The 61625-nt window shown below is 37.6% G+C and overlaps 1 long non-coding RNA gene across 2 annotated transcripts; it reads left to right on the top strand.

Moving 5' to 3' along the window:
- Positions 1 to 22799: 22799 nt before the first annotated feature.
- On the top strand, positions 22800 to 39386 carry LOC124162771. 2 transcript variants are annotated; one of them, XR_006865672.1, is made up of 3 exons: positions 22800 to 23074; positions 24102 to 24239; positions 38955 to 39386. It is a non-coding gene; the product is annotated as an uncharacterized LOC124162771 (long non-coding RNA). The 2 variants fall into 2 exon arrangements; XR_006865673.1 differs by lacking the exon at positions 22800 to 23074 and adding an exon at positions 23432 to 23516.
- Positions 39387 to 61625: the final 22239 nt, after the last annotated feature.

A 61625-nucleotide genomic window follows, 5' to 3' on the forward strand; every position in this document is an offset into this window, starting at 1 on the left:
TGAGCACTCATGAAATAAAGTGGTATTATTTTATTAGATCCAAAAAATTAATAAAAACCACATCATAATGTATCATGCTACGCAACCGGAATGACTTTCCGACACCTCTAGCCCGATCAACTTCTGTCCTATCGGAAAACATGACTTGAGCCGATAGGAAGTCGTCTGAAACGCACGGATTTTCTTGCCGATTGTAGGTAACGTAGAAGCCGTCTCATGTCTTCTGATCCGCACGGAACGGGTGACTCTGAAACACCCTCCTGAACGCCCGTAGCAGTCCTTGACGATTCACGCAGCTTTCCCATGCATACCTATATTATTATGTTCACGGATAAAGTCTTTCTGCGCCGTATCCCTCATACCCGCTGTACATTCAATGTGTGGCCACATTGGAGTGCGCAACAGCACCTCTCTTTTACTTTCTCGCGCGAAAATCTTCCCACAATACGCTCGACGAATCCTAACTTCTTCTGGGCTCAGCCACAAATATTTCTTATGTGTGCTCCCCATGATAAGTTCGAAGTTATAGAACTCCTAGATACTTCACTTCATCTGTCTCGTTTATGATTACACCATCTTAAGCACTTATATGGGGATAGTTTGATGACCTCTGCAAGAAATATACCGTCGTGCATTTTCTCAGATTTAGTTCGGGTCCCCACACATGAACATAGTTTAAATCCAGTGATAGTATTTCAAAGAATGAGTGATCACTAATTTCGCAATATACGACAGCGTCGTATGCCAATTAACGTATTTTACTGCTAATTGGAGACCATAGGTATTTTTTGTATGATATGTAAAAAGGGGGACCGATTACGCCTCCTTGTGGCACACCTTGTCACTCTACATCTATATACATCAATGTAATTCCGCGGAGAACAAATATTTGCTTACGATTACTCAAATGTCGCCTATCCCGTTAACTTCTCTTTCGCTTAGTCCGCATGGTCATAATTTATATAAAGTTTGCTTGGATTACCGTGTCGAAGGCTTTCTTAAAATCTAAAAATATTGTACCGAAATGTCTCTTCGCTTCAACAGATTTAAGTACGTCAAGTCAACGCATAGGTATTTACAAATAATTAAGGTTAGCAATTTTTCATCATCATCATTTATCATGAAAACGTTTTCCTTCGTAATCTTTGTAGAACAACTTAGCGTGATACTATACGCGTAAAAGCAATAATTGGGGGACTCATTAATTTTTTAAAGTGAAGGTGCGACAAAAACACTGAGGAATCGTATAAATCATTTAATTGATTCAAAATATTTTCGAAAATTTTCAAAGAAAGGACGTCAAACCGATAAACGACCCGCAAACTCATTTTGACCTCTGTGAAGTAATTACTAATGCGACTATTATTTTAATTTTATGGGTATATCAATGACTGCTTCCAAATTGAACCAAACTTTTGAGATCAACGTTCTAGGCTGTTAGTTCGTTGTAAATATAACTGTTTTATCTGATTTGTTGGTATTCCATGTCACTATGATGATTGGGAATTCAACAGTTCCACTCAAAAGGCATGAAACAAGGGTCTGGTTACAAGTTATCGCAATATCAGGTGCACTTACAATATTGCCATTCCCTTCAGAGATTCTTTGCTTTTTTAATTTTTCTGAAGTGAAAATTTATAATATTTGAGGCACCGGAATAATTTGAAAATGACATTAATACCCTACATTCTCTGCAACGTTCAAGATGATAGCGACAAGTTTTCAGGTTTTCTTCAGTTATGAAGTCCAAAAAGGTCAATTTATACCTCTCCTTACAGCATAAGAGCAATAGGTTGTTGACCAAATTAGAAAATTTCCTCGGCCAAAACACGAAAGTAATTACTAAACCTTAAGTTGCACATCAATATTTTTCGTAATATGAATAATATCGGCTTTGAGTTGCTTTCAAATTACAGTAAGTATATTAAGTGATTCCAATGTAATGTCACTCGGGAAACTATTACTGGAATACAACATTGAGCAGAAGACTGCCATACTGAATTGAAAATATACAACGATTTCTTTGAAGCAATAAAATGGCTCAAAATTTACTTTCACTCCGCTTACACTAACGCTGCACGCATCGCATATGCAGGTAATCGTTAGAGGCGCTGTCTCGGGGCTGGACGACGCGGAAAAGATAGTCAAAATTCACTCCGCAGTCAACTACCCAAATGGTTTTACAAGATGGGAGTAAGAGGTCAGCAAAAAGTGCATAAGAATTCAGTAGCCACGCAGCATTTTTTTCTGAACCTCGTACTAGAATTTGTGAAAATTAAATATCAGAAAAATGTCCACACTGTGTGTGCAGCATCAAATCATCCGTCACTGAGACTAGATCCGAGGAACTTCTGGTTCGTTGCATGATGCTTTACCCCCTAAACCACCGGAGCGAATGTTTCCTTGGGTAGTTTCAATTCCCGAAAGGTCTGTTGTGTTCACAGTTATCCCGAGGAGTGTGAGCTTCATTCTTGGAGAGACGTGAGCGAAGCATATTTCAGAAAACATGGGGAAATGTTCGTAGTTAGTTGTCTTACACGCGTTGTAAGTTGTCTTACAATGCGATGGATATGATTAATTTCCACAGCATAAGAGGAATATAGTTTTTTTCAATTTCCGTTTGTATGAAATCCTTAAGAGGACAACATTTTAGAAGACGGACGTCTTCAAGGATTCCATTGCTGGCCGCTTTCAGACGACAATGAGATTTGCGTTAATTTTTCCGCCTCTGTACTATGGGGGGGGGGGGGGGGGGAAGTATCCCAACAAAGGTCGCGCCGCCACTATCGCTTCACGGGATAGTGGGTTTCCTTTCCAATGGGTTGTTATTCTCTGGTCAGTGAGGGAAATTCAAACAAGACAAACCATTTCCTTTCTTCGTCGTCCAAATACGCGACCGACCACTGAGTCTCCCGCAACCCACAGCATGACTCGCGATGAACTCCGTAGAATTGAGGCGCATTCGACGGCATAAAGTGCGCACATTGGGAACGCTCCTCTGAAGTTTCCCTCGCATATCTCAACGAAACGACAAAAATCACTACGGGTCATAGCAAGCTTTTCCTTGAGATAAACAAGACAGTCAACGCGCAGATTCGATGGGCCACGCATTTGAATGCAGTTGATTTTGAAGAAGTTTTTAGCTTTACTGAAAGTACTGACGAGCACATCGCCAGAACGCATTTTTCTTTGGATCAAGAAGGATATGTTCCTATCTTGCTTTGAGATGCCTTTGTCAACAGGCGAGAGGGGGAAAAGCAGTCGGCCTGTTGGAGGCAGTAGCGGTAGCTAGCTTAACATTAGCGGAAACATACCGAAGGATGAATAAAAATAGAATTACCGTGTACTACTAGGAGAAACGCAACAAGGAGGGTAATTAAGCATTACAAAATCGAAGAAGAGTTGTACAAAGTACACCTGGGTGTACAACCGGGGATGTTGATGCTAATATATAATACGGGGAAGTGCTGCCGAGATTTCGAATTTAATAAAAGAAGATATATTGTCCCAAGTGAAGTGTGGTTTCATTGCATTAAGTTTTTCGTGCCTTGATGTTTTGTCCACATTAATTTAGATATTTTTTTTACTCTTATATATTGGCAAAAGTAATTTGAAAGCGATAAACGTCATCAATTGTTTCAATTATAAAAAATTGGTTTTCAAAGCAATCGAAAAGAAATCGATGTTTCAAATCAATATTATTTTTTACGATTTATGGAATTTACCTCGGAAAATTATGTTTCGTCCTTTAAATTTGTAGAAAATATGAGTAAAAAATATTTTAAGTCGCAATTGACGTACTAAAACATTTCAAAGTGATGATTGCTTAGGTGTTTAGAGAAATTCATGATGTTCAAAATCGCTCCTCACCATTGCTGCCTTGCAGATTACGTCCAGCGAATATTCATGCCGTAAATTTTCAGAGACGAGGAAATGAGGAAGTGGAGGTGGGCTTTAAGTGAATTTGAGAACGAAAGCCAGAGTAACTTCGAAGCGGAAAAACGAAGGCACAACAGATAAGGATATCGAATGCGCCAACATTTTCGAGAGCATTGCGAAATACGTTCGAGCCTCGGTGCGGGGCAGGCAAGTTTACCGTCACGACCTTGGTGGCTGAAAAAAGACCGTATCTGAATTTCCCTCGTCTCTTTCCTAAGATTATACACCATTAGAGAGGGAAATGTCATGGATTATGTGGAAATTTTATGTATTTGTAAGTGCAGGGAGCTGAACCCCTTGGAAAAATAAAATCATTTTAAGAATTCGGTTGATCCTGGAGTCACTTTGAAAAATGATGATATAATCCTCTTTCGCCTCATCATTCATCCATTCTCCTACGAGAATTCTCCTATTTTCCAGTTGGTCCATAATTGTGTTTTTACCCACCGCGCCTTTCAATGGGATCACACAAGTCGCCGCTCGTGTTACTAACGGGCAAAGCGATCCGAAAATCACGGGGGAGTAAGTTATAACTGGGGCTGTTGACATAAATTCATATTACTAAAGATGTTATCTATCAAATTCCTCTATACAGTACCAATGATTTCGACACTTTCGCAAAAAGTGGAATGTGCTCTCTCAACAGCATTGAGTGTGATGATGTCCATATGGAGCACAAGGAAATGAATATAAGCAATGTGATTATAAATATGAAAATGTTAAAGCTATTTAAGAACGCTGGCCAAAAAAAGGAACAGTTTGCCAAACTTTTAAAAAGCAGTAACTATGGTAGTGATTTTAGGTAGAAATGTCATGTATCTGTAATTGCAGGGAGCTGAACCCCTTGGAAAAATTAAATCATTTATAGAATTCGGTTGATCCTGGAGTCACTTTGACAAATGATGATATAATTGTCTTCCGCCTCATCACCTTTGCTGGATTCAGTCGGCAGGACGAACGGAACTCAGTTGGAGTGTATGGTAGATATGTCTTCATTGAAATTAAACATTAAGAGGAATCCCGAAGCGCAGTATTCGACAACGGATAATTAATAGTACCATAGATAGTGAAAATTGGAAGTTAACAGGGATAGGAGACGGAATAAAATCAATGAAACCGATATCTTGTTTATAAATTTGATAATAGACCTTTTAGCAGTAAGCCATCTTAAGTTGATAAAACAAATCGATATTATTGTCGGTATTAGTGATCATTGAGTAATTTTTGCAATCTTACAAATTGATGTAGTGTCAGCTGTAAAACCAAAACGCTATATTTACTTATTTGATAAATGGAACTTCATTAAATTTGGCGAGATGCTTCATGACTCCTATACAAAATTCGTAGCTAAAAAAGGATAGAAGCACAGATGTAACACAGAAACACTAAGAAATTCTGTGCCAAGTAATCAACGAATATATTCCGCAAAAACTGAAAAGTGATAATGAAGAACCACGCTGGTACAACAACGATGTCAGAAGGAACCTTAAGAAAGAAGGAATACCATACAACTTGTACAAAAAGTCCATCACGTTATGTAATAATTCGAAAGAACTTGAAGCAAAAGAAAGCTACGCTGCACGGAAAAAAGATAAGTTAGAACTATCAAATTCTGATGAAATTAATCAAAATTTTCGGTTCATATGGCACATCGTAAAATTCAGTAACAATTACCAAACGAATTTCATACATTCTTCTATCAAACTGGTTTGGTAATTGTTACCGAACTGAACACAGTAGTTCGATAAAAATTACCAAAATCAAAAGGATAATAAAAACGACGTAGCGTACACATATGAAAGATTTTCCACCCAGAAAAACATTTTTCTGATTAAAAATCATAAAATTAAGAGTATAACGTAAGTTTCTGCAAAGTAAATACAAAAAATAGAGAAAAAAATACGCCTGCACAAAGCATTGAACGTGGGTTCCCCGCATGGTGGAAACGAACTTTAAGAACTGGGCTAAATTGATTGCCATAATAACAACTTACACAAACGTCGTTGTATTATTGTAAATATTTAATAAATTAAAATATTATTGTAAATAATCAACCTTTGTTTTGAAATGTGAATTAGGTGTGACTACAGTTTCCGTTTGTAATCTTAAGTCGAATACATGATGCACACAATTGCATTACGTAGGTACTCCTTATCAATATCTAGTGCAGATGCGCAATAAAACTTTATTTCCAGGCTTTGTACATCGATGTAGAGATGACTTTAACGTGCTTGGTGATATCCTTAGCATGGATTGGGTTTAGTATGACTACTTTTATCACATGTTATTAAACATGATCGCGAATGATTATACCTCATGAATACCTCTAATTAACGTTTTAATGAGTCGAAATACACAAACATCTCCTTACAGCTTTAATATCCATGACAATACGCTATTCAATCATTGTCTTTCAGGCACCAACTTACGGATAACATTGCACTTTAAAGCAGAAATAAACAGAAAATGAACGCAAACAAAATTAAAACGTATTCGCCATCACAAATAATGAAAATAAAATTATTTCTACCAACCTATCTTTTATGCAAGGCCTGATTAAGAATCTTTCAACTGCAAATTTGTATTGATATAAACAAAACAGGAACGACAGACCGTTCGATAGATTACAAAACACTATATTCTATCAAAGAAAATTTGCCTAACAATCTAGAGTTTGATAATTTTTACCAAACACGCACGAAAATTTGTAAAATTAATCATAACTTCGATAAAAGTTACCAAACTCTGAATCGTATTGAATTAATTAAGTTATTTTTACCAAACTCTTTCCTGCAACTAACCAAATTATGAAATATCAAATTGTTTGATGAAAAGAGCGTTTGGTAAAATAAATCAAATGCTTAATAATTTACATCAAAGTTTGTGTATATTTAACAAAAATACTCCCTATTACACCAGTTTGATAGTTTTAATAAAATATTTTTTCCGTGTGAACAACGCTCAATAACCAAGAAAGCAATGCGAAATGAAATTCAAAATTTCAAGAAAAAAGTACCTACTCGATGAATTACTAGAAGAAAATCCGAAATCCTTTTGTTCGTATGCTAAAGAGCTTCAGAGAAAATCTTCAACCGTATATTCGTTGTTTGATAAAGATGGTAAATTTGTCACCGAAAATATTGAAAATGCGAAAACGTTAAATTCCCACTTCGAAATTATATACACTACAGAAGATACCGAATTCAATTTATACTGAGGAATCGATGGAAGAAATCTCTATACAACGTGATGGAATAACTAAATAACTAAAATCTATAAAGTATAGTATATCTCCGGGTACGGAGAGAATACCCGCGCGTGTCGTCGAGGAGTTAGCTCCACAAATCTTACCTTAATATATTCAAGAAGTCTCTGAAGTCTGAAATCTGAAGGAAAGTTACCGCTAAAATGGAAAATTGCAAGCGTCACAACGATATCCAAAAATGGAAACAAGCACGACCCAGGCAACTTATCGTTGTGTATGACGAGCATATTGTCGTTAGCAACATCATGACTTTCTTGGGCAGTCGTAATTTCCTCCATGGCTCTCAGCACGGATTCCTAAAATGTACATCATCCGAAACATCTCGCGATCTTTCTACACGACGTTCTCAAATCTGGTGAAACGAAAAGATGAGTTGATGCATTGATTTTAAGAAAGTTTTCGTCACGGTACCTCACAACAAACTTTTATACAAATCACAGTCAAGCGAATTAAACGAAACATCCGATTCCTTCTTCCATCCCATCTCCTCTGGCGTGCCGCAAGGCGCCATCCTTTACGTAAATGACACTCCTACCTCTCTTCAAACCCATCTATATCAGTATGCAGATGACACCACCATCCTCGCCCAGGGTTCGGATCCGCACCGGACAGCAGACATTCTTCAGGATCACCTGGACGAATACCAAGAATGGGCCGATAACTGGAAGCTGAGTGTCAACGCCTCCAAATGCGTTCACGTCGTCTTCTCGCGTCGCCCAAAAGCCGGCGACGGGCATCAACTGTTTTATGATAACACCAGAATCCCGAAGAATCAAACCGCCAAATATCTTGGCGTAATTCTGGACAAACGCTTGACATGGGCCAGCCATATAAAATCACAAACTAATAAGTCCATTGGTATTCACGCAGCTTTGTTCCCGTTACTTAAATCTACTTCTCCTTTAGCATTAAAAACCAAGCTACTTTTATATAACTCGTCAATCAAACCGCTCCTCACTTATGCTTCTCCTGTATGGCTTCATGCCAGTGCATGCCATCTCAAAAAAGTGCAAACTTGCGAAAACAAAATTATTCGCAAATTTATAGGCGCCCCGTGGTTCGTGAGTAACCGGCAAATACGAAATGATTTAAAAATTTGCCCAATTCTAACGTATTTAAAATCGGCTCTGACATTTTTTCGAAATTCTTGCAAAAAAACCAAAAACAATTTAATTGAGAATCTTTGGGACCATGTACTGCCTCCAAAACCTAAACACCGATACCCTAAATCAGCCCTAATCCCTTCCCACATTCCTTCCCCAACCTAACCCTTCAATGCCTGGACTGAAACTTTTCACCAAAAACTTCAAGTATAGTATTTGAATCAACCCCGTTCGAGATACACCAGGAAGACAGCTGATTGGCTGGGAGCTTGGATTTCACCTATATAAGAAAACTCCGCTTGGCTTGGCTGAACGAAACAGTGGTAAACTGGATACGCTTCAGCGACATCTTTCGGAATGATCATAAACAAAAAGTAGTTCTCGACGGAATTAGCTCTGATGTAGTAAGGGCGACATCAGGTGTCCCACAAGGAAGAATAATCGGCCCTCTTTTGTTCATCATATACATTAATGACCTGTGCTCCCGAATTAGCAGAAAACTAGGGTTATTTGCTGACAACGCTGTCATCTATCGCAAAATAAGTGATCGCCCTGACTATGATATTCTATCATCGAATTAAAACAACGTTCATATGTGGATCCAAGATTGCGACTCGAACTTAATCTGAGCAAATGCATGTCAGTACATTTTTTGCTGAGTTAGTCCAACTACAACCATGCTTATGCTGTGAATGGTATTAACATAAATGCAACAGACGAAGTGAAGTACCTGGGAGTAACGATAACCTCGACCCTCTCGTAGGGAACAAATATAAGGAATACTTGCGGCATAACCCCGAAGAAATTAGGATTCGTCGAGCGTATTGTGTAAAGATTTTCGGGTGAGAAAGTAAAAAGAAGGTGCTATTTTGCACTCGTACGACCGCACATTTTATATACAGCAAGCGTATGGGATCCGCTACAGAAAGATAATACGTGAACTGAATAAAATACAAAGGAAGACTTCGCGGTTCGCCAAAAACGACAACGGGCGTACAGACAGCGTTACCCAGATATTAAGCGAATTAGGCTAGGAGCCGCTGGAGACTCGGAGGCTGCGCGCTAGGCTTAGATTGCTTGAACAACAGAAGATGGATATCTTTATGAGCGACACGGAGAACATAATATTAGAGCATCGCTACATTTACAGGTTCGACAGAAGCGATAAAATGAGAGAGATATTTTACCGAACGGAAGGATAAGCGAATTCGTTTTTTCCCCCGAACCATAAAGAACTTTAATAACTGAAAGTCGTAATTTTTTGAGCATTTCCTTTTATGTGTAAAAGGCTGGTATCCTAACACCCCCTGCCACACGCCATTTAGACGGCTTGCGTGGTAGTATGTAGATGTAGAAATAGAAGTCTTAATCTTTATATAAGTTAAAAACATGTATCTACAGCAATAGGTTGGTTTCCTATTATTATTTATTGCCTAAATCGAAACATTATTTTTCCTGGAGTACGTATTTCACGCTTTTAGATTTTTAAGTGACGATTTCTATTTTTCGCGATTAAATGAAAAGTGAGCGCGCGAAAACGCGACGGCTAAGTATGAATGCTGGGAAAACCCCGTGTTACGTCGTTCCGGTTCCCACTGCCGCAAGTGAGGTGACCTTGGGGCGAGTCATTGAGCGCTTATACGACGCAGGATGCTAGGGGATAGCTGAGTACCTTGCTGGATGGTAGCGCTTGGCTTAAATAAGGATTATTGACACCTTATCAAACGAAGGAAACTTTCCGACCTTAGGTATTTTGATAGGTGATTATTAACACATGTTTCCCTGAGCTCTGTGCCTCATGCATGCATTGGTAATCTCAGACGATGTAAAACTCCAATCTACTCGTATAGAAACTAGGTCCCTGTGACGTCACGTGGAGTGGAATCGCATGGGCGCCAATCTGGCCTTTTTCAAATGAGGATAAAATTGACCCTTGCCATTCGTCTAAACCGGTATTTAAAAAACGAAATAATTTGTATATTATGAATACACTAATGGTGGGTAACTAATCGCAATCGATGCCTTTCGTTTTCTTTGATGAAGGAAACTACCCTATTGGCTGGAGATATCTAGTGAATTGTTTGATTCTGCTTCCCTTAATCTTGTTTCCGCCTTTGTCTAAGACAATTTTTCACTAATTATAACAATCCCCAGCGCATCACCAAAGCATCGCCTAAAACTCCCTTAACCAATTTCTTTTCTTCCCTCGCCCCTGACAATGAATATTTATTTAAGAGAGCAGCGATACCGAGCACCAATACATACTATACTATTATACTATATAATATACAAGAAAGTCCAGCTCTTGCATAAATTTCTTCAAAATGATTTATGGTTAAGGTGCGTTTGGTGGGGACATGGAGCAGGTAGTCCGAAGATGGGCGTGGTACACCCTCCGTTGGGTCTCTAATCCCGAACCCTTTCCTCGACGCGTTAGCCCTCGCTGCCCCATCTCTTGGACCCTCACAGCGGGGGGCCTTACTCCCGAAAACCGACCGCTATGACTGCAATTTGAAAATCATTCAATCAATCCAATAATCAAAAAATGATTGCTTGCATCGTACTCCCGTTAATCGTGCGATCAAGTACGTCTTTGAAGCGAGTTTCTGCGATGAAAAATAACGATTTTGTTAACTTACCTAAACACGTGGCTGCGGACCACTGGAAAATGGCAACAGCGCTTTGGAATGGGCAAAAGTAGCGGGTTGTTTGAATGAGTTACGAGCATGATTTGGCCATCTGCTACCGCTCATTTGCACGCCAAGGCTTTAGTTAATTTTACTACAGTTCCTCATAGTCACCAATAGATAACCTGCGTCGAGATAAAGGGTCAATTATTCCATAAGGCGGATACTGAAGGGTTAAAGCAGTCGAACTACTTCGAAAAGTCGAAAAATACCCTAGAGGTGGCTAGGCTGTGTGAGTTTTAGACGGTGACTGCGAGTACCTTTACGTATTTTCTCCAGAGAAATGAAAGAAAAATTGCGGCAAAGTTCTTTGTTGATAAGGAATCTTAAGTGTTGACAAAAATGCACCCCATGAATTACCATCCATTCAAAGAGACGCTGCCAGGTACGTTAAAATTCTTTACGTCAGTTTTGTTAGTGTTAATACCTCATCGATAGACTCGAATGGAAATCTCTATGAGACCTCAGACTGAAAAACAAACTTAACCTAATAGATACGTTCAAGAGAAATGTATTTTCTGACGAAGGTAGGCATATCTTACGAAGGCCAGAATATCTTATGAATATCTTAGCAACCGTTCCAGCTACATGAATGAAATTTTTAGGGTAATACTTTTATCAAAATGGTCAACTTTTGCAATGATGACCATTTCGCTCGATCGATTCATGTGCGAGTTATATCGATACCCATCTCCTTGGATACGCTTTAATCGCTAATAACTTTTTTGTTGAGCAAATTTTGAACATGAAAGTATTACACAATACAACTGATGATGTCACTCATCCGACAAAAGTTAAATCAAGCGGATCGATTGATTACACTCGAAGTTATGATCGATACAAGGTTGTATTCGATTGAGCCATTTTTTGGGCTAATTTACATAGTTACGGAGATAAAAATTTTAACAATATGTAAGGAAAAGAATGAATTATGCGCACACAAAAATTATTTAGATGAATTATGTTTCCTAATGAAGATACATCGATTTGAATTTATATCTTTTTGTATTAGGCCCCCGTAAGAAATACACGCATCCCGTCCAATTACGTCACCAATATAAGAACATAGGCTTAATTTTGAAAGCGGGGATATTAGAGAAGGCAGGGATAAAGGAGTGACCATAGAAGGGATATCAATAGGATTGCGGATTTTACAGTACAGATGTCAGCAGTGTCTAAAGTACGATTCGATTAGTATAGCAAATACGCAAATTGGCATAACTTGATAAGTGTGTATGTTGGACCAATGAAACTTGGTAAACGGGTACATCTTGGTATTCCTCACGATACTCTATGGTAGTATGTTTTGTATTCAGTCTCACGTTCGATATATATCGAATCTACTTTTTCTTAAAATATATCGAATTGCTATAACATGTAGGATTTAACATTCAAGGACATAGTTTACTAGGGATTAAATAGTAGATACCCATAGACTGGATTTAAAACCAATAGCATTGCGGATTTTACAGTACAGATGTCAGCATGATCGAAAAATCGATTCGATTATTATAGCAAATACGAATATGGGCATAACTTTCATAGATTTACCGTTGGATCAATGAAATTTGGTGATTGGGTACATATTGGTATTCCTCACGATGCCCAATGAAAATTTGTTTTGTACGTAGTCTCACATTCGATATATATCGAATCTACTTTTTCTTAAAATGTGTCGAATTGCTATAACATGTAGGATTTTACATCCAAGGACATAGTTTACTAGGGATTAAATAGTAGATACCCATTGACTGGATTTTAAACCAATAATCTTGCGGATTTTACAGTACAGATGTCAGTATGATCGAAAAATCGATTCGATTATTACAGCAAATACGTAAATGGGCATAACTTCAATAGATTTACCGTTGGATCAATGAAATTTGGTGATTGGGTACATATTGGTATTCCTCACGATGCCCAATGAAAATTTGTTTTGTACGTAGTCTCACATTCGATATATATCGAATCTACTTTTTCTTAAAATGTATCGAATTTATATAACATGTAGGATTTTACATCCAAGGACATAGTTTACTAGGGATTAAATAGTAGATACCCATTGACTGGATTTTAAACCAATAGCCTTGCGGATTTTACAGTACAGATGTCAGTATGATCGAAAAATCGATTCGATTATTATAGCAAATACGTAAATGGGCATAACTTCAATAGATTTACCGTTGGATCAATGAAATTTGGTGATTGGGTACATATTGGTATTCCTCACGATGCCCAATGATAATTTATTTTGTAAGTAGTCTCACATTCGATATATATCGAATCTACTTTTTCTTAAAATATATCGAATTGCTATAACATGTAGGATTTTACATCCAAGGACATAGTTGACTAAGGATTAAATAGTAGATACCCATAGACTGGATTTTAAACCTATAGGATTGCGGACTATACCGTACAGATGTAAGTATGATCGAAAAATCGATTCGATTATTATAGCAAATACGTAAATGGGCATATCTTCAATAGATTTACCGTTGGATCAATGAAATTTGGTGAATGGGTACATATTGGTATTCCTCACAATGCCCAATGAAAATTTGTTTTGTACGTAGTCTCACATTCGATATATATCGAATCTACTTTTTCTTAAAGTATATCGAATTGCTAATACATGTAGGATTTTACATCCACAGGCATAGTTGACCAGGTATTAAATAGAAGATACCCATAGACTGAAAATTAAACCAATGGGATTGCGGACTTTACCGTACAGATGTCAGTATGATCGAAAAATCGATTCGATTATTATAGCATATACACAAATTGGTATAACTTGAAAAGTATACCCGTTGGACCAATGAAATTTGGCGAATGTGCACATCTTGGTAATCCTCACACTGCCCAACAGAAATATGCTTTGTATGTTGTCTAGCGTGTGATATATATCGAATATGCTTTTTCTTCAAATATATCGAACCGCTATAACATATAGGATTTTACATCCAAGGGCATAGTTGGCCAGGTATTGTATAGTAGATACACAGACTGAAAATTAAACCAATAGCATTGCGGATTTTACAGTACAGATGGCAGTGTAATCGCAGGATCGATTCGATTATTCTATCAAATACGCAAATTTGCAAAACTTGATTAGTTTATACGTTGGACCAATGAAATTTGGCAAATGGGTACATCTTGGTATTCCTCACAATGCCCAAATGAAGCATATTTTGTGTATAGTCTCACGTTCGGTATTAATCGAATCTACTTTTTCTTAAAATATATCGTATTGCTATAACATATAGGATTTTACATCCAAGGACATAGTTGACCAATATAATTATGTGGAAGATAGCCATAGACTGTAAGTTAAATGAATAGCATTGCGGATTCAACAATACAAATGCCAGTATAATCGAAGAATGGATTCGATTATTATAACAAATTCATAACATTGGCACAAGTTGAATAGTGTATCCGTTGGACCAATTAAATTTGGTACTTGGTACATCTTGGTATTCCTCACAATTCCCAAAGGTAATATGTTTTGCATGTAGTCTCACGATTGATGCATATCGAATATGCTTTTTCTTAAAATATATCGAATCGTTATAACATAGGATTTTGCATGCACGTACATAGTCGACCAGGAATTTTAGTGTTGATGATCAAAGATTGGAAGGTAAATCAATCGGATTGCGTATTTTCAATGCACGTGTCAGTATACTTGATAATTCGATACGATTATGATAGCAAATATGCCAAATCTTTTTTGCAAATTGCAATATCTTGAGAATAACTATTTTTTAAGACCAAAGAAATTAGAGGAATCGTTACAATTCAGTATTTTACAAACTGCATTATGGACATTCGTTTTGCAAGTGGAATATCTTTATATATTTATCTAAAGAATCTGCGTTGTATTTTCAAGAGTGGCTTATCACAATGCTTATGGACTTTAACAGTTGAAAAATAACCACATAATCAACACTCTCTTGAAATTTTTAAAACCTTATTCCGATTATGTGTCAATGGTTAACTTAATGGATCAAAGAATCAATTATCCGTCAAATAAAATCACATTGAAAATAACAAATATTTCTAACAGTGAAAAATTTAGTTCCTTATCCTTTCAAAAAACGGCGGGGAAATTTTTGAATATTAAACCACTTATGGGCACATGACTCGAAAATATGTGACACAACTATGTTTCCACCCCCCCTAATTACCCGCTTGATGAATTCAAGCGCCCAATCGACTCGATCAAGTAAGGGGACAAGGTTGATGTTACCCCTGGTAGGTGTATTTTACGTAATAATAAAACACGTAAAGGGACTCGCAGTCACCGTCTAAAACTCACACAGCCTAGCCACCTCTAGGGTATTTTTCGACTTTTCGAAGTAGTTCGACTGCTTTAACCCTTCAGTATCCGCCTTATGGAATAATTGACCCTTTATCTCGACGCAGGTTATCTATTGGCGACTATGAGGAACTGTAGTAAAATTAACTAAAGCCTTGGCGTGCAAATGAGCGGTAGCAGATGGCCAAATCATGCTCGTAACTCATTCAAACAACCCGCTACTTTTGCCCATTCCAAAGCGCTGTTGCCATTTTCCAGTGGTCCGCAGCCACGTGTTTAGGTAAGTTAACAAAATCGTTATTTTTCATCGCAGAAACACGCTTCAAAGACGTACTTGATCGCACGATTAACGGGAGTACGATGCAAGCAATCATTTTTTGATTATTGGATTGATTGAATGATTTTCAAATTGCAGTCATAGCGGTCGGTTTTCGGGAGTAAGGCCCCCCGCTGTGAGGGTCCAAGAGATGGGGCAGCGAGGGCTAACGCGTCGAGGAAAGGGTTCGGGATTAGAGACCCAACGGAGGGTGTACCACGCCCATCTTCGGACTACCTGCTCCATGTCCCCACCAAACGCACCTTAACCTGATTTATTAATGATGGAATTAACAATAAATGGTGCCGTTTGGTAGTATTTAATTGAAGCTTTTTGCTGTAAAACCGAGGTCTGAAGCAATCCATTAATTCATCCACTAGTATATTAAAAGTCATCTGTATGAGTTTGCAATGGGGAGCCGTACGGAAGAAAGATGAGAATGTTTAAATATTATCCAAAATCCATTCATGAGTTTACGTTGAAAATTTATTTTTTAAGAAGGCGTGGTGGGTATTCCTTAATTATTATGAAAACCCGAATTCCGAGATACGTCATATGATTCGGGAAAATTAAAAAGAAAATGGGATTGAGACTGGAACCAAGCACATTAAATTGATATCGAATGTGTATATTAAAGTCTTAAATATAAATTGAGCGAAGAACCATCTCTCTGACCGGAATGTCTAAAATGCATATTAAAAGCTTCCTGCAGAAAAAGCTATTAATGGTCAGGATAGGGACTAAAACGTTAGATATCGTAGCGGTACAAGTTTAAATAACAACGTCAGACAATGAAAATGAAGTGGTAGCAGACGTAAGCGATGAAATCGCGGGAGAAATCAAACAGGTTAGAACGTAAGAAAATCTTATTGTTTTATGGATTTGGAATTGTAGGAAAATGTAAGATTAAGGGGAAATTACGGGTCAATAAAACGATATAAATGAGGAGAAATGCTCCTAAAATTCTGCTCAGAACACAAGTAAGTGGTCGCCAACCCACCGTTTAAGAATCGTATGCAAAGAACATATTCTTCGAAAATACCTATACAATATTTAGTTCAGAAACAAGATTTCATGCATTGTACACCTTCGTGAAGCAAAAGTTTAAAACTAAGAAGAAGGTCTACAACAGTTAACGTAGCGTAGAAGGCGACCGTGATCATAAGGGAATGAGGATGAAAATCCATCGATTTTTATGACAGCTTTGAAAAAGAACAAAAGGAAGAAGAAAATCTAGGTTCTGAGGAGATGAAATGTAGTCGAGAAAATTCATGGTCCACAGATGAAGTCTTGGACTTAATAGGAGACGGAAGAAAACTCAAGACTGTGAAAACGAAAGGACTACTCCATGAGACTAATGAACGAAATTTGTCGAAAACCGAGGAAAGCTAGATAAACCTAGATAAAGTGGATGAAGAAACTATGCGATGACATTGAAAATAACCTCCCCAAAAAAGTGGGAGCTGCCTACAGAGTTTTAGGAATCATTTTATGGTAAAATATAAGTCTGTAAGTTGCACGAACGAATGTGTGCTGATTGAAATAGAATAGCGAACTTTGAGATGGAAAGAATACCTGAAAGAGTGATACAAAGGAAGAAAAAAATGATCGAAGAGGAATGCGATACAGAAAAGAATGAAATGAGAGCTAGCACCTTATGATAGGAATTTGATGCAGTAATGTAAGACCTGAGAAAGAATAATACTTCATAAATGGACGATATGCCTACAGAGTTAATTGAAAATCCAAAAAATTAGACTTTAAACTAGCTCTGTATAGCATATGCAAAATATACACATCAGGATATATACAAAGTGACATCGAGGAGAACATCATTATTCCTAGTCCAAAAAAAAATAAGGGAGCAGATTACTTAGTGTGAAGATCAAAATAATGAAATAAATGAAATATTCGTCAAAGATAGCGAAGAGACTAATTTACTGGAGAATATAACGAAGAACGGAATAACTCCTAGAACTGGACCAAGTCGGATTCAGAATTTATAAGGCCCCACGAGGAGCAATGTTGTTAATTAGACTGGCCATAAAAAAAAGAATGAAAGAAAAAACCAACGTTCATAACATTTGTCGGCTTGGAGAGGATTTTTGACATGGTGAATTTGAATTTAATTATCATAGTTCTCAAAGAAATGTTTTTTTTTTCGTACAATGATCGAAGAATTCCCCAGTCCATTTAAAGGCCTAGTATCCGTGATGAAATATGAACCAAACCGTGCAGAGCATAAATAGCGAAAGGAACGACACAGGTTGTGAACCTTTTCCCGAAATCTTTCATTAGAAATGGAGAAAACAGTCAAATAAATCATAGAGAAGGCTACAGAAGAAGACATCGGTGACGAAAGAATTAGCATGAATTAGCGATTTGCTGACGGAGAAGGACACATAGAAGAGAAGACCCTGATAAAAATGAAAAGGGTAATACGCAGCCGAACATCCACAAAAAAATCTCAAAGATTAGCGTCAAAAGAGAGGAGCCTTGGAAAAATGTTTATCCAATAAAACAAAAGCTTTAAGATGAGAAAGAAATTTACTACCCAGGAAATCAGAGAAAGAAGCGAAGGACGAAGACAAACAAGAAACAGTCAGTACAATAACTTAAGGAAAGGAGGTATTCTGCGCAAAGAATAATCTACGCATAGTTAATAATGCAAGCTTAATCGCAAGGAAATAAGTTTTCACATGCTACGTATGGAGTTTGTTTCTTAATGAGAGTTAAGCATGGACAACGAAAGCGGCAGAAAAGTCATGAGTCAAAGGATTCGTAAAGTGGTGCTGACGAAAACTAATGAAACTAAATAGGTTCGCTTCAATAAGTAATAAGTAAGGGGTAATAAGAGCAGAAGCAAAGAGAAGTTCATAAACCATCAGAAGAACTTTAATTTGCCACATCTCAGGAATGATGGCCTGATGAAGATAATCGAAAATTTACTGTAGTCCTCCACTCTTATTAACTCCCTTATTTTTACATGAATAATTAATACAAATTGTTATTTCATTTCGTAGAAATGCTACACAGTTATTAGCGTTCTTCGAAGACACTCAACGGAGGTCAATTTTCACATATTCCTTGTATGAACAGTCAATGTTTTGGGTAAGATTGAGAACTTCGTAAAAATGCAAATATGAAGAAAGCGGAATAACTGACGCTTTGTAATGATGAGAAAATATAAAAACAACGGGTTCAATAATCTGTCCTAAAGTTCGAGGTTTTTGAAGTTTTTTTAAATTATGGGATCCTCCAATGGAAGAGCAGTAAGCGATGTGTTGCTCACCATATTGCTTCCAAGGCCATCGCACACCGCAGTCACACAGCAAGAAATATTTATTGTTATCATGCTAAGAGGGCCATTACGTCTTTTGCCCTCAATCAAATATTGTTTCATAGAATGAATGAATTGTTTTTACACTCCGTGTGGAATTTATCAGTTTTAAGTTTGAGAAAGATAATTTAAATTTAGAAGCATTCGTTTTTGCTAGCACTTCCCCACTTCGACTCTTGATAATCAAACCATAGGTTACGCGAAAAGCGTGAAGTAGCGAACGAATAAGGCTATTCGATTATTGAATAGTAGGATATTATTTGTCATTAGTAATGGAATTCCATGAGTTTGTGAAAAGCCCCGTTTAAATCAACGTTGAGAATATTCCTTCAGAACTTTTGAAATTTCCAAAAAACATCATTATTCAGCATTCAATTTACAGAGAGAGATGCAGTGTAGGATAATAAAAAATTATATTCTGAGGTCAAAAAAGTATAGCGTTAGCTGAGCAAAACCATTAAATTTAAGAGGGCTCGCAGTAAATAACTGTGTAAGTATTGAGCCTATGCAGAAATTGCTGAAACTTATTGAATAGTGTGTGCTGACACATGGACGTGAGACATGGACACTAAGGAAGAAAGTGACCAAACTTGAGGAAAGCAGACATGAAGTTAAAAGGAGGAGTATAAGAACTCTGTCGACCCAATTCTAATTGAGCGCGCATCAAATGAAGTCCATGTAGATAAAAAACAAATGGAAAAATTGAAAACAAGAAACTTGAGGTCATCGGAAAGTTACCCAAGCAACACAACTTTAAACGGAATCTCATAAAAGGAAATTTTCTTTGGAAAATAAAGAAAGGACGACCAAGACATTGATGCATTTAAGTTTTGGCGATGGAAATGGGATTCACCTCCAACAACGACATGAAAAGGATGGCCGAAGATAGAGATTGTTGAAGTCATGACCGCAGAAGAGAGGGCAGCTTTTAAAAGAGGAAGGACCTTAGGAAAACAGTCTTCGGAACATTCAAAAATTTGCGAAAGACTAGAATTAATGTCAACTACTCCAATGATAAACGTCACTCTTCCGCTAAATTCAGCAAGCAGAATTCATGAGTAAGCAGCCATGTTACAATTATCTGATCGTATTTTCAACCGCATGGTTCATAAAATTTTGTTTTCTTTTCTTATTGCGGAGGCAAGTACTCCAATAGAAAAGTGCGACGTAAAAATTCCCACATAAATAACGTTGGAAAACAATAAAGGGACGGTGATATGTGTCCCTGAGGGTAAAAAAACAGCAGGTTAGGTTATTTAAGCGTTACACGCTAGTATCTATAGCAAGGATTCCGTAATTGCTCAGAATCCTTAACTGGCTTCATTACTAAATGCGTTTGGAAGAAGTGAACGATTAAGTAAGGTGCCTTTGCCGCACGTTTTACCAAATTTAGATACCAGCGCAAGAATTTATCAAAAGCTGCTGCCGTTGCAAAGAAGTGAAGGAGAATAGATTTTCAGAAAATTTCTACGATAGAAGATTATTTTATCAAGTTAAAACACTATCGAATAACAGTAGGAGATTCTATAGAAAATAATAATGAGACGTAAACGTGTTAATATTACATAAGAACCAATCTACTGCCTAAAAAAATAACAGCTGCGTACTGAATCAGGTCAACTATACACCAAGTGTCAATGTAATGAGAAGATAAATTGTCAAGTGTATTCAGAAGACGCTAATATTCATAACGAAGTGTAGGTAATATTTTAGACACCACTAATTGTAAGAGGTCTAATGATACGTTTAGCCAAACAAGTAAACTATGAATGAGAGCATAAGTACAAGAATCCGTCAACTCTATCTCGAGAACAGCTTAAAAAAAACCTGAACCCAAAAATCACCTCGTATCTTATCTGGTATTTGAAAGTTTTTAAGAAATCACGGAGGAAGAAGCCAAACAAAAATAAAATTGTGTGTTATTGCGCTTAAGTATATCATGCCGTCATTTGAAAAAAAATCCTTCTATTTCTAGTAAACACTGAATATTAGCATACCAATGGCAACTTTTTGGCATATAACATAATAAAATGTTGAAAGAAGTAAATTGCTTACCTTTCACTCCTCACGATGCAGAAGAATTCCAAGAAATATCACTTGTAAAATAGCACACCACTACTTTCACACGGCTCGATTTTCTGAAAAAAATAAGAAAAAAGACACATATTAACAAAGCGCTGTTATCATGCACGAATCGGGAGTACGAAATAAATAAAATCTGAATTATATTTTATTATCGCAGCAAAATTAGGCTACCAAAGAGACGGAAAACTTTCAACGAGAAATTAAATTTGCGAGAAATGATAGTAAATCCACTAACTTATTCAATCGTCTTTACTTATTGATTGCTCAGGTCATGTATTTCAACTGCCAAGGAGAGAAAATTAACGGCGAAAACTGAAAGTTATTGGCTGTATTCGGAGGAAACTCCCGAATAATTGCGATAAATTTGAGGGATGACAACCACTTTCTGAGTACACCAAGAAAAGGCGTCTATTTCAACTCAGAACACGAAATATTAAGAACTGAGTCCCGGAGGCTCCGTAAAAGACTATGAGACCGATAACATCAATGCAAGGCAGTCTACAGTCAAATGGGGCAGTCCTACATAACTCAATCAATTTGATGACAAGCCACCGATATATCGTCCACAATTTTCATGCGGCAAGAGCTACGATTAAGTGAAAACTCGATCACAGTAGTTTTTAGCCAACGATGGGAGACAAATCATTATATTTTTGGCGTTCTCAAAATCCTTAAGAAATCAACCAAGTAGCACACACGAATGACCTTAGGTAATGCACTTCGTCAGCGATCCACAAACACACAAATCAGGTAAAATTAATCAGAATCCACCTAAGTGACAAAATGATCACGATAAGATCAATGGACAATCTACCACTACCGCAACTACAAAAGCAACATTACCGAACCTACATTACGAGGCATCGCACTTAATGATGAACAATTCAGACGTATCGCGTCTCACAACAGCAGTCGAACCCGTGAAAATGAATAGTCAGCTATAACAATGGACGCGATGGAAAATATTCTCACTATTCACGTATTGGCAGGAACAATTAAAGCACTGAAATCACCGGCTAAGCATTACAAAAGTACTTACTTCAAGCCTCGTCGTACTTTGCAAACGGTAAAAAATTATCGTAGGCGAAATAAAGCAGTGTAATCACAAATAATTATCGGTATAATTGCAGCATATATAATTATATCATAAACTATAACATGAAACAGTAATAACACATATATGAAACGAGCAACCGATAACTTAAGCATGACTTGCTTACTTACCTCCTCACTCCAAGCCGGCTAACATCAAACTGAAGAATCGAAGCGCTTCAGAATGAATAGCGCCAAAGAATAGTTACCTGATTGGATAACGATTGTGACGTCACGAAAAATTGCGATATATTTTCGTAAAAAAACTATAAAATGGATTGTTATAATATATGAATGAAAAGGATTAATTTGAATTAAATATTAAAAGATTATACTTTATATCGATTCGTGTAAAATAGTTAATTTTTCCGAAATATAATTTTTATATAGAGTAAAAATTGCTACGACACATGCTGTTCGCCTATAGCGAAAATTGATTGTCTTTTTTTTTCTTGTGACGTCGTTCACCTCTTTCCCAATAAGTTCGCCAGTGTCGGTAACTGGCCGCTTTTGAGTCTCCGACGGTCTCAATGCCCTATTCAATGATGTCCCACTATATTCCATTGTTGACCTCCACACCCACTAACTTTCGCGGTATATTTCCTCCCCCACCCTATATTAACGATCTTTTTAGCCTTTGACAGACAATGACTCATTCTCACGTGCCATTTCAAACTACTTCCGCACTCTTAGCGTAACAGTGTCCACCCCTACTGACCACTGTCAGTTACTCCATTTACATCGATGTGACGCCCAACGGATACACGGATGCAGCGACGTGACTGTTTATTGCATACATACCACGCAGGAGAAATTAAAAAGGAGTGAAAATTGTGTGCAAGTGAAGCGTCAGTTAGAAGATATCCTGGCGCAAAGAGCGGCTTATTTGGACGAAATTCACGTGATCGATGGTGATTAAGCGAGTGAGTACAAAATTGTTGTGTAGTTTTATTGCCATTATAATTTTCATTCCATCACTTAGTGCGCCGGTTTTCGACAAATTGCCATCAAAATAGAAAGAAAAGGTAAATTTTGTATATAAAATGATACTATTCCAATATTAAGTAAACTCTAAATAGCTCCTTAAGATGTGATAAAAGGTAAGAACTGATATTCCTTCGAACTTTGGTATTCTCCGATAAATTCTCAGGAGTGCAATAAAAACTTCTATGTGCATGGCTTTTACGTGCGTTTATCAGCAACCTTCTTCATTACCGTGGGTTTTGACAATGATCCTGTGGCCTAGCACTGTACCTGCTTTACCGTTTACAGAGAATGTGATTTACTGATTGTTACGGAGTGAAGGGGAAGATTGGGCACCGACGTGCGCGCGGAGTCAAAATCCAATGGAGTTATCGTGATTACGTGAGTGTTGAAGTACAAGTCCTATCTATTAAGTGCCGTCATCTTAGATCGGAAATTAGGAAAACCGTTTCACGCAGCTATCAATACTATTCTCCTTTCAGTTATCATTTCAATATTTGCGTGTATATAAACCATCACTTGGTTTGAGGAATTGATTGAGCGATGGCGTTGGTTATATTTTTTGTGAGCCCACTCAATTAAACTTCTGCGCCGTAACCCAAATTTTCAGTCGTGCACTTAGTACCGTCTTTTCAATTGGTACCCATGATTAATATTCCCTAAACTTATCGCGTGGATTTTAATGTATTATCGGCATTGTTTTTCAATTTTCAGTCCCATAAAATTTAAATTTTTCAATTCCTCAAGTTACATTCCTGTTTCTCATCAATATTTAATTAGCATACAAAAACTGTGGTAAATTATATGCATTTTCTGGTTCCTTTGGTTCATTTAATCATTTTATCTATACATTCCCAAGAAGTGCTGCAGATAAAGATAATACTTAGCATTCATTTATGATGATTATTAACTGTCCCGACTTTCAGTAATATTTCTAACGTCGTTCTCTTCTGTGCAATTTTGCAGTTGCTGAACTACGAGTTGTGCTGCCAATTGATCCTGGTGTTCGTCGGGACAGCTGTCACGCCTATGAAGTGAGAAGAAAATCTGGTGTGGGCACCTGTTACGTGCATGTTTGCGGAGCAGAAATACACCGGAATAATCGTAAGTGAAAAAATTAATTTTCATTTACATGCAAGTGATATTGCAATCTATATAGGGGTGCCAACTCCCTCCCTGGCTCACCATCATGAACCTGACGATTAAATATTCCTAAACAGATGACTTCCCTCCTACCCCCGTAACCTTTCATTTTTATTTCAATAAGCCTACTTTTTCTCACTAACGCCCCTCCACGCCATCCTAAGTGATATCCACGTTGTTGGGTGATGATCCTAAAATTCGTCTGGACCGCTGGATAGATCAGTGGATGTGAGGACGGGGTTAAAGAGTAGTTTTATACGAACGTGCATTTGTAGAACTCCATCTTTGGGAGGGAATTTATCTTCGAAAAAATTCTACTTGTGACTACGAGTGTTTTCCTTGCTAACCTTCGCCATTTATCATATTAATACTAAAGTTGGAATCTCAATATTGGTCTCAGATTATGACAATTGCGCGCCTCTAGTGTATTATGGAAGAAAAAGATCGAAATTTAAATTAAATTCATTGGAGGCAACAAGCGACTATCGGACCGATTTGCTTACTTCCACGACCTTCAGTTTTAATCACATTTTTGAGGAACCGTTTGAGCCCCCACCTCCAAACTCATTCCTCACACTTACTCTAACCACTTCGAATAGTAGATACCTAATTTATTATTTCTTTGAGTGTGGGTCTGACCTTTAATTAGGTTACAATATAGGTGTTTACGGATGTCAGCTAATCTGTACACGAAATGTCCATGCGCGCGTACAAAACAGGCATCAATTTCCATAAATTTATCCCGAAGGGTTTCAAACAGACATAACATTATGTTGATGTAAGTAAGTTATATTCACCTCGACTTGTTTTGCGCTAAATATGAATCCGAATTTTCGACGTACGTAACTGTACAGTAATGCCAAAGCCTTGTTCAAAAATAAATTCATCACATGATTAATGGTGGATCAGAACAATAAACGACTTAATCTTTCAATCACAGAACAAATCGCGCATTAATCCTGAAATGAATATCAGAAGATTTTAGTTCATTACGATTGTTTTTCTTTGGTAGATACAACTATTTTACTTGATAACCATAAGACCATAAGATGAACCACGCCTCCTCGTGGGAGCACAACAAACCCACTTGAGTTGGGAGGGAGTGACTTTTCTTCGGTGAGGCCGAAATGGAGTGATTAGTTATCGAGGAAGGGAATTTGAGTAGCAGAGTGATTTTTGTGATTGGGTGCGCTCGAGTCCGAACAATTGACCCTCCCTTCAAACTCACGAGGGTTTGTTGTTCTGCGATGTCGAAAGGTTGTTTTAGCGTCGTCGCCAATTCGGCGTTCATTCTCGAGAGAAATATTTCGGCTCGTGGGTGGTAAGATTTTTGTCTCGGAGACTGTACTAATGCTGCACCTTAAAGGTAGAGAATTCTAACTATACTAAGAGCGATAAATATTTTCAAATTTAATAACTATAAATTTTCCGACATAATAATTTGCTCACATGCGTGGAGTGTAATTTACGTTGAAATTTTACGTATCATTGGAAAATTTGGAATAATTACTTCACACAGCGGAATAGGCACACCACTGAGAAACAAAATCAACACTCCCTTCACACGGTTATCCAACAATTGAACTATATTCTGAGTGACAATTTCAAATGAAGGTGGCAATAATACTATCAAATATAGGATTCTCCATTCAGCTGCCACTCACCACGAATTTTAACTGGTTTACGAAAGGGAGTGATCCGAATTTCATGGGGATATTATTAGATAAAGTTAATAAGTAGTTTAAAAAAGTTAAAATCATTGTTACTTGTTTTCTTTCTTGGATTTGTAGCCTCGACTCTTTCAACAGGAATGAAGTTTAATCCTAAGGTCCGAGTATCGTTTGATGTGTTATTCCTCTTCTGTAACTCTCATTGTATCACAAAAAGCTAAACACAATGTAATACAATCACCACATGTGCTTCCACACACGCACACACCAACGAACACGATTATCACTATGCCATGGGCTGACTCGGTGATTTCCAAATTCCGATTTTATCCCACTCCACTTAGACCAATGCACTTGTTCACCATGCGCAACGAACAGTAAACGTTTTTTAGATGCATAAATCACTTCCTTAAATTTATAGAAAAATGGAATCATTACTTCACAAGACGGAAAAGGCACGCCATTCGGAAAAATTCGGCATTCTCATCACACGGCTCTCCAGCAACTGAACTATATTCTGAGTGGCTTCGCAGAGATCGGAAATTTCTCCACCCTCAAATGAAAATTGAGTCATGCCGAAGGCCTAAAGCCACGATCACCTCAACCAGTCAGTACATGACCCCACAAATTTTTAGTCCCTAAAAAATAGCAAATGTACGACCGGTTAAAAGGCAGTGATGCGCCTTGTCTACCGCACGCGCAAATTCTAGTTATTACTCACGGTGGATTCGTATGGGCATTCTTCGCTTCGAGGGCATTGCCTGATTCATTATGAAGCGAGGGATAAAAGACCAATTCTCACCATGGTATACGATAGATTCGACTGAAAATTAGAAGCGTAAGGTGAGGTGGGGAGTCATAAATCCATAATTATAATATTATAAAGATCGCCATATTTCGCCATCGGCTGGAGCATAGATGTCCCCCACGAGACGTACCACGGGGACTGTGCACTGCACTTGGGCAGAACCTCGGCACATTTATTTTAAACAGGAAAGATTCGGCGAATGCTAATTCAAGAGACATGGATATTACAAAATAGAAAATTTTACAATCAGCGAATTTTACTCACCGCGAATTTAAACGGCTTTGCAAAAGAGGCAAAGCGATACGAATAGGGTAGTTTCCTTTTATTTTTTATTGGCAAAATTGACAGATTATTACTCCTGGAGTACGTATTTCACGCTTTTAGATTTTTAAATAAAGATATCTATTTTTCGCGATTAAATGAAAAGTGAACATTTTCATGCACGCAAAAACGCGACGGCTAAGTATGAATGCTGGGTAAAGCTCCTTGTGACGTCGTTCTGGTTCCCGCTGCCGCAAGTGAGGTGACCTTGGGGCGAAGCTGTGAGCGCTGATACGACGCAGGCTGCTAGCAGATAGCAGAGTACCCTGCTGGGGGGTAGCGCTTGGCTTAAATAAGGATTATTAATACCTCATCAAACGAAGAAAACTTTCCGACCTTGGCCAGTTTTAATAGGTGATTATTAAGAGACGTTTCCCTGAGCTCTGTGCCTCATGCACGCATTGGTAATCTCATACGATGTAAAACTCCTATCTAATCGTATAGAAACTAGGTCCATGTGACGTCACGTGGAGTGGAATCGCATGGGCGCCAATCTGACATTTTTCAAATGAGGATAAAATTGACCATTGCCATTCGTCTAAACCGGTATTTCTAAACCTAAATAATTTTTATATTATGAATACACTAATGGTGGGTAACGAATCGCAATCAATGCCTTTCGTTTTCTTTGATGAAGGAAACTACCCTATTTCACGGGGAAATAAGATAGTACTAGGGGTGTTAACCGAAATTTTTATTCGAGATGACAATCTATCAAAATCATTCCATTTCCGCGCTATTCCTCGTGATGAAAGATTATGTGTTGCAAATACATATAATGGGAATAAATTGATCACTCGGACCTCATCTCTAGGATACAGTTTTTGAAAACCATTTTCAATGCTACCCAAGTAACACTATGAACGTAACGTCTACAAGACACAATGGGGTCTCCTTTACGTGGAAACCTTTTCGAACGTCAGTTTTATTAACGCTTTCCATGCGGATTACTTCTTAAGTAGTCGCACCTGTCACCGCTGAGTAGTGTTCTCTTTTTGGCCCGTCGTCATCATGTGAACCCCCAGCCCACCTAAGGCAGTAGTTGTTCTTGACGAATATATAAATATAAATAATATAATAAAAGCTACGGCGCGTGACTGTAGAAATTTTTTCATGTTTTTTTTCGCAGAAATATGATTATATGTCATGATGGTACGATAATCAGTCTTTTAAAAATGAAATTAGCGAAATATTAGATAAGCCGTTGAATATGAACTCAAAAATTACACCCGCACTGAAAGTCTTGAAGAACAAATAATACTCTCTGAAATAAGTTTTCTGTAGTAAGAAAAAACCCGGTAGAAAAAAAAACAAAAGTTATACAGAATCATCAAGTTATGGGAATATGATTTGATGTTTTCCCGGCGAATAATGTGGGTAAAATCTTCTCGGGATTCCCATCGGGTTACTTTAACCATATGAGACAAAGTTTACAGCTCCGACTCGGGACTCGAAACGTTGGCTAATATGGAGAATTCAACCCGGTGGGAATCTCGAGAAGAGTTTGCCCAAGTTCTAGGCAGCTGCCTCTGTATCACGGAGCCGGTGCAGCCCCGAGCCTCCAAATGCGGAGCAGAAGCCGAGTCGAACCAATCTTGTACATGTGCTGTGGCGTAATTTCCCCTTTCGCCTTCGATAATTATGTCAATTAAAAATATCATTTTCTTCTCCCTTTAATAATAATAGTAATCCTTAAGTCTTCGTGTAGGGGTGATTTATACACGTTTTTAATGCTGATTAAATATTCATGTTAAATGTATAGTTTTGCTAAACATGGAGTCTCTAATTTTTACCTCTAACTATAGGAATTTGAAAGTTGGAGAAGCGAGTGGCAACAATCCGTGACATATGCCTTTTCTAATGACAGAATTGCTTATTCTTATTCACGGAAACCGATAGAGAGGCATAATGTAAGGACTGCGGACTTTTAGAAGGAGCACATGACGTCAGGAGTTAATCAACCCATAGAAAAATCGCGTAAAGTCCCCCTGCTTCCACTGCTGCACAGACATTACCTGAGGCCGAATTGAAGCCACGGCAGAAGCCGCTTTTTACGTGTATATGGAACACCTTTTAAAACTGACTGTGGGAACCTCTTTCCCTCAAGCCCCGCATTTTGACGGAGCGGCAGCCTAATCAGCTGATTTCTCTCCATGACACGACGATACGAATCAAATCAATTGATTTTGGCGTTATGTGCTGGAACATAGTTATGTTCATGGTACAGCTAAGTAAAAAAAAGCCCTGTTCCACAAATAATTTAACGCTGTTCTCTAATTTCAACGGCTTAGCGTCATTTTCAAGATAAACAGATAGATCACATACATTTCAAGGCACTATATTACTGACAGCGGATAAAGGGGAGCAGAGATATGGTCAGGTGGTGATGAGGCTAAAGGGGGGAACAGAGAGGATTAGGAAGGAAACAATCAGATTTTAAAACAGTGGAATGGAATTGGGAACTTTTAAACAAGCCATTTAAAATAGCAATGTTAGGTACATGGGAATATTTAGTGGCAAGATTGAGACTTCAAATCACATTTATCTAAACTTTTCATAGAAATGTAATTTCAAAATTAAATTTTTACGTAAATTTGACAAAAGTGAAACTCTTGTTGTTTTAGAAATTTTTTAAATTACTAACTGCTTTCTTATTTTTACTTACTTATTTATGCACTTAACTTTACAATTTTAAATGGCATAACCGAATTTAAATATTCCTAATTCTTGTCGACTGTTTTTAAATCAGTCTTTTTCCTAGCTAATCCTCCCTCTCCCCCAAAACCTCATCACTGCCTCCCCTTCTCTCTGCTCCCCTACTCGCTCTTATACTTTTATGCTTTGCCCCACCACCCTTAACCCCCCTCTGACCTTTCCCTCAATCCGGATTCACCATCCCCTCCTCCCGTTGTTGAATAAAAATAAGGCAAGGCAGGGTACGCGATTTTTCTATTTATAGCTACAGTCGTTGAAGATATTAGAGAGAATTTAACTATTTGAAAAATTTATTAAAAATTTAATTAAATTATTTAATTTAATTACTTTTTATTTAAATTAAGTTTTAAATTAAAATTAAATTTTAATTTAATTTTTGAAATAATTAAATCAATTTCTGTGTTCTCCCATTAATACGACGATACGAAATCTGCGTTGCGGTTGAAAATACCTCCCTACTATTAAACTGCGCAGACCGCACTGACCGCTCTCTTCATCCTCCCTTCACCCTCTCTCTTCGTAAAAAACACTTCATTCCCCTCCCCCCCCCTCAATTCCTTCCCTTTCTTAGAACCATAAATACTCTACGCTCTCTAGTAATGTAACTCTATGCCTAGAACTCAGGAAAACACGTGCGGTAGACAAGACGTAAAATCCCCGTTCGACCGGTCGTTTTTTTGTCATTTTTGAGGCATTAAAAAGTCGTGAACTGAGGCCATGTACTAACTGCACCCTGATTATGTAACTGTGAGAAGGGTGAGAGCGATGTCGTTGCCAGGGGCAACGCGATTCCAACGACGATTATGAAACCGTGATCGCACTCTTTATCACGCTGCGAACGTCATCGGCTTTCACGAGCGAAACCGATGGTGAAAAGCATATGCAAAACGAGCACTAAATGCATATATTTGCAATAAATTATTGTTTGTTTAATTTAAAAATTCCCTATAATCGAGTAAAAGCCAATGAAATTCTTATTTATTTCTACTGGAGTGCTGTCTTGACTTTATTAGTTGTCCACGTTGTTTTATTGTTATATGCGCATGGTGCTGAATTCCATTGAGCAGCTTAATTTTCACACAGCAAATTGGAAAGTACTGCTAATTGAAGTGCATCCGTCGTTTAAACGTCAATTACTTTATATCGAAGTTTAATTGTCAACATTTGCCAAGAACGTTAGTCTCCCATATATCAACATCGTTAAACTCCTTTTCGATTTTTTAAATATAATAAATCAACTATTAAGTACTTACATTCAAATCGCTTGCGCGATTACACTTCCATTATCATTTCAACATCAATTAGTTTCAATCCAAGGTCACGACTTTTCGACCATAATCTACGATATAGCAAATATAATGACTGCAGCATCTCATACATTGAAAAGTAATGCTACACTTTCCCCCGTAACTTTTCCATAATACGAGTACTTTATCATAATATTACCTATTGACGAAGCGAAGTACTTAGCCTTGAAATGCCTCCATTTAATGTTTTCGTTGTTTGTTATTGTTGTTTCAAAGACTCCGCAAAAGACGCATTCTCGGACAGAAATGTGTCGAAGGATTTCATTGGTTCTTCAGATTTCTCAATGATACCAACCTCGCGCGCTCGTACCAATATGATACGCGCGATGACGGTGGCTTACATGATCGCATGGTACAGCGGAACGTGATAGGAGAACGTGTGATGGTCATGCATCTATCGCCGTCGTCGCTGTAACATTCACATAATCGAGGTGCAGGTGAACTTTCTCAGGGACTGTGCTGCAATAACAATCGCGCAACCGCGGGGCTCAGAGGTTCCATGACTAATATCTGGGCATAGTATCGCTTCCAGGAGTTGAATGGCGTTCGTTTACGCGGCGCGCGAGCCTATGGAATCAGTCGGCCGACCATAACTAACCGTCCTGCGTCAACCGCAAGGTCAGTCTAGCTCGGGCAACTGGAGGGCGAAACGCATGGAAACTCCACCACCAGCTTGTGCGAACATCATGCATTTTTGACCGTTGCACTGATGCATTACAGAACATTTCGAGATTGTTTGTTTATCAAGTGTTTGCCGTCAAGCATCATTATCTGCGGTCTGTAAAGTAAAGCAAGACACCCGACTTCGAGGAGCTCTATAGTCTAAAATAATCAATTAATTTCAGTGCAACAGAAACCATGCGAAAGAGAATATATTTCAACGTTGGATCTTTTACTAGAGTCAACTTAAAAATTAACAAAATATATCATTTTATTATGATAATTTACATCATTTTGATCTTTAAAAAAATTAATCACGTGCTAAAATCGTTTTAACTAACTTAAAAAATCTTCAGCTCCACAGCATTTCCTTTACTTAATTTAAAAAAAGTACCCGTTTTTGTGTGTATTTTGCTGTATTCCCGTAATTTTCGTGCCAATAGCTTGCAATTTTGACGTAAGAAACACAGATTTTGTTTTCACAGTTTGCAAAAACAAATTGTCCATACCATTAAAATTGATGGTTTTGTTGTAAACAACGTAAATCTCTGATAACTTCGAAACCAATGGGTCAATTGATTGCTATTGAATCTCTTGTGCTCCTTCTAAGCCTCCGTAGTCCTTTATTATGCCTCTCTATCGGTTTCGGTGAATAAGAATAATCAATATGGTAATTTCCTTCATCAAAGAAAACGAAAGGCATTGATTGCGATTCCTTACCCACCATTAGTGTATTCATAATATACAAATTATTTGGTAGTAATCCCAGTTTATACGAATGTTAATAGTCAATTTTTATCCTCATTTGAAAAAGGCCATATTGGCGACCGTACAATGCCACTCCACGTGACGTCACAGGGACCAAGATATTATACGAGTAGTCAGCAGTTTTACATCGTCTGAGATTACCAATGCATGCATGAGGCACAGAACTCAGGGAATCATTCCTTAATAATCACATATTAAAATTTCCTATGGTCGGAAAGATTCCTTCGTTTGATAGGGTATTAAGTAATAATCCTTATTTAAGCAAGCACTACCTGATTTCAGGGTACTCTGCTACCTGCTAGAAGCATGCATCATAGCGGCGCTCATAGCCTTGCACCAACGTGGCCTCACACAGATGCAGCCGGAACCAGAATGATGTACACGGGCTTTTCCCAGCATTCATACTTAGCCGTCGCATTTTCACGTGCAAGAAAATTTTCCCTTTTCATTTAATCGCGAAAAATAGATATCGTCATTTAAAACTCTAAAAGCGTGAAATACGTACTTCATGAGTAATTATCTTTCGATTTAGGCAATAAAAGATAAGGATGCCACAATATTCTGTCATTATAAACGTCGAATGTCACGGATTGTTGCCACCCGCTCCTCCAACTCTCACATTCATACATTTAGAGGTAGAAATTAGAGACTCCATGTTTATAATAACTATAAATTAAACATGAGTATTCATTAAACACAAAAAAGTGAGTAAGCGTCATCAACCGACAACAAAGAATTCAATGGATGGATAGTCCAACTTGGTTGTCAAAGATATCTACGGATGAAAAGAAAGAGGAAATTTATAATGGTGGGATTATTTCTCTGTTAGAAAAAAGGAGCGTGATAATTAAATTTAATGGAACACTTAATAATGCTGGAGATATTTAGGCACTAAGCATTTCCAATTAGGCGCTTATAACATTGCATTACCCACCTTTCCGTCGCCATTGAATCCCGCGATGCCTGAACCTGGAATCAAGTTTCCCAGGGACCAAATGAACAGAACTTGATACAGCTCTATGTTTACAGTCGCCGCCACCGGTATGTGGCTTGTTGCTACAAAATACCATTTCCTCATGAAATGTCTCCAATCTTAGTAATGCATTTTCATAGTGTTTCTCTGTATTGCGTCTGAAATTCTTTGAGCAACGGAATATCCCCACATCATCAGAAAGATCATCCTTCTCAGTTATGATTTTCTATGAAGCCGTTGCAAGGAATAGCTGCTCTCATGATAATAATAATAATTTTATTGTCGTTAAGCCAATTTAGGCAATTGACAACGTCAAACATATACATATACGAATATTAAATACAATTATCATATTAATGACATTAAAACAGTATTCGTTGTAACCTCATAAAATTTTAGACAATAATATCATACAAGATACAATTTCTTTTACAAATTGCAAGTTGCAAGCAATCAATATATTTTTGATTCAAAACATCCCTGCAAGGAATAAAATGGTCTTGCAACAAGCCATTCCACCAATTTATTTTTGAAATTAACTGCAGGTATATCTACTATACTACCAGGTAACTTATTGTATATTCTTATCCCTATGCTCTTGTAGTTGTTAAATGATGTGGATAACCTGTAGTATGGTAAATTTAATTTGTTTCTGTTCCTTGTGTTGTGACAGTGAATATTTTGTCTCTGAAGTAGATGAGGTAAATTATTCTTTGTGTGTAATAAAATGGAGTAAATATATAAGTTAACAACTGTCAGTATTTTAAGTTTGATGAACAATGGCTTACAGTGAGCTAATTTACCAGCATTCAGCATTATGCGAATTACTTTCTTCTGCAATAGTAGGATATCATTAATGCGACTACAGTTACCCCAGAGTACAATTCCGTAGGTAATTATACTTTGAAAGAATGCAAAATAAGCAGTCCGAACATAATGATCTGAGACATGATTTTTTAACTGTTTAATTAAAAAAATAACTCCAACTTGGTTGCCAAAGATATCTACGGATGAAAAGAAAGAGGAAATTTATAACGGTGGGATTATTTCTCTGTTAGAAAAAAGGAGCGTGATAATAAAATTTAATGGAACACTTAATAAAGCTGGAGATATTTAGGCACTAAACGAGTTTTCCAGTCAAGAACTCAATGTGATACTCCCAGGAGAGTTTACTATCTATTAATACTCCTAAAAATTTAATGTGAGTCATACCAATATCATCAGGTGTATTTCTTAAACTAAAGTACAGCTCTTGGGTCTTACTTTCATTTAACTTAAACCTTCAAGTGGTCAACGCGAATGATTTTTTGCTGCGGATTTTTCGCACAATTTGTGCATTCCGGATGACTCCCGTAAATGTCATTACCGTGGCTAGTCCCGGTATACTTAAAAGTAGATAACATGGTAGTCGTAAATTGTATCCGATTAACAAAGTACCATCATAGACATCGAGATACGGCTTTGAATTCAAGAATGCAGGCTGCTTGTTATTATTCAGATATTCTGTTGCATTTTGAAAACCTACTCATGCGACATGATGATTTGCTTTTCCCATACCCAGGATTGACACTTATTGACACCCACCTAGTAACATACCTAGTGAAAAATACGAGCGAAATCTGTCAAAATAGATCACCTAAAATTCGGTCAAATAGATTTCATACCGCTGTATTTGGATGTGAATGCTATTAACTTTGATTGCTATCACAGAGGTACTTAACGTACTTCTATAGTTCTATCCGCTGAGTGAGCAGCCTGGATTAGCTTTGATTTCTTTTTCTCCAATTGGCTTTTGAAGCGATGAATCAAGACCAGAAGTTTTGTCAACAAAATTTGGAGATGTAGCACTTTGACATACTTGCTAATACGTTATTTTTTGTGATTTTTTTCTAACTCGGAACCAACCAAAATTGAATTCATATTATCTCAATTGAAAACGAAAAAAACATTTTTTGTCCGTCACCGCAAAATAAAATTTTCTCCATAGTCAGTAAAAGCAAGCCATGGGACTGATGTTTTTTCGTTTTTGATAATTGAATTGAGTTTCTAATTTCAATTCTTCATACTCAAACTGCAATCGTTTATGATGCTACTAATCATAGACTTACTAAATTAAGAAAAATTAAAGTTTATAATGCCATAATATTATTCCACCCTGCCAAAATACAGAATGGGATCCCTGTAAACACAAATAGCTGCTGCTGCTTTTCATCGGATATGCGCTCCAATTTCGGCTTTGTCCGACAGATGTGATTAAATGGATTTTGGGCGAAAGCCGCTCGCGCCCCTCCCCGCAAGCTTCTCCCACGCGCCAAATGCACCAAAATTCACACCAAGTGCGTCTTACTTCGTTAGTCTAAATATTTAATGTTTCAGTATCGTCTGATTCTCAAAAACACCGCCACAACGTCGATTACCAGCAACAGCTAAAGATCGAGAAAAATAACTGCTAAGCAGTTATCAATCCCAGCGTAGCTTAGCGTACGTATCTATAATAAAAAGAAATATTTAAGTTCAAATTTGAAAGTTCATCAATAGATTTTTGAAAATCCACAGCACTAATGTCAGATGTAGCCGGAGGTACTGTGGTCTCTGTCCATTATGTCATCAGCGAGTAGTCCTTAAAGTTGATATTAAAATCCAGCACTTTAAAAAATCTCGGATCGGCCGCCAAACGCATACTTGCAACAACGCAAATTCGGTCCTGAGATTGCCCTCCCAATTTTTGTGTCGCAAATCTAAGTCAACTTAGTGCAATTAGCAAATATACCTCTGTAAGGGATGAAATATGATTTGATGCTTTCCCGGCGAATGATGTGGGTAAACCCTTCTCGGAATTCAACGAAATTTATCCCTGATGATGAGCCCCGAGTCGGAGCTTGAAACGTTTGCCATTATGGAAAAATTAACGCGGTGGGAATCCCGAGAAGAGTTTACTCACATAGCAAGGGATGTTGGAATTATGCTTGTAGCATAGGGATGATGCCTCCTTTTTGGGCGGTATTCACCATCGCATTCAAATCCTTTTTATTTTTGTGTATCTAATTTTCACTCGGAAAGGAATCGAGAATCGCAGATTTTATAACTTTTGCTAATCCTCCGACGGGGGAGGCAAACCCAAATGCTTCTTCAACTAACATCACACATTCCCCTCTAGACTTGGATTGATAAGTGCTCTTGCTTTTTTTCATCAGACATAAGTATAGTCTTTCACTCCATAAAAATGTAGCCCTTTGATGACACCATTTGATGCCTCTCTTTTCGTATTCACAATAATTAGCATCTTTTTCTGTCTACGTAAGTAATTCTTGCAAACTACCTTGGATGTTTCTCACGAAGTTATGATTTTTGCGTCAGCTAAAGTTGCGGGGACGACCATTGCTGTTTCTTGGTTCTTGCACATACCTCTATCACATTTGGCAGACGAATTTTCCACGCAGAAGTTCCAGTTTGAGTTTAGTCCTGAATTTTTATTTGATGAGGAACGTAGAGATAAAAATCGGATGATTTCTCTTCAGTTTAATTTTCTTCGGATGAATTGAGGAAGAAAATTTTTGATACTATTTTCCCATACAAGAATTGACGATGTCGACTCAAAGCTCTCCGACGATTCTCTTTTTTTTCCTCAGTTGTCGGGTTTCTTTAGGACTTGTCCCTTGTTGTCTTTGACTTGTCCCTAAGCTTCCTTTATTACCTTCTACCATCTTCCGATTTATATTATCAAAGATAAACGACCTCCTAGCAGCATACGCGGGATGAATTTTGCTGTATTGGAGGCGTGGGAAGGGTAGAAGCGAGCGGGGAGGGGAGGGGATCGGCCTGAGCATGGCCAACTTTAATACATGTTTAATACATACATACAATATTAAAGTTGGCCATGGCCTGAGGCTCTTGTATCCGCGACGCTGCGTGAGCGTTGGAATATTTTCTTCGCGGACACGGACTCAAATTAGGTATTTTGTGGCTAAACGGTGGCAGATGCGTCAAAATGCATGAAATTTTTGTTCTGAAGGACAGTAACTCGGCAAAATCTAAAGAAAATGACCATAAAATACTATATTTTTCGAATTTCGACCTTCCCCCCTCTAAATTGCATTTGAGCGAGGGTCAGGGGTTCACCTAGAGGTCTCAAATTTTTCAGGCCTTATTTTTGATCGGTCCCACAACTCTTTTTCATTGGGCCAGATAAATTTGAAAAAAATCGATTTTTCCGATCCGCCCTAATGTACATGTGTTAAGGACGCTTTACACGGGGCATATGATTGCACAATCTGGCGTGTGTACGAAGGCGGTCAAAATAGGGTGGCTTCCTATTTTTTTCCTATTGCCGAAATCGAAAGATCACGCTTTTAGATTTTTATATGACGATATCTATTTTTGGCGATTAAATGAAAAGTGAAAATTTTCTTGCATGCGAAAACGCGACGGCTAAGTATGAACGCTGGGAAAAGCCCGAACGACGCCATTTTGGTTCCAGCTGCCAGGGTGTGAAGCCACCTTGGTGCGAGGCTATGATCGCCGCTACGATGCAACCTGCTAGCTGGTAGCAGAGTGCCTAGCAGGTAGCGCTTGGCATAAATAAGGATTATTAATACCCTATCAAAAGAAGGAAACTTTCCGACCATGGACAATTTTAATAGGTGATTATTAAGAGATGTTTCCCTGTGTTATGTGCCTCATGCATGCATTGATAATCTCAGACAATGTAAAACTCCCGACTACTCGTATAGCATCTGGGTCCCAGTGACGTAACGTGGAGTGGCATCGCGTTGGCGCCAATCTGTCCTTTTTCAAATGAAGATAAAATTGACCATTGCCATTCGTCTAAACTGGGAATTCTAAAACCAAATAATTTGTGTATTATGAATTCACTAATGGTTGGTAACGAATCACTATCAATGTCTTTTGTTTCCTTTGATGAAGGTAAATACCCTATTACGTCGTGTAAAGTGGTTAATTGCTAGAACGCTTGGGAGAATGCATGGACGTGAAAGATGGCAAAATAGCCTCAGTCCTATTTCGTTCGTACGTTTGCACAATTTCGCATAGTAATGAGGAATTAAATTCAGTTATATCCTGCGCAATTTTGAGACATCTAAATGGCCTTTTTTCAGTGATAACGAAAATCTAGCGTATTACATACTGTATGTTGGTGTATGCTCACCCCCTGCCAAACACCATTGCGGCGGCTCTCAGGGTATTATGTACGTGTAGATCATTTGATGAAGTAACTTTTGATGGCTCTGAAGAAATTATTTGCTTTCGCAACATTGACTTTGACTAAAGAAATTTCAATTGCGTCCTCCCCCGTTGTAGAATGCGCGCCGTACCACAATTCATAGGAAAATACGCCTCATTCGAGAGGCTTATCTTACGTCAGATCTTCATCTTGCACACTCGTATCAAAGGAAAGCACGTTTATAGCATTACTAATATCGAGCCTCTCCTCCACAGATTAAACCGCCACGCAGGGCAACGCCACCGTGAGGATAAAAGAACGCAACCCATGGCTCTCTACAGACATCATGCTTCCAATGAAAGCCGGAATCTCCAAGGACAACGAAAAGGAACATCTTCTCCCCACCACGATTCATCAGTGATCACGGCCACCTTTACCATCAGGACATAGAAGTACTGTCGTATCCCGCTCGTCTTCGAACGAGATATTAGCGACAGTACGAACGTCTCTCGAATGGAAGGATCTGGTGCCGGAAATAAAAGGAGTCACTCTGAATAAAAAAAGCAGTGACTTTATTCCCTTTACGAATGAACAAGTATGACCCCAGCCTCCTGGCCGTGTGACCACCCCAGCGAGTCGCCACGCCACAACTCAGCCCCGAGCCAACCTAGGCATACCCTTTTAATCTTCCCCGAGGGAAGGTCCAAAAAACCCTCTTATCTACCCCTGGACCGACATCCGCCAATCACGAGCGGGTCATCTCGTAGACTTGCACTTTGGACTAGCATGCCTACGTGCCGGCTCACGCGTAGCAATGGCTGCTGGATGCTACAGTACCAATGACAGTGTTGATTCACCCAGTGATTCCCCTCCCCCGTGACGATGACCGTCACGTGCGATCTCTCCCTGAGGTGGTGGAAAGTGAAAGACTATTTATTTATCAATTTATTTGCTTATCTATTCATGTATGTATTCAGTAGATTCGCCCTATTCTTGTTGTATATATATTCTCAATTTTATGCATTGTTACTATCGAAATGAATTGTCTATCCTTGGTGTATTAATATTTTATACGAACGTGCTGCGCCCGCTCTCAGCGGGCTTCCCCCGCTCTTTTCAATGCAGGTCCACAGAGGGATAGGCGCGTTTCTAATTTTAAAATGTAGAAAAAAAGGCAGGGTCTATTGTACGAATTTAATTGGAATGTTCATGTACAAATTGAGGTCAGAGGACCTCTTTAAACACAACATTGGAAGTAATTACACTATCCTCTGTTAAACGCACATGATGACTCATACTTACGTATCAACAGGAGACTTGAATGTGGAATCAGCCGCATTTTGATAAAAGTTATTTAAAGAATGCGAGATGTTGTTGCAAATGAACAAATGTATCAGTTTGTGCGCAGTTAACGTCAGGAATATTTACCGGTTTTTGTTTTTTTGTCTTTTTTTCTAAATTATTTAAAAACCAATTTTAGGAAACAATAGCAATATTTAGGAAGTAAGATATGCCGTGACATGTTCTCTGATAAATTCTGTGCATTTTGGTACCTCATTTGTAGAGTTTCGTTGTGTATAAGTTGAGAAAAAGGTATGTATACTGTAGAAATAATATAGAAGATAGTTTATTGTACTGTGGCCTGACGGTGGATTTACGTGTTTTCCGCCGTCTTTGAGCGAATGGCGGGCCGATACCACTTCCTTATCAGTCTTCAACCCCAGTAATGCTGAAGAGGCGCCAGAAGTAACAGCTCCGCGAATATATAATAATAAAAAATAAAAATACATGTATTCGTGGAGCTGTTTAGTTGTATATATTTTTGTTATAATTTATTTTGTTAATGTTTGTAATATTTTATTCTACGTTTATTATTAAACTGAGCAATGCGGCCCTGAGGATGATGGCGGAGTTAGCCATTGAAACGTCGGCAGCACAAGTTCTGGCCCGGTTGGGAACCCGAGAAGAATTCGTCTCATTAGTTCGTCGGGAGAGAACTGAATGATATCTGTAGATTCAGAGGAAACAAGGTTTGTATGGAGAGGGGAGAGGATTTCTAGAACCGAGTTGGAGGAAAGAATGCCTAGTAAGGTTGGTAAGAAGAATGGTAAGTCCATTTAATCCGTGAGGTGATCTTGAAGAAAAAGGTTGGAGCTGAAAGTGTGTGGTTATTCAGGAGTCCTCTCTCTATGAATGTCCTCCAAAAATGCTTCGTATCACGAGACAGAAGAGTCTTTTGGGGCTCACTACAGCAGTCATGCTAAGACGAAAACTCCGCCATCTCGAAAGGGTTAATTTTTTTGATTTATCATGGCAAGTTGAATTGCAGAAAGAGACAGGAACGTTTATTCTTAAAACATTTATTACATATGGATTTCTTAGCACATTTGCTTCATATATGTATGAGAGATTAGAATTATATGGGAATTGGGCACTCTCATCCCCCACCCAAAAAAATCCTCAACACACTTATTTTACCTCCGATCTACCCTTTTATGATTGACCATCAGCTTTCCCAGTTCATTATGTCAGCATGTAAAGACATCTGTGTGGTCATTGTGCATCATGCAGGCATGAATGCTGGGTGTCTAACTCTTTCCTACCAGCTCTCACAGTTGGAAAGAGTTTCCGTGCTACGAGTAGCATGAGAATTTTTTAAACGTCTCTGTACGCAGCTCTTTTTTTGAGGTGGAGTTACCCTGGTATTATCATCTCTAGGATTTAGGACTCAGCTCAGCCCGTCCCATTACCCGGCCACTGGTCTACCCGGCCTCTGACCCTATCATAACACGAATCTACTGTCAACTATTATTGCATTACCAGTGTATTTTTCAACCAAATATTCCAATTTATTTTCAATAATAGGGTGGTTTCCCTTTATTTCTTTATTGCCTAAATCGAATAATTATTACTCCTGAAGTACGCATTTCACACTTTTAGACTTTTAAATGATGACATCTTCTTTTCGCGATTAAATGAAAAGTGAAAATTTCAAGGGCGCGAAAACGCGACGGCTAAGTATGAATGCTGGGAAAACTCCATGTGGCGTCGTTCTGGTTCCCGCTTTGAATGTGAGGTGACCTTGGGGCGAGGCTTTGAGCGCTGATACGACGCATGATGCTAGCAGGTAGCAGAGTACCCTGCTAGCAGGTAGCGCTTGGCTTAAATAAGGATTATTAATACCTTATCAAACGAAGAAAACTTTCCGACCTTAGGCAGTTTTAATAGGTGATTATTAAGACATGTTTCCCTGAGCTCTGTGACTCATGCATGCATTGGTAATCTCAGACGATGTAAAAGTCCTATCAACTCGTACAGGAACTAGGTCCCTGTGACGTCACGAGGAGTGGCATCGCATGGGCGCCAATCTGGCCTTCTTCAAATGAGGATAAAATTGACCATTGCCATTCGTCTAAACCGGTATTTCAAAAACCAAATAATTTGTATATAATGAATACACTAATGGTGGGTAACGAATCGCAATCAATGCCTTTCATTTTCTTTGATGAAGGAAACTACCCTATTTACTTTTCTATAAGAATCACTGGCATTTTTTAAGCATTGTGGAATTTTAAATAGATTTCTAGTGCTAGCAACAAAAAAATGGTAAATAAAAGGTAAAAAGGCCGTTATTTTTAATGCTAATATTTTGTTGAAAATTGCTTATTCACAGAACAAAATGAGGAATTTATTTCATCGTATAAAAAATTGTAGTTTGCAACAAATTATATAATTGAATACACTATTGACATTATAACCACTTCGAAACGGATTCCTGTGGTGAGGATGATCCCAAATGAGTGGGAGAGTTGGGCTTACCCCTTTCACGCCGGACGTCGGGTGGAGCCGACGGGCATTTTCATACATAGAACATCTGGTGTCAGGCATAGCTGTCGCGAACTTTTCAACGCAGGCGACCAGACGTCGGATAGAGCTGTCGCGGGGGATGAGAAGCGACCGTAGATGTAGCAATGGTCGATGGTATATAAGCCCGGCCCAAGACCCAGCTTAGCGAGACCCTTGTGCCACCCCTTAGGCAATTAAGCCTGACCCTACCACTCATTTATGAACCTACCCACAGCAGGAATTCGTGGTGAAGTGGTTGAAATGGCAATGGTTTTTGCAAAGAATAATTTTTTGCAAACTCAAATTTTTTATTCATTGGAATGAATTCTTCGTTTTGTTCCATGCGTAGGCAAATTTTAAATGAAATTTTAGTGCAATTTTTAACGAACTTCTCATGTGAATGCCTTAATACCTTGTCCCTTCATATGGGATGAAAAATATGTAATGGGGAAATGCTGTCGTTTTTAATAATAATAATAATAAATAATTTTATTACTCCACACACAAATTACATGACAATAACAAAATTGAGTAATTTTAGGTAGCCGCGAAGGATAACCTGTTTGAGGCTACCATCCAAAATAATAATATTTATGCTTTACATACAGAGTAGCTCATTTTGTGTTACCTTGGTTATCTATGCTGACAAAGCTTAAGTGCGTACATGAAAAAAAACAACTAAAGTAGAGTTTATAATTCATTTACATCAATTTTTTATAACAATGTTTGTTCTACACTTTCTTAAGTGAGAAGCCGAGAATGTACATTTTGCAATATATCTACATATATTTTATAGTCATTATCGTTCATGAACGTTACAATCCGAATACCTGCCTACATTACATACTCCATATTTTCTGATTTAATCATTTTCCCCTAAGTAATTACTAATATGCCGGTATTATAAGATAATGTAACTTGTATAGCCAATTCATGGTTAAATAAAAACACAGTACTATTCCACAACTTTATATTTTTGCAGTCTACTAGTTTCAACGTTACAACGTCATTATCAAGACTAACTGAGAAAAGCATACAACATCCAGCCTTATTTATCCAACAATAATGTGAGGGAAGGAGGAGGGGGGGGGGGGAACTAAATAGGAGGAGCATTGTTGGTTGGGCATTGTTGGTTGGATAGGAGGTTCAAAACAAAAAGTATAAAAGCTTGGGGAGGTGGGGGGGGGGGGGGCAGGCAGATAAAAGTCAGGTGGTAACGAGGTTAATGAGAAGGGGAGGAGAAAGGATTGTCAAGGAAGAAGTCAGATTTTAAAACAGTAGATAAAAAGTTAGAACATTTGAATACAGTCATATCATTAAAAATTTCGATGTTACGTGCAAGAGTGCATTTGGTGATTTCTAAAATTTCTAAAATATCCAGTTTTACACTTTTGTCTGGATATTTTAGAAATTTTAGAAATCACCAAATGCACTCTTGCACGTAACATCGAAATTTTTAATGATATGACTGTATTCAAATGTTCTAACTTTTTATCTACTGTTTTAAAATCTGACTTCTTCCTTGACAATCCTTTCTCCTCCCCTTCTCATTAACCTCATTACCACCTGACTTTTATCTGCCTGCCCCCCCCCCACCTCCCCAAGCTTTTATACTTTTTGTTTTGAACCTCCTATCCAACCAACAATGCCCAACCAACAATGCTCAATGCTCCTCCTATTTAGTTCCCCCCCCCCTCCTCCTTCCCTCACATTATTGTTGGATAAATAAGGCTGGATGTTGTATGCTTTTCTCAGTTAGTCTTGATAATGACGTTGTAACGTTGAAACTAGTAGACTGCAAAAATATAAAGTTGTGGAATAGTACTGTGTTTTTATTTAACCATGAATATCTCATCGTTCCACCAAGTAACGCCTAAATCTGTTGATTTTATTTGTATAGCCAATTCCATACCTACGTTGTATGCCCTATTGTTAGCTACTCATTCTGGGTGGAACAATTGCTCAGCTGCCTGATGTTGTCTTGGGTAACCTACTCTGAAAAACCAAACTTTCCACTTCCACAATGATGTCGCTCGTGCATTCATACAGTCCAGGTGTTGAGTACTAATGACATTTTCGACCAATTTTTTGGTGGCCCACTAGGATTCTTCGAAAAGCGTTCCTTAATATACAATGGAGTTACCTAGTTCATTTAATGGTTTTCAGGCTTGCATTCCTTTTTCCCTGCCCTTTTCCCTTTATTGCTGAATACCTCCTCAACTTCTGAGAAAACTTTTTCACAAAAAATGCATTCCCTCCTCTCTAATTTCACTCCCACTTCACTTTGTCTCCCAAGCAAGCAGTGTTCTCTCAGTACTCCAAAATTTCACTTCGGAGAAAGGCATTTTATGATTCTCATTCTTGTTTCCCTGTGTAGTGCCCTTGTGGTCATTTTTCTGCACTAAATGCATCTGTTTTAGACAAGTTATGTCAAAAAAAGTCTGTACTTGAGGACTTCATTTTGGAGTTGCTCACCAAAAGTGATAGCGAGGATGAAGATTTCTATCTCGATTCAGAAGAGGATGCATCAGAATCTGAGCCAGAGACTTCGACTGCAGCGTCATCGAGTAAGGAGGAACCATCGAGTGCATCATTAGAAGATTCATCAGATGAAGGAGAAAGTATTGTCGCAAAAAGGAGAATGATTTTATCCAAAGGTATGAATTGATTTTCCGGCGATATTTCTCCAATAATTCATGAGTTTGATGCCACATCTTCCGATTTTATCTGAGAATTCCTAAATTGGATTGCTTTCCGAATTTTTTTTCTCCAATGAGTTGATTGCTGTGATATCTGAAGAAACCAATCGTTTTTAAGTATGCAATAGAGCATTCTCCAGAGATCGTAGTGTCGCACTTGAAAAATTGGAAAGACACAACTATTGAAGAAACATATACCTTTCTTGCAATTAATTTACTGATGCCACAAACCAAGAAACTTTCTCTGAACGAATACTGGTCCAGGGACATGCTGACAAAAGCTCCTATATTTGGTGATTGCATGAGCAGAGATAGGTATTTAATGATACTTCGAATGCTTCATTTCTCAGACAATGCTCTCCCAGATCAACGAGATCGACTTTTCAAAATTTACCCACTTGTAGACTGGCTCCGTGCAACATTTAGGTTGGGCAAATTGTGACATATAACCTTAAGTAAAAATAAAAAAGTCCTAACCTAGGTATTATCAACACTATAAATGCATTTAAAATTCCACAGTGCTTCAAACAATGTAAGTTATTTTTATCTGAATGTAAATTCTTGGAAATCATAATCAATAATTATTTATAAAAACACTGGTAACACAATAAGTTGACCACCGACTCCCGCTGAGAAAGGGTTCGACAGTCGAGTAATAATAGTGGCCAGGCCCCGTTGAGTTGGGTCCTAAATCAGAAGGACGAGTGTACCTGGTCCAGAAGGGGTTCATATCATAAACGTTTCTTAATTTGGGTGTTTTCCATAATTTAGATATCAACAGAGAAAATTTGTTCTCTGCAAGAATAGATTTTGCCTTTTAATATCCTGATTTCAGATACCATTGCATGGTGTCTTTAACTTCAATGCTAAACGTAGTGAAATAAAGTACAACACAGATGATAAAATTCTGTATTAAGACTGATAAATTCTGTGGATAACAAGTGCATATTCACAAAATATTTTACTAAGCATGTTATTTCATGCATTATTGTTGCATAAATGCTCTTTTCTTCAATTTTTCTTCTGATTTAGCACATGAGTATCTGAAGGTATACATCTTTAAAATAAGAGTCTCTTGCTTTGTTAGTCATGATGGTGAGGATTAGCAACCCTATACGTCATAAAATTACAAGTGAACCTTCATGGGCTACAAGTTCATTTCAAATTTTCTGAGTGTAAATCTGGAATTCAGAATGATGGCATTTATTTTTTTCTTTGGTGAGCAAATCCTTTATTCATCAGTTTGTTATAATATGTGAAGAAAATCCAACACAAATTTCACAACATTACTTGAATTGAATTTTACCTTATTCTTTTTCTGAATCAACCTATTTGATGAGTTCAGTGCACATTCTGTTCTGTAAAGTGCTGTAATTGTGGTTGCATTCCTGAACAGTTATAAAAGTAGGTGATGTTACCCCTTTTAAGTTGCTAGTGAGTAGGTGGCACTTGCATGACACAAAAAGTAATTGTACTTTATTTATTTCTACATTTCACGTTGAAAGTACACTTGAAGGTAATATCTTATCTCCATAATGTGTCCAAGTGTTACCCCACCAAGCTGGATTGGCAAATGGAACGTTAGGTACATTTGCTGGAGGAAGTGCACCCAGACGGCACAGAAACCTCCGTATCTAATTCGTATGTGCATAGTACCCATTGACTACGGGGATACTATATGCCGCTTCGTCGCTTTTCGTTATGGATAATTTCCGTTCACGGCCTGTCGACGAAGCGCGTACGTAGCATGTGAATGTCCGCTACGAAGTGCTTTTGAAAGGATACGAAGCGCGCAGGAACACAGCGCTTATGCCCCGTTTACACAACGATCGTCGGGACGTTGATCCGTACGATCGTAACCTCAAAACGTCGTGTAGACGCGCAGAGTTACCATCGTAGGCCTTAGTACCTAACACTGCCGAACTTACGATGGTTAGCGCTAGTGTGCCAAGAAAAAAAGAGATCGAAATGAAGATCGATGCATATACGATTCTTTCGCGCCGTTGCAATCTTGATACAGTAATTGATATTTCATAAATAACTCTAATATATCAAAGATATATGGCAACGATTGAAGACATTATTCAGCAGGCAATGGAAGGACGTTAGGGGAAAGTTTTTTCTGATGTTCTATTTACCAAATGATATCGGATATTCTGTACTATACCAGTTTTATGCATTTCGCTATTTACAGGTTAACCCATAACCATGTATCCTTACATTATAATTCACAGATGATGGAAAATAACAAACATGCACAAAATGTTAACCAATTAAATCATTGTATACAGGATTTCACAATAAAATTCGCCAGAAATAACCATAACATTTAGATGAGGACATGGAGATATCAATACTTGTGCCGAATCAAGCCGAAATCTAAGCCTTTTCTAGTTAAATTATAACGACAATATGTACTGTCTTTAATGCGTGAATATTCCTGAATGTTTTGACATATTCTCTCGAAGAATCTAGTTTCTTAAAGACTTTACGGACTGTTGTGACTAGTTTTAGTTTTATCTCATCATAGGTGGGAGTTGAAGACATAATTTGCTCTATGGTAATTAAAAACAAGCAGGTGAGGATTTATATAGCTATGACGGGATCCATTAAAAGTTACTAATAAAGGAGATTGGAACAATCTAAATATTAATTGATAATTTTGTAGAGGAATATGCCTTTGTTGGAGGATCCTTGGTCGTGCAAGAGTTTTCAAATTGACTAGGGAAAGAATATATGAAGTGATGTAATCAGACAAAGAGATTAATAAATCGCAATTATTTAATTTGAAAAATTTATTTTGGACACGTTCAATCCGGATGGAGTCGATATTATAATAAAGTGACCAGTTAGCAAAATATTCCAATTTGGAACGTAGCAAGGAGACATATCTACTGTCTTTACCGCACGAATATTGCTAAACTTTGGACAGATTCCCATAAAGAAACCTATATTCTTTAACGTTTTACCGACAGTTCGGTCTAGCTTCAGTTTTAGCACATGAAAACATTAATATTCTTTTGCTTCTTAATTTCCAGGATTTCAATTTTCTCACGCAGTGTCGTCGTCAGTTGTTATCCGACACAGTTCCACAACGAGGGCAGCACTGAGTTACGATGGTAACTTTTAGACGTGTAGACGTGCAGTAGTCGCGATCAACGTCGCGACGATCGTGGTGTAAACGGGGCATTAGGCTAATCTCAATCGTTTAAGTCGAAAATTAGATATATCGTAACTGGCACGATCGAAAAATGTATCGAACGCAGCACAATGGATAACTACCTACCATGGCCCTTATATACCCTTGGCCCTTTTACTAGGCAGGAAAGAAAAAAACCACAGAAATACATTACAGATATTATTTATTTTCTTTAGTCAATCACAATAATATTTCCAATTTTCTCTTCTAACCCACATCTAATTTGGCGAAACAATTACCTACTCTTATTCTCTTCGAAATGAAAATTATTTAAAAGAGGACTGGCCGATACATAATAACTATCTTCAATGCCTCCTCCGATGAACGCTCACTATCACAGCATCCATTTGCACAAAACAAATCCACATCCACTTTAGATCTATATGTCCCTACTGCCACAACGTCTTTCTTCTTGACGACAGATTACAGCGAAGCAATGGCACCTTCCTCCAATCTGGGCGCCTTCAATTCAACTAGAATAAGCTCTCACACCTGAAACTAATAATTAATAAAAATACCATGTATTTTACTAGGTCACATCTGTCGTATTATTGTTAATTATCACAGTTATTGTATAAAGGTAGGGAACACTTATAGAGAACAACTCACTAATGTACTTACTTAGTTAGAAAACACGCAGTCATATACATTTATACATTGTAAAACAAAACACACACTAGAATAGTGCTACCAACCCTACTTTACAAAATTATCCCACTGAGGTTATTGCCAACCTAAAATACATTCCAACAACATCATTTCCAATTTTTGGTATTTCTGCATGAGAAATCAAATTACTAGGCTCTTAAGTAGAGTAAATAATTGTATACCAGTATATTTTTTATTTTAAACTATAGTATAAGATAATTTCAAATGATGAAAGCCGACGTATAACAAACCATTGGGCAATCTATGAAACAATATTCGATTCTATAAATTTGTCTGCTTATTTCTATTTTCTCCCTTAACCACACGTTTAACGAATGAATTAATACAAAAAAGACAACTAAAATGCAAGAATTTGCAAATGAATTGCTGCTACAAAATTTTGAATCACTATTTTCAGTACTGAAGTTATGCATCAACATCCCGAAGTCACTTCTAACTTAAAATTACATCCAAATAATTACAGCGAGAAAGAGTACATACCTTACAGTTTTTCGTAAGGGTGAAATGTTTTCTTCTTATCACCCGAATGCACTTCTTCTTCAACTCCCGATCTTTTGGAAAGCTAAAACTTGAACCATGTCCCGGAGTTTCCTTTACACCCTGACAATACCACAGCCACCTAGAGAAACTATCATGCACAAAAGGCATTTTTAACAAAAAAAATACCTCACAAACACGTTTCTGAAGCCCAGTGAATGAAATTAAAAAATAAGGGAAACTTCACCATTACCAGACACTATTATTCACCAAATTAACCACAAAAATCCATAAATGTGTTGAGACGTCACGTAAACATCGCGATCTCCAAAGCTTGTTCAGGCTTTGATCGGGCCTTTTTCCTAGGAGTAATGGCATCACCCGCGAAAGAAAATAGTCCAAAACCGAATACAGTTTTATCGATGAGATACAATTTTATCGATGCATATGAATTTGCCAGTCCTCTTGTATATTTTTTCGTCATTAAAGGAAATAAAGAAACAATACTTTTTTGCACCTTCTTAAGCGCGATTTCCTGTATCTTGATGGTCCACCCTCGTATTCAGATACGTAAAATTCCTGTGCCGTCTGGGTTGTTGTATTGACTGCAGAACTGCCCATTTAATTGATTCTGAGCATAGCCAACTCATTGTGTTCTTGTGAATGCGTCTGAAGAAATAAATATGAAATGCCTGGCATGACAAGGAATAACATTTACGTATGTTAGCTGATTTTGCAGTAATCTGAGGTGATCATGCTTAATAATGATACTCAGGGTGGCTACTGGCAGTTATCTTATAGATTTCCTGACTTTTTCCTCACCTTCTCTGTGTTGGAATTAACAATTTTAATTTCAAAGGATGCCTAGAACAGCAATTTTTATGGTGGTATAACATTCAAACCTGAAGTTTCTTGTCAAAATACGCCACTCAAGACAACACTCTTTTCGATTGCAGACAGCATTGAATGAGAGAACAACAAACACAACAATCACCAAGCATGATCAAAGTTTCTAGCTTTTGCTTTACAAATAATTATTTGTTACGACCTAATTCACAGTAATAAATTCTTTTCTAATATCCTTAAGGGACAAACTTGCAGGCTAATTTTTATGTTTCATAAAATAACAGTATCAAGAAATGCACTTTTATCCTGAATGGATTAATGTGATTTATACCATAGAGTAAGAGTATTCTAGAGGGCTCACGGCATAGGCGGAAATCGTATCGACAGGCTTAATTCTCAAAGAGCTGATAGATGGCCCTGGAGTAGCGAACAAGAGGCGAGATTTTCAGCTTTCAAGGACGTTACTTGTCCCTCGTCTGTCCTCTTTCCTTCCCGCAGTCCTCTCTTCCTAACTCTCCGTCAGTCTCCCAAGCATCGAAGGGAGGAAAGACGACGTTTGCCTCGGGCTGACTGTGAGAGAAAAAAGGCAGGGTCCTATAGGGATTTCTTGCTCTCCTGACGAGCTGCGTCTTCCCTCTTCTCTCTGCTTGGCTTTCCCCTTTACTACCTACTGAAAACATTTTTACAACGTACAGCTGTGAATAAGTGTACACTGTCTCATGTACTTCAAACATTGCAGTCCGAAAGTCAAGAGGAGAGAGAGGGAGTTTTCAGGGGCCCCGGACACAGCAACCTAGAGAGAGGGCCTGTTCACAGGGAGTCGTTCCGACCAATATTAGCCGTGCGTGGCGCTGCCGTAGGGTATACCTTGAGGTTGACTCTTTCTCCATTCTCTAAGGCGTGTGCCGTCACTCATTGTAGTGCTACTGCCGGAGCATGGCAGAACACAAGTAGTCGTTGTGCTGTTTGCGACGGTGGTTCAGCCGCCGTAGTGAAAATATGATTGATACCTAATTTACTTAGTCAATAAGAAAATAGTCAGCGGGTTCCGAGAAAATACTGACACGCAGAAACAAAAATATTTTTCAATCTGAAGTTATTAGTTATCATTGCGTCTGATCCACGTACCGTATAACTTCGCCGTTCTCCAGAAAAAAACTATTTATAAATAATTCATAATTGTTCATTGGGAACTAGAAGTACTAAATAATAAGATTTAAATCTGAAATAACGATCTAGAAAAGGCTCTTTGCATCCAAAGCGAATTTAGTCTTCAGCACAAAAGCGTCTCGAAAGTCGATAGCATTAAGTGGTGATATCAGGTATTTGATTAAACCTGGTTGCATTCCATATACTTTCCTTGGATAAACAATTTCTTTCTGGCAGAGTAAAATGTGTTCACACTATGTCCCAAATGGATCTATTAATTAAGAGTGAATTCTTCATTTTTAAACACTGAATTATTAATCCTGCCAAATCTTAGGCATAAACATTTGTCTAAAGAACACGACATCTCTAAAATCACACCTCAGATCATACTCAACATCCATGAAGTAATCACCACAAGGAATTTTGGTGGCACGAAAGAAAAAAACACAGAAATAAAATACAACTATTTTGTATTTTCATTAGTCAATCACAATAATACCTGAAATTTTCTCTTATTACCATGAACTAATTTGGTGAAACAATTACTGGTATTCTATTTTGAACAAAAATTATATAAAATAGCACTGGCAGAAGCCACAATAACTATCTTAAATAGTTTTCCGACGAATGCCCATTGTCACATCATCTACTTATAAAAAACAAATCCACCTTAGTCCTATATGTCACCTCGACCACTATGTCATTCTGTCTTCAAGATAACAGTTTGGTAACTGTAAAGAAATGGAAATTCCTCCGATCTGGGCGCCTTTAATTCAGCACGAATTATCTTCCCCATCTTCTCCCGCAAGGCCACTGACTCTTTTCTGATTTCACTCGCTGTGAAATGAAGCTCACACAATTAAAATTAATAAATAAGAAAATACCATGTAAATTACTACGTAGTTATTTCATTTCCAATTTTAGGCATTTCTGCATGAGATACATATCTAATGACTAGGCCAGTAAATATAGGAGATCATTATATACCTTAACGATTTTTTTAATTTAAAACTAGACCATAAGATAATTTCAGATGATGAAAGTCGGGCACAGATAAATTACGGTTCATTGCACCTATTGTAAGAGAAAAAAGCATATTTTCACTCACGGTGGTTCATACACACAGATAACATACATAAGTTTCTGACGCGACTCATGAATTTTTCATGATGAGATCCCTGATAAAAATAAACTCCACCATGGTGGGTACAGGAAGGGTAGCATCCTTCATGGTGGGTAGTTACCCTTGCACAACCCACGCCCTACCCACCATTAAGGGTAAGGGAAGGAGAGAAAAATCCTTCGTGTACCCTTCCTTGGAACTCCTTCCCTTACAATCCGTGTACCCTTCCTCTACCCACCATTAAGGGTAAGGGAAAGATAGAAAAATCCTTCGTGTACCCTTCCTTGGAACTCCTTCGCTTACCATCCGTGTACACTTCCTCTACCCACCATTAAAGGTAAGGGAAGGAGAGAAAAATCCTTAGTCTACCCTTCCTTGGGAATTAGCATTTATAACTGAGGAAAACATATCCTGAAAGTGTCTCCTCATCTACTTTCACCTGCTATAGAGTATTGAGTTCCGTACAAGAACGTAAGCAGTCTTTGAAAGCAAAGTTAGGCGGGCTACACAACTAATCTTTAAAATTTCCTTGAGGAAAACAATAATATACATATTCAGTGGCGTAGCCAGGGGTGGGGTCCGGAGGGTTCGGACCCTCCGTCCCCCCGAAGTATAAAAACACAATCATGTTCCTTCATAAAAGAAATCCAAATATTTAAAAAATAATGAATTTAAAAAATATTACTTTGACTATTGAAGTTTATTCGATTATGAAAAGTGTTTGAATAAGTTGAATCCCAATACTTACTATCCTGTTTTTCAAAAATATCCCACCTGGTTTTGGACCCCCCCCCCCAAACGAAATTCCTGACTACGCCACTGTACACAATAGTTTCTATAATTGTGTGAAAAAAGCTCATTTAGAAGTTCTTCCATTCACGTTTTAGGATGTATCCTATTTGTGTGGCTGACAATGAGACATACTACAGACTTAGAAGTTCTTCCATTCACGTTTTAGGATGTATCCTATTTGTGTGGCTGACAATGAGACATACTACAGCCTTCCGCAATGCGGTACTGGAACATTGGTAAATTTGAGAGATAATATCGCTGATAGTATTTTGTCGGAAGACATGATACTGAGCCACTTTGTGAAATTTTCTACACTCCATTTAATAAGGCAAGGAAATATTACCCGAGAATAAGTCCAACGCTGAAAATTTGATGCAAAAGTAGAGACAAATTTATGATAGTTGGAGTTTTAGGTTTTGAGTTTCTTATTTCAGGACATATAAAACGAAACGGTTTGCGACCAACAACATGCGAAAAAATATGCAAAATAATACAAATTTTATAAAATAAAAGGTGGTACCAATTTTGCACATTTTAACACGTTCGACGCGTTTCGGCTCAATATTCCATCATCTTGTACAAGACTCTGTCTTACATTTAACCATCACCTTTATATCTTGTATCATATGAGATACGATATGGTTGAAGGTCTTAATGTTAGTAAAATTAGACATTACAATATTTCCACTGAGTTTTAATGTGACGCTACGCGAAGCCTGAGGTATGTAATGGACATTTAATGTTCACTCTAAATTTACTTTTTCAATTTATGATAAGGATTTGTAAGTGGTTGTCCCCAGTTGCCTTACAGGTGGAACAAATATTAATATTTTGTCAATTTCATAGTAAATATATTCATCAGAATCTTATAACTTGAAAACATGACTGTATAAATAAACCAAAATAAAAATCATTTTAATTATTAAACGTTTCTGAATTTCGATATAAACAAGCCCTCACCCCAGCATTTACTCAGTAATAAACTGATGATAACAAAAGGAAGAGAATCTGAGCTGTTGGATGAAATAGTGTAGAAGTAAGTATGAGGAGCTCATAGCAATCAATGAATCAAAGGATGAAATGTGTCGACCTAAGATGTGTCCTATTTCAGCTGTTCATGGCCTACATTGCTATATCCATACGCGATAGATTGCCGTTATGGTGAAATTTTCTTTGATGTCCAAAAAATAAATCGCAATGAATGTGAAGTAAATGTAATTTATCCCCGTGCATTCATTCACAAATGGTTTGAATGTTTAAGATCTTCAAGTCTGCTCTGCTGTTGATTGCTGTGATATCTGAAGAAACCAATCGTTTTTAAGTATGCAATAGAGCATTCTCCAGAGATCGTAGTGTCGCACTTGAAAAATTGGAAAGACACAACTATTGAAGAAACATATACCTTTCTTGCAATTAATTTACTGATGCCACAAACCAAGAAACTTTCTCTGAACGAATACTGGTCCAGGGACATGCTGACAAAAGCTCCTATATTTGGTGATTGCATGAGCAGAGATAGGTATTTAATGATACTTCGAATGCTTCATTTCTCAGACAATGCTCTCCCAGATCAACGAGATCGACTTTTCAAAATTTACCCACTTGTAGACTGGCTCCGTGCAACATTTAGGTTGGGCAAATTGTGACATATAACCTTAAGTAAAAATAAAAAAGTCCTAACCTAGGTATTATCAACACTATAAATGCATTTAAAATTCCACAGTGCTTCAAACAATGTAAGTTATTTTTATCTGAATGTAAATTCTTGGAAATCATAATCAATAATTATTTATAAAAACACTGGTAACACAATAAGTTGACCACCGACTCCCGCTGAGAAAGGGTTCGACAGTCGAGTAATAATAGTGGCCAGGCCCCGTTGAGTTGGGTCCTAAATCAGAAGGACGAGTGTACCTGGTCCAGAAGGGGTTCATATCATAAACGTTTCTTAATTTGGGTGTTTTCCATAATTTAGATATCAACAGAGAAAATTTGTTCTCTGCAAGAATAGATTTTGCCTTTTAATATCCTGATTTCAGATACCATTGCATGGTGTCTTTAACTTCAATGCTAAACGTAGTGAAATAAAGTACAACACAGATGATAAAATTCTGTATTAAGACTGATAAATTCTGTGGATAACAAGTGCATATTCACAAAATATTTTACTAAGCATGTTATTTCATGCATTATTGTTGCATAAATGCTCTTTTCTTCAATTTTTCTTCTGATTTAGCACATGAGTATCTGAAGGTATACATCTTTAAAATAAGAGTCTCTTGCTTTGTTAGTCATGATGGTGAGGATTAGCAACCCTATACGTCATAAAATTACAAGTGAACCTTCATGGGCTACAAGTTCATTTCAAATTTTCTGAGTGTAAATCTGGAATTCAGAATGATGGCATTTATTTTTTTCTTTGGTGAGCAAATCCTTTATTCATCAGTTTGTTATAATATGTGAAGAAAATCCAACACAAATTTCACAACATTACTTGAATTGAATTTTACCTTATTCTTTTTCTGAATCAACCTATTTGATGAGTTCAGTGCACATTCTGTTCTGTAAAGTGCTGTAATTGTGGTTGCATTCCTGAACAGTTATAAAAGTAGGTGATGTTACCCCTTTTAAGTTGCTAGTGAGTAGGTGGCACTTGCATGACACAAAAAGTAATTGTACTTTATTTATTTCTACATTTCACGTTGAAAGTACACTTGAAGGTAATATCTTATCTCCATAATGTGTCCAAGTGTTACCCCACCAAGCTGGATTGGCAAATGGAACGTTAGGTACATTTGCTGGAGGAAGTGCACCCAGACGGCACAGAAACCTCCGTATCTAATTCGTATGTGCATAGTACCCATTGACTACGGGGATACTATATGCCGCTTCGTCGCTTTTCGTTATGGATAATTTCCGTTCACGGCCTGTCGACGAAGCGCGTACGTAGCATGTGAATGTCCGCTACGAAGTGCTTTTGAAAGGATACGAAGCGCGCAGGAACACAGCGCTTATGCCCCGTTTACACAACGATCGTCGGGACGTTGATCCGTACGATCGTAACCTCAAAACGTCGTGTAGACGCGCAGAGTTACCATCGTAGGCCTTAGTACCTAACACTGCCGAACTTACGATGGTTAGCGCTAGTGTGCCAAGAAAAAAAGAGATCGAAATGAAGATCGATGCATATACGATTCTTTCGCGCCGTTGCAATCTTGATACAGTAATTGATATTTCATAAATAACTCTAATATATCAAAGATATATGGCAACGATTGAAGACATTATTCAGCAGGCAATGGAAGGACGTTAGGGGAAAGTTTTTTCTGATGTTCTATTTACCAAATGATATCGGATATTCTGTACTATACCAGTTTTATGCATTTCGCTATTTACAGGTTAACCCATAACCATGTATCCTTACATTATAATTCACAGATGATGGAAAATAACAAACATGCACAAAATGTTAACCAATTAAATCATTGTATACAGGATTTCACAATAAAATTCGCCAGAAATAACCATAACATTTAGATGAGGACATGGAGATATCAATACTTGTGCCGAATCAAGCCGAAATCTAAGCCTTTTCTAGTTAAATTATAACGACAATATGTACTGTCTTTAATGCGTGAATATTCCTGAATGTTTTGACATATTCTCTCGAAGAATCTAGTTTCTTAAAGACTTTACGGACTGTTGTGACTAGTTTTAGTTTTATCTCATCATAGGTGGGAGTTGAAGACATAATTTGCTCTATGGTAATTAAAAACAAGCAGGTGAGGATTTATATAGCTATGACGGGATCCATTAAAAGTTACTAATAAAGGAGATTGGAACAATCTAAATATTAATTGATAATTTTGTAGAGGAATATGCCTTTGTTGGAGGATCCTTGGTCGTGCAAGAGTTTTCAAATTGACTAGGGAAAGAATATATGAAGTGATGTAATCAGACAAAGAGATTAATAAATCGCAATTATTTAATTTGAAAAATTTATTTTGGACACGTTCAATCCGGATGGAGTCGATATTATAATAAAGTGACCAGTTAGCAAAATATTCCAATTTGGAACGTAGCAAGGAGACATATCTACTGTCTTTACCGCACGAATATTGCTAAACTTTGGACAGATTCCCATAAAGAAACCTATATTCTTTAACGTTTTACCGACAGTTCGGTCTAGCTTCAGTTTTAGCACATGAAAACATTAATATTCTTTTGCTTCTTAATTTCCAGGATTTCAATTTTCTCACGCAGTGTCGTCGTCAGTTGTTATCCGACACAGTTCCACAACGAGGGCAGCACTGAGTTACGATGGTAACTTTTAGACGTGTAGACGTGCAGTAGTCGCGATCAACGTCGCGACGATCGTGGTGTAAACGGGGCATTAGGCTAATCTCAATCGTTTAAGTCGAAAATTAGATATATCGTAACTGGCACGATCGAAAAATGTATCGAACGCAGCACAATGGATAACTACCTACCATGGCCCTTATATACCCTTGGCCCTTTTACTAGGCAGGAAAGAAAAAAACCACAGAAATACATTACAGATATTATTTATTTTCTTTAGTCAATCACAATAATATTTCCAATTTTCTCTTCTAACCCACATCTAATTTGGCGAAACAATTACCTACTCTTATTCTCTTCGAAATGAAAATTATTTAAAAGAGGACTGGCCGATACATAATAACTATCTTCAATGCCTCCTCCGATGAACGCTCACTATCACAGCATCCATTTGCACAAAACAAATCCACATCCACTTTAGATCTATATGTCCCTACTGCCACAACGTCTTTCTTCTTGACGACAGATTACAGCGAAGCAATGGCACCTTCCTCCAATCTGGGCGCCTTCAATTCAACTAGAATAAGCTCTCACACCTGAAACTAATAATTAATAAAAATACCATGTATTTTACTAGGTCACATCTGTCGTATTATTGTTAATTATCACAGTTATTGTATAAAGGTAGGGAACACTTATAGAGAACAACTCACTAATGTACTTACTTAGTTAGAAAACACGCAGTCATATACATTTATACATTGTAAAACAAAACACACACTAGAATAGTGCTACCAACCCTACTTTACAAAATTATCCCACTGAGGTTATTGCCAACCTAAAATACATTCCAACAACATCATTTCCAATTTTTGGTATTTCTGCATGAGAAATCAAATTACTAGGCTCTTAAGTAGAGTAAATAATTGTATACCAGTATATTTTTTATTTTAAACTATAGTATAAGATAATTTCAAATGATGAAAGCCGACGTATAACAAACCATTGGGCAATCTATGAAACAATATTCGATTCTATAAATTTGTCTGCTTATTTCTATTTTCTCCCTTAACCACACGTTTAACGAATGAATTAATACAAAAAAGACAACTAAAATGCAAGAATTTGCAAATGAATTGCTGCTACAAAATTTTGAATCACTATTTTCAGTACTGAAGTTATGCATCAACATCCCGAAGTCACTTCTAACTTAAAATTACATCCAAATAATTACAGCGAGAAAGAGTACATACCTTACAGTTTTTCGTAAGGGTGAAATGTTTTCTTCTTATCACCCGAATGCACTTCTTCTTCAACTCCCGATCTTTTGGAAAGCTAAAACTTGAACCATGTCCCGGAGTTTCCTTTACACCCTGACAATACCACAGCCACCTAGAGAAACTATCATGCACAAAAGGCATTTTTAACAAAAAAAATACCTCACAAACACGTTTCTGAAGCCCAGTGAATGAAATTAAAAAATAAGGGAAACTTCACCATTACCAGACACTATTATTCACCAAATTAACCACAAAAATCCATAAATGTGTTGAGACGTCACGTAAACATCGCGATCTCCAAAGCTTGTTCAGGCTTTGATCGGGCCTTTTTCCTAGGAGTAATGGCATCACCCGCGAAAGAAAATAGTCCAAAACCGAATACAGTTTTATCGATGAGATACAATTTTATCGATGCATATGAATTTGCCAGTCCTCTTGTATATTTTTTCGTCATTAAAGGAAATAAAGAAACAATACTTTTTTGCACCTTCTTAAGCGCGATTTCCTGTATCTTGATGGTCCACCCTCGTATTCAGATACGTAAAATTCCTGTGCCGTCTGGGTTGTTGTATTGACTGCAGAACTGCCCATTTAATTGATTCTGAGCATAGCCAACTCATTGTGTTCTTGTGAATGCGTCTGAAGAAATAAATATGAAATGCCTGGCATGACAAGGAATAACATTTACGTATGTTAGCTGATTTTGCAGTAATCTGAGGTGATCATGCTTAATAATGATACTCAGGGTGGCTACTGGCAGTTATCTTATAGATTTCCTGACTTTTTCCTCACCTTCTCTGTGTTGGAATTAACAATTTTAATTTCAAAGGATGCCTAGAACAGCAATTTTTATGGTGGTATAACATTCAAACCTGAAGTTTCTTGTCAAAATACGCCACTCAAGACAACACTCTTTTCGATTGCAGACAGCATTGAATGAGAGAACAACAAACACAACAATCACCAAGCATGATCAAAGTTTCTAGCTTTTGCTTTACAAATAATTATTTGTTACGACCTAATTCACAGTAATAAATTCTTTTCTAATATCCTTAAGGGACAAACTTGCAGGCTAATTTTTATGTTTCATAAAATAACAGTATCAAGAAATGCACTTTTATCCTGAATGGATTAATGTGATTTATACCATAGAGTAAGAGTATTCTAGAGGGCTCACGGCATAGGCGGAAATCGTATCGACAGGCTTAATTCTCAAAGAGCTGATAGATGGCCCTGGAGTAGCGAACAAGAGGCGAGATTTTCAGCTTTCAAGGACGTTACTTGTCCCTCGTCTGTCCTCTTTCCTTCCCGCAGTCCTCTCTTCCTAACTCTCCGTCAGTCTCCCAAGCATCGAAGGGAGGAAAGACGACGTTTGCCTCGGGCTGACTGTGAGAGAAAAAAGGCAGGGTCCTATAGGGATTTCTTGCTCTCCTGACGAGCTGCGTCTTCCCTCTTCTCTCTGCTTGGCTTTCCCCTTTACTACCTACTGAAAACATTTTTACAACGTACAGCTGTGAATAAGTGTACACTGTCTCATGTACTTCAAACATTGCAGTCCGAAAGTCAAGAGGAGAGAGAGGGAGTTTTCAGGGGCCCCGGACACAGCAACCTAGAGAGAGGGCCTGTTCACAGGGAGTCGTTCCGACCAATATTAGCCGTGCGTGGCGCTGCCGTAGGGTATACCTTGAGGTTGACTCTTTCTCCATTCTCTAAGGCGTGTGCCGTCACTCATTGTAGTGCTACTGCCGGAGCATGGCAGAACACAAGTAGTCGTTGTGCTGTTTGCGACGGTGGTTCAGCCGCCGTAGTGAAAATATGATTGATACCTAATTTACTTAGTCAATAAGAAAATAGTCAGCGGGTTCCGAGAAAATACTGACACGCAGAAACAAAAATATTTTTCAATCTGAAGTTATTAGTTATCATTGCGTCTGATCCACGTACCGTATAACTTCGCCGTTCTCCAGAAAAAAACTATTTATAAATAATTCATAATTGTTCATTGGGAACTAGAAGTACTAAATAATAAGATTTAAATCTGAAATAACGATCTAGAAAAGGCTCTTTGCATCCAAAGCGAATTTAGTCTTCAGCACAAAAGCGTCTCGAAAGTCGATAGCATTAAGTGGTGATATCAGGTATTTGATTAAACCTGGTTGCATTCCATATACTTTCCTTGGATAAACAATTTCTTTCTGGCAGAGTAAAATGTGTTCACACTATGTCCCAAATGGATCTATTAATTAAGAGTGAATTCTTCATTTTTAAACACTGAATTATTAATCCTGCCAAATCTTAGGCATAAACATTTGTCTAAAGAACACGACATCTCTAAAATCACACCTCAGATCATACTCAACATCCATGAAGTAATCACCACAAGGAATTTTGGTGGCACGAAAGAAAAAAACACAGAAATAAAATACAACTATTTTGTATTTTCATTAGTCAATCACAATAATACCTGAAATTTTCTCTTATTACCATGAACTAATTTGGTGAAACAATTACTGGTATTCTATTTTGAACAAAAATTATATAAAATAGCACTGGCAGAAGCCACAATA

Source organism: Ischnura elegans, chromosome 7 (genome assembly GCF_921293095.1).
Source record: "Ischnura elegans chromosome 7, ioIscEleg1.1, whole genome shotgun sequence".
Taxonomy (NCBI): domain Eukaryota; kingdom Metazoa; phylum Arthropoda; class Insecta; order Odonata; family Coenagrionidae; genus Ischnura; species Ischnura elegans.